This window comes from Poecile atricapillus, chromosome 4 (assembly GCF_030490865.1).
Source record: "Poecile atricapillus isolate bPoeAtr1 chromosome 4, bPoeAtr1.hap1, whole genome shotgun sequence".
NCBI classification, from domain to species: Eukaryota; Metazoa; Chordata; class Aves; order Passeriformes; family Paridae; genus Poecile; species Poecile atricapillus.
The window spans coordinates 55,894,327-55,966,415 of NC_081252.1; positions in this window are offsets into that span (position 1 = coordinate 55,894,327).

Consider the following 72,089-nt stretch of genomic DNA (forward strand, 5'->3'; position numbering starts at 1 on the left):
GGACACAGTACTCCAGGTCAGCTCTCATGAGAGCAGCATAAAGGGCGAGAATCCCCTTCTTGGACTTGCTAGTCACACTTCCTTTGATGCAGACCAACATATATTTGGCTTTCTGGGCTGCAATTGCACATTTCAAGGCTTTGTCAAGCTCTTGTCAATGTCTTTGTGGAGATACATTGATAGAGAGCACAACCTTCCTGCAGACAATGTGAACTCGCTAAGAAAAAAGGTGTACTTAAAGATTCAGATCTGTGTCCCTGTCCCCACATACTCATGAAAAGCAGATGTAAGGGTTACTGCTGTTAAGTGATTATAAATGCAGGTTGTATAGTGCACTAATCTGTCTCTAATATAATATATTTGATTAAGAAAAATTGTATTTTGTGTTTCATACAGAGATTAATATTGTCACTGATAGAAATATAGATAAGTACTTAATGTTTTCACTATAGTTTGTCATTAATGACCCACCTTATATCACTCCTATGGATTCTGAAAACTATTTTTTTCTTAATATTGTAATTACCTCTTAAAAAATATACCCTTTTTTGATTGAATATACTTTGTTCATTCAGGGTAACTTTTGTACAAATTAAAAGCACCTGAAATCACTGCTTCTTCACAATCAACCTAGTCATCTATGCAGGAGATTTTCTATGCAGAAGTCTCATGAAAGGAAATATTTTTAATATTTGAGAATCTTTCTTTAGAAACTTAAAGAAGGAAAGTTTGTATCCATGTAAAATATTTGCTTTCAGGATAAATTCTTATCTGCCTATTCACACAGAGTGAGCATATTGCTCTTTATATCAGGTCTGCTTTTGATCCTTCACAGAAAGTTGCTTACCATTCTTTTTCTCTGTTCAATTTTTGTGCATTTTTTAAAATAAAATTGCACCATTTCAGTAATTTTACCTGTGTCAGGTGTCATAGTGAATGTAATCCACTGGGACCCAGTAGTTATTATTGTTAGAGTAATTCTGGTTTTCTATAACTACAAGTATTTAAGGATAAACACATTCTATTAAAAAAATAAACTAGATTAAATCAGCAGTGATTGTATGTTGCATGTACATTATAGATTTTTTATGTTTGTCTTCTGTATGTTGGCCTTGAAAATTTGCAGACATCCAATGGAGTGCAATTATATGCTTCATCTTTTTTTCTCTAAGGTCATGGAATCATAGGATAGCTTGCATTTGAAAGGACCTTGAAGATCATTCAGTTTCATCCCCCTTTCACTAGAATGGGTTGCTCAAAGCCGATCTAACCTGGCCTTGAACACTTCCAGTAGTGAGGCACCCACACTTCTTCAGTGTCTCACCACCCTCACAATGAAAATTTTTCTCGTAATATCTCATCTAAATCTACCCTATCACTTCATGCCCTTGTACAAGCTCCTTTGCCTTTCCTGTAGGCCCTCTTTAGGTCCTTCTCTTCACTGCATGGATTAACTCTCTTGACTTGATAATTTATAATATTATGAAACAATAAAACCAAAAGGTACATGTTAGAAACACTTCAGCTTAATTTTTAAGTTGGGTAGGTCTGTTTATATAAAAAGAACACAATTTTACATTTTTAGATAAACTTAACATCTTTAAAATTGACTTTTATTCCATGAAATTTATTCACCTACGTTTTGGTGCCGAAATACTTTTTGCTTTCCAGGTAAGTTAATTTTACTTCAATAAACCCTCAAATATAGCTTTGCTGTCAGCTTTTAGGTGATAGCAGAGTTTTGCTTTGTGAACTGCTGAGTGCTTGCATCTTCCCCAGTACTAAGAAAAATACAATACCAATTCAGTACAACCAAAAAAGACAGTCTATACTTACTCAGATAACAGATGCTTCACAAAGTGGAGAGCTCCCTTGCAGGTTAATTTCCACCCACTGATTCACTGGTTCCTAAGAATCTCCTCTTGTATCTGTCGGTAACCATGGGTTTCATAGAGAATACATCTTTAAATTTGTGCAAAAATTCAGGGAGAAGTTAAATGTACTTTCATACAGTAATAGTCAAAAAACTGGATTCAGTAAGTATATGTGGAGTGTGATAGTGTTTATTTCAGTAGGATTACTTGATGAATCCCTTGTTGAAATGGGATGCTATGAGAGGGGGGAAGACAATTAAAGAAAAATTGCAGAAATGCAGATCTGAAAAACAGCAGCAGATAGAATGACAAGAAACCAATAAAATAATGACAATAACTGTTGGGCTGTCAAGAAACTGCAGGGGTACCTTGAAAAAGAGCATTAGAAAGTGATGGGGACATGGATCTGAGAGTCACAGGTATGGGGGCATATGGAGTATCTTGGAGCTAAGTAAACTGACGGCACAATGTGTAGTGGAAGCAGATTGGGAAGAAGCAACATAGGAATAGACAGTAAGGGGTATAAAAGAAGCTGATTGTGTGTAAAATAAGGCTAGTTTGTTCGACTCAGCCATGCCTGGTTTGAGTCTGTCCTTTCTTCTTATCCCTAACTATCTGCCTGTGCAATCTGAATTCCCATCCCATTTGTGTGGAGGGGTGCTGTAGGGACTAAGTGCTAACTGCTGGGAGGAACAGCATGAGTAGATTTGAAGTCAGTAGCTGAAGTGAGGCCAAGGATGTGGAGACCACTATTGGCTAATTTATTTATTCAGGTTAAAGTGTTAAATTCATAAATAAAATTTTACATTTATTCAAACTGAAGCTGTATATTCTATAATAGAAGCTAAGAGTGCTTCATTAAAGTCCTTATTTTTTTAAGTCAGGACACCTATAGAATATAAAAAAAAAATTGCATGCAATTGGCACAGCAACTCAAGTGTACACACAAATTGCTATCAAACAATCAACACTACAAAAATTTTCTGCCTACTGTTCACAATCAATGATCCTTTTTCCTCATCAATAATAAAAATTTGTGTAAACTTTTTGTGAAAGAAGATAAAGAGTGTCAAGTGTCTGTTTAAATGAAAGCATGCAAATAAATTTTTTCTGTATTTGGTTCTGAGATGCAGGAAACTGATAATTTTTAAATGGCTCTTTTAACTGGAAAACTTGAAAATACAGGTGAATAAGAAAGACCATTAAATCTAATAAGAGTACATTTAGAATGTTAAAACAGTACAGTTTGCAGATGTCATTTGCAAATTATAGTATTAAAATGATAGTATTAAAATTCTAGTCAAAGGTTTCAGTGCCAATTATTTTAATGAGAAATGGAAGTTAAAGAACTGGAAAGCCTCTAGTGATAATATTCTTAAATGAAGGAAAAAAAGTTGGAAATTTAACCTGATCTCATGACTATATCTCTTGCCTATATTTTTTGTGGGTTTATTTTCCTGTATGCTCTCCTCATAACTTTAACTTGAGTTACATATGTATTTTTTATTCATCTGTATTTTTATACATTAAAGCTGACCTGTATTCATTCACATTACACCAGTGTCTCCTGGCTCTATAATCTTAATAGTCAAGATATGTGCCCACAGTAGTACTGAATATACTATACTTGTTTTCCAGACAGCCTAGTATTTAACATGAAGTGTTTGTGCCAGCAAAACTCTCTGCTTGATTTCTTTCAGTGTGACATGCTTTCAGGGCTTGGAACCATTTTGCACAGTTGAATGATACTCTAACTAAAAATTTCTTCAGGTTCTGTAGATAATGGATTACAGCAGTGTGCCTTAGGTATATTATCCATTTCCATAAGACACAAGACTTGCAGGCATAAGCTGACTTGATTGTTAAAGCACAGTCCTCCTAAGAGTATTCTATTAAAACTATATTAAAACCTGAATCAGTTACAGCCCGCACAATATGCACACAGACATAGACAAACTAAGGTTTCCCTATCAGTCAAAGTAAAGGTGGAATTCACATAGTGAGAGATATTTAGACACAGCTAGGCTCTGGCTAGCAAGAAACATTTGTAATAATTGTGGATAAGGACTAAAAACTGTGTAATTTTAAGTTAAGTGGAGCAAAAATCACATTCCAATATAAGGAAAAAGTACATAATTTTCTACAGATTTACGACTACCTGATCAGTCTCCTTATACATACCTATATATACCTTTGTAGGTACCTATAGGCATTGTTCTTGATGGCTGGACTTCACCCCTCTTAGGAGCAGCTGCTTACATGCCAGCAGCTGATTAAAGTGTGTGCATACACATTATTAGGTGCCCTAATGTAAATCAAATTTTTCTGTGCTAGAAACTGGGGAATGTTACCGTGACAGGGGAAAGGAAAGGTTGTCTGATGCCAGTGACAGGCACTTCCCAGGAGAGCCCACAATAATAAAAGTAATGATTTTGAGGTCCAAAACCATGAGAACAAGGGAAAAATGCTGCAACAGTGGATGGGAAAATAGAGTGCCACAGCAGTAATGCTGCAAATGAGAGGTGGGCTACTGAGGTATAAATGAAGGGCTCTCAGAAATATAAAAATATAATGACACTTAAGGCACTGTGCAACATTCTTGCACAGAACTATTAAATATTTATTAAATAGCTTCTACTATCTGTATGCCCCCCCCCTTTGTTCCCGATATTTTTAATTTCAATCAAATATTGAATTTTCTGCTAAGGGATATTAATAGGATCACAGCTGCAATCCTGCTGTCAGGATTTACTAGTCAAAGAGAAATCATTTATATAAACATGCTCCACTGTTTTTCCTTTGACATTCTAACACAGTCTTCACAGTAGCAAATATTGTATCAAATATTGTATTCTTGAAGCATTCAATATTTCATTATGATTTTTTAATAAAATGCTTTCCACAAGACTGTTCTTTTTATAAAGTCTGATATTAGCCTAGTGTATTAGCTTATGTGAGAGATAATTTCCTTTAACAACCCTGAAGACAGTATTAGGGTAAAGTATTAGATTATTTATTATACTTTCTTGTGTTCTATCTAGTTTGAGAATTTTTGATGTTTCATATGAGAACTTTACCATGATGTACCTGTCAGTGTTTAAAAGATAATTTAATATTTCACAAAATCTCCTTTTTTATTGTTTATTTTAATTCTCAGCTTGGTTTTGTTTTGTTGTAGTCTACCTCAAGAAATTAATCAAAATTTTGCATAACAAAAGAGATTAGATATATATCCTATACAAACTGAAAATAAAATAAATCAAATACATAAAAATTAAAATTTTCCTTTTCCAAATGCTGATTTTTTGGAAAAAAAAAATTAAATTCATAGAAAATTTCTAACCAATTCTTCTCAGGCTTTTGAAAACGTAATAATTTTGAGATGTGAATAGACTTGTCCTGAAAAATATAATAAGAGTTACCTAGCCTATATTTGTTCCTATAAATTTCTGATTTTAATGAATAGGGACAGGTTTTTCCTATTTTTGCGATTAAATGAAGAAGCTGAATTTTCAACTGAGTATCTGTTCCTACTTCCCATATATATTGTTTTCATTCATTGAATATGTAGCATACCGATGCAGTTACATATTCTTGTGTAAGTTGCTGTGTGACAAACTTTTAGTATCTCTTGGCAGTTTTTTAAACATGCAGGTCTGTTTTCAAAACCTGAACTTTGCAATAACATTTTCCCTATTTGTTTGGACAAATGTTTAAGCTTGCACACCTTTTGTCTTCTACCAGAGGTGTGGTATTTGCTTCACCCTCCTGGAAGACCTTATGCATTTAAAGAAAAATCATATTGAGAGGCAAATATAGAAGATGGATTAGACATAAGATACCCCATCCAACAGAAAACTTGTTTGCCTGCTGCATTGCACCTTCTTCGTTTTTATAAACATTTTACTTTCAATTGTTTTTTATCGATACAAAATCCCAATTAACGTAGAAACTGGGTTCCCCATAACAAGCTTTGCTAATGTTAATGCAGAGGTTTCTTAGCCATTATAGAAACTGAGTTCCTTTGTAGGGTAAAATAATTTTGTGAAGGTCAGATGGAGAAAATTTTTTGGGGGCTGGTGCTTAAATCAGTATCAATAAAGCTTACCTGATTTTGAAACAAATCTCCAAAGATCACTACTGTTGAATTTGAGAAGCTTTCCCTTCCAACACTGAAGAGACCATTCTGTTGATAATAGAATCAATTCCTTTTTCTCAATGAAATAATTAACATCATCTTTACTAGTATTATTTATAGAATTGCTAAACAGTACTCTCACCACAAAGCAAACTATCTGGAAATGCCACACCAACTTATTGTTGCCAGTTTTATTAAAATGTGCTCAATCAGTAAGTGACATCTATAAAGCTCTAAGGTCGGTAAGAAAGACACGCATTATTCATCTTGCTTATTTTTCCTTTATATTGATCAATTGTATTTATCTGATATGGAATAGAAGTGATTTAATGTGTAACAAATTTAGTTTGTGTTAAGAGTATCTCTGTACTCATCGGAGTCCATTAAATATATGGAATTACTCTTCTGGTAAAATACTAAATATATACAAGGCAGAAAACCCCCAGAAAATAGCAAATTAGAAACAAATTATTATACAGATAAGGCACTAAGCATACACAAGAGACAGAATAGAAAATAACAGAGTGAGAGCTCTCAGTCCCTTGTAACCACCAGGCAAAATTTCAAGTATATAGCTAGAGCATTTTGAAACTTGTATTCAAGCAACATTTTGGTCTTCATCCAAAATCTAATGACATCAGGTTTTAAATTACCATTGTGCTTTAATGCATTACATTTTGTCTTCCACTTTATGACACACCTGCTGGAAAGCCTCAGTCCTCCACAGTTAAATTTCCTGTCACTTAAGATCATTTTGGATGCTATTAAGGACTATGCAGAGATGCAGCCTTTTTCCATATTCCTTCCACAGCTTTCATCCACAAATAGTTTTTCTACAGCTGAAAATTGTCCACTGGCATTTTTGAACATATCCTTGACTGATGTTTTGCACTTTAAAGTGATCTATTTTTGTGAATAATGGTTCAGCATTTCTCTACACTGTGTATATTTTTCTCATAAACTAAAATTCTTACATCTATGAACTTCCTCTCTGTATTTTTATTTGGAAAATAGCCCTTTGAAGGCTTGTGTTAATAATTTAAAAGGAAATAGCTCAATAATGCTTGCCTAGTTTTAGATAATTTATCAATTGTTGTAATTAGTTATTTATACACAGAAAAATACACTTTCTTAGGATCTCCTTTACCCTATTTTAAACCAAGTAGTTAAATTATATTAGATATATTTTTGCTAGTTTAATAATACTCACAGTCATATATGTCATATAATATTGCAGCCACAGTAAACCTTTCTAAAATATACAGCTGATTTAAGAGCTCAGAATAAAACTTTTATTTTTGTGTTTTTCCATAATTGCCGAAATAAGTGATAGCAACACATAATAATTTATAACAATGTCTTCCCTAAATTGCAGATCATGTTAGTTTGTCCTCAACTCTTCCTGAAAATTCTGTTTAAACCTGTAATTCTAAACAATTTAAAATTTTTTTTCTTTTTTTAAAAAGTCACATTTAAACTGTAAATGTTGTGATAGATTATGAATTACATGATGCAATAAACTGGAAATCCAAGAAGAAACATTCTTTCAGATCTGGTGTAAAACAGCAGTACAAGGCAAATTGAAAGTTTGAAGAGGTTCTGCTGTATTAATGACTTTTAGTTGCTTTTGTAAATAACTGACATTGTTGCAGTAAGAAAAGCTTGTTTTGGTATATGGGAGAGTCAACAGTATTGTCAAAGTAGTTTCCATTACAAAGTGTTGTTAAGGGCTTAGCATTTCTATATCTGATATATGCAACCATTTTAGCAGCCCCAGTTTTCACTCCTGCATTCAAATGTCTTGGTTATGTCACACAGGTGAAGAAAGGAGGGCCTTTGGTCACGGTGACAAACTGCAGGCTTTTGTAAATAAACCTACTGTGAATGAACATGTGGTACAAAAGGTCTATGCTACAAACTCTAGCTATATGCTCTAAGAAATAAAGAATTCAGACATACTTGTGGATGACATAGTTACAAAAGAAAAACGTGAAGACTAAATGCAGATACATCAAAAAATGACTGATTTTTAATGAAGATTGTGCAATTTGGGGGGAAAATAAAGATGCACCAGGAGTCCTGATGACACTTACAGCATTCCCTTGAGGGCCTCTGTGACATAGCTTTGCCCAAATAGTGACAGTAGCAGATTTTTCTAATGTAAACATCTCTAAAACAAACTGAATAATTGCCTTCAAACATGGATACAGAATATTTCTCTGTTCTCATCCAAAGGGGAAAAAAAAAGCAAACCCAAAACATAACAAATATTCAGCAAAATCTTAAAAAATTAAGATGCTCATTCCCATCATATGAACATTTCTCTTTAATCATGTTGGCAAATATTTTCACATATACAATATGTGAAAATGTTTCCATAAGCAATATATTCAACAGAAAATTATGAAAGCAATCACACAAAAAATTGACATAACTGACAAGCTACAGAATTAAGTATATTTCTGTCTCCAGAAAGAATGCTTAAGGGTAGATATCAACAGCAGCAAAGTAACCTTCTCCAGCCTCTCTGGAGGGATAGCACTGTCTTGGATAACAAGAAATAGTCTTCAACTGCACTTTTGGAAGCATGCATGTGCAGTATGCTACGCTAAAAATCTTGTTTACAAGCAAAGATGAAACATGATATGTAAATCAAAATTTACCCATTATAATTGAACTCTTACATCATTAATGATGCACATGTAACTTTTACAGGAAAAGAAGGAATATGTGCATGCCGAAACAAGTTTCAGTATTACTAAAACTACCAGTGTAGTAGTTAAAAATATTATACAAGGACTTCTTTTCTACTCTGCTCTTAAGCTCATGCTTCTCCTGCTTCTCTGGATCCTAAAGCTTGTGGCTTCATTCTGATATTATGATGATTATTTAGCATCTGAAAATCTGAGGTTGTGACGAGCATGATGCACATGTATTTGGCTTATTCCTCACTGTATGGTCCACCTGGTATAATTTCCGTGTTTGATAAGATAATTTTATATTTTTTGTTTTTACATTTTATACTGTAACACCAATTTAAATACAAATTTGTTTTACATGGTGACTTTAAAAATGTGTAGATAGCATTTTTGTTGTTTTCTGTTGCATCTAAAAGCAAATCTTTCTTTTACCTATCATGTGTGAGGGTTGTTTATGCCTGTGGAATTTTCAGTGCCAGGGCCATTCCCTATCCCTTATCTTCCCAGGACTGTAGTCCTCCAAAATGCATCCTACATCACCACTTGTCAGGCCCTCTGTTGTAATATCAGATCTGTTTTTTCCTGCATTGTGACAGTCTATTAGAGATGTAAAGCCACAAAGGGTGAACAAGAATAGAAAAGAAATCACTGTAGAGATCTACTTGATTAGAAAATTCTGTGATTCTGTGAAGTTCATTTGCTGTGTTACTGTGTAGGAGTGGTTGCATTTCCTGAACGTCACCTCACTTTATGTCAGTCTTACCTGAAGAACTGAATTATGCCTCGTTGTCCTCAGTGGGTCAAGGAGGAAAGATAGGTTTTTTCAGAGGGTGATTCACTTGGAACCTCTTCCATGGAGAACTTCTTGAGCAGTCTGTACTCTGAGCACTGTTGAGTTTTGGGTGGTTCATACAGGGGTTTTAGGTAATCTCAGACATTGCTCTTAGCAAAGGATAATATTCCAACAGGATTCTGTTAATTTTCCATGCAAATAATCAAAAAATAATTTACTCCTCTTCAGTTTCAGGGCCTGTTCTATTCTGTCACTGCTCATCCCCACCAGGAACCAGCCCATCACTGGAGCTCTGAGCAAGTTGTCCACTAGGAGGGTGTCCCTGTTTCTGGCAGAGGAGCTGGAACCAGAAAACCTTTAAGGTCCCTTCCAACTAAAGCCATTTTGTGAAAAGCTGCTGCTACAACTAAATGAAGTAAAGAAAATGTATGAACAGGTCGAAAAATATCAGACAGAACAAGCTTTAGCTTTAGCCTTTATCCTGAGGCCCTCTCGACTCAGCACAAAGCCAAGGATGTGTTGCTGGCAATGACAATTCTGTGTAATACAGAGCTGCTCAGTGACAAGTGTTGGTCTGTGTGCTCATGAAAGAGAGGGAAAAATAACAGTAAAGCAAAATACATCTGAAATGCAGAGCACCTTTTGAGAAGCAAGGTGGAATCTATACGTGCCTCTATGACATTGCAAATATTTGAGGAATATGTAAAGGTATCCCAATGGTTTTTACAAATACATTATTCAACATCAGGGGTCAGTACTCAGGACAATGCTAATTTCTGTGAGAACATTTAGCATGGATTGAATGGGAAAATTGAACTTCTAGTGATTATTAAACACTGGCTATATTGAGCTGATATGTGTTAATTGAGTAATTATGAAGAGTTGATATAGATGGGAAACACAGGTTATTATGCAGTTTCTGTTTTCTACAATGTAGTCATGTCTTTTGGAGCTCTGTCATCAACACAACAGATAAAATGTTGTATTTTTCTGGCCCCACAAAAAAAAATAAGTGTCTGGAAAATACTAATACTTGCAGATTTCCTTGTCATCCTAAAATATTTAATGTTTCTCCTGTTTTCTACTTCCTTTCAAAAAATAATGCTTATGTCAACCATTCAAAATATGATTTGGAACACTAGACAGTGGCTATTACAAATTATATAAATGTCAATGGCATAGGATGTATCAAAATGTACTTTTTTTCAAAGAAAAAATAAATTAAATGCTCTGGAGTTCATCTATGTCTATCAGATTGCTGATTTACTTTTTTTTTTTTTTTATGTGTTCTGAACTTTTACTGAAAGCGATGTTCTGGTATTTGTTGCTGGACAAAAGATGCCTGAAACAATTTCATGAAAAGAAGTTGTTATTTTTTCACAAATTTGTGACTTATCCATATATCCCCTAACTTCAACATTCAAAACTACATCAGAAAACACATTTTAATATACATATATATCTTAATTCAGTTGTCCTTCGCATATTCTAAAATATTATTGTGATTTTCAGTGATATACATCTAAAACTACTTCTGGCACTTATGAAACAAAAACCAAATAAAACCTCTGTTAAAAAAATAATATCTCATTTTTTAAATAAAGGCTTAATGTTTCAGCACAGCCAGAGATCTGGTACATTTTGCTTTGTCTATATGTTTGAGTGCCCTGAGAGCTATTTACAAAATAATGGATTAGCAATAAAAAGGAGACACTCAGATCTTTGGTAGCTAATTGTTTTTACAGAGGGTTTCTCTCCTGAAGATGTGGCAGCCAGAAACTGAAAAACAGCTGATTTGAAACAAAGATGTGAGTCATTATGTTCAAGGTTAATGCAGCTGCCCTTTGCTCTCTTTCTGTATAAAAGGTCTCACTCTGACTCCCTTCCTCACTTTACGAACACCAAGATATGAATTAGTCAAGAGACTTCATAAAAGTCTGCTCGTGCCCAGAGCTGCCGATCTTCACTTTCTGCAGTTCAGTGGCATTTAATTTTAATTGCTCCCCAAGCTTAGGCCAATTCCGGATGGCAAAAGCAGGGCAAGAATCATTCACTACTCCTTTGAAGTCTGAAAAGCCTGTATTCAGATTGCCTCAGGCTCTCATTCTTACATTTATGTGAAAATGTAAGCTGCTGAGTACTGCTGTTGAACATCTACAACACTGAGTTAACAGGAAATGTCTTGTAAAGTGCAGCTTGATTTTTTTTTTCCTGTGGATTTTGTGTCAAAGATGTTAATAAAAATAATTGAAAAGGTGTAATAAATATTCAGGAAAATCCATGCTAATGAGTTTGGATAGGCGTATTTTTCAGATCACGTTGCATAATCCCTTCATTAAACTCCTTTGGGAGGATTCTGACATCTATGTATAGCTCCAAGTGCATACTACAAGTAAACCACAGCTATACTTCCTCAGTATGCAAAAGTTTCTCACAAAGCAAAAGAAATAAATATCGCCCTGATGATGGTTTTCAAAAAGATAGGAGAAATAAGAGTTGTTCTCTTTTACACCCCTCTTTCTTTCTTTGCCAACAGGAAAATTCAGACCTCATGGAGGAAATTACTTCAAGGTCTGAGAAAATTGAAAGAGTGAGTCACTACAGGAGATAAGCTGAAGTTGATGACGGTACAGAGAATAACATATTCACTTGTGGGTGTTTCTTCATAGGGAGTTCTTTGCAATAGGAAAAAGGAAGCAGGCATTACTACCAAAACGTATGTCCCCTTGGAAGAGGAAAGGAATACAGTAAAATATAATTTTCTACATGCACTGGCACTAGATTAAAAGTTGATGAGAGAGTAAGTCTAGAGGTGTGACAGTACTAAGCTAAATTTTCAGTGAAATTAATATAATTATGTACCTTAAAGAAGAATATATTTTCAAATTAAATGTATCAGTGTGTTTTTTCTTCACACATAATTGTATGGTATCTGTGCTGAGTTGACCAGACAAAAGTACAAATAAAAGAAAAGGGTTGGGGAGAGGGAGCAGAAAATTATTTCCATATATTTGCGGGCCTTAAAGATTGTTTACCAGAGTTATTGCAGAAGCTTTAAAAAAAAAACAAAAACAAAGCAAGAAACCCCCCAAAATCAGCAACCAGTGAACCCCAAAACCAACCCTGAACAACCAGAGAATACAAACATAAGGTATTTGAAAGAAACCAAGGAATCATGTTCCAATACAACACACTTATGTTTTTCTGATTCCACATTTTTTCAGACAAAAACCTTTCACAAAATTTCTGTTCAGGTTTTCCCCTCACACTGTGACTAAAAGGAGAAAGTCCCCTTATCACAAGTGCTTTGTGTTTGGGAGGGTGCTCATCTGCTCTTTTGAAGTTTGTCTCTCTAGTTGTTTTCCCAGCATGACATTCTCCAAAAGAGGCCTTTTAAAATGATAGCTGCAGCTGCAAATTGCCCCTTAACATTAGATAAAAACAAGCAAATACAGCAACTGCAATGTCTTGCCCTGGGTTTCCTTTGTTTACTCCTGAAAACCAACATTTCTCTGATAGTCTTCAAAATAAAAATAACAAGTACATTCAGGGACTTTCACAGAGTACAAAATTTCTATGTTAATTGAACTGCTTGATTTCATTCTTATCTTCAGCATTATTCTTGTCTTAAAGTTATGATATTTAGCAAAAACAGAAGGTATTGCTTTTAAAATGACTTCATTCTACTGCTAAGTTATATATGTTCTAGTAGTTATAATTTCAAAAACTGAATGTTTTTCAGATTTTGAGCCGATTTTTATTTTTTTTATGATCCTAAAAATAATTTAACTATTTATTAAAAAATCCCTCCAGTAACTTAAAAAATCATTAGCAACACAAATCTACAGAGTTTTTTAAGAGCTAATATTACATCAATCTTTTCTGCTTTATGTGTGGCATGTTCCAGAATATAGAATTCTTTCACTAAGAGCTACCTGGCATCTTAAGTGCCCATTCTGTAGAAGTACTTAACTATTTAAGTTTTAGCATATGTTGAAATATAACCTTAAGCAGACAATCTCCAAACTCCTAAAATAACCTCAAATTTCACAATGAAATAGAAATTTGTATTAAATAATCTGAAACTCAGGTTATGACCATTTGTAAAATGATTGAATTAATATTTGAAATTACAGTCCACTTACTGTATTTTTGAATGCCTTCAGGCACAAGAATTGAGCCCCTGAAAGCATTCCACATTCTTCAAAACATATATTTTTCAAGAAAAACCTTGTTCATCATTATCTAAGAAACACGAGTTTAACACTTACACATAACACTTTAAGAAATCATGTAAAGAGGTGATTCAATGTAAAAGGAATAATTAGATAGGGTTCTGTAGGGGGAAGTTATTCTGGTATGGTGTTTGGGATTAGGGTCTTTTTCTCATTTAAATAATAATTTAATTATTACATATTTTTTTTCTCAAGTTGGCTTAAAACTGTCGCTGAATATTAGGAAATACCAAAAGGTTTTTCAAGGTTTATTCTGCTACTAAAGAAATTTTTGGTGTTCATCATTTTTGGGGTTTATAATTTTGGGTTATTATTTCAGTAGGAGTAGAATAATGTCTGCATTATCATAAGGAAAAAATTATTTCATATTTAGAATTCTGGATTAGAATTGAGAGAGTTCTATCAGCAGTGTCATGTTTTTAATTTCTTCCTCATTTATCCCTCTGAATTAATTCGTGGAGTTTAGCACTCTTCAAGGAAAGGATCATTTGCTTTCCTTATTTCCCTCCCTTCTTTTTTTATTTAAAAAGAAAAGAAAAAAATACTTGTGACTATATTATATTATGCTATGTGTTTAATTGTTTGCCACCTGCTGGGGCTTCACTTCAAATTATGCTGAGACTTGGTCATTAGTCCATGCAGTTATTTCACGCATGAGAATTATCATTTTTAATTTGGCAGAAGTGAACTAGTACCCCAGCATGTGTCCACAACATCCACCTCAAAAGAGCAGTAAAATGAGTCAACTAAGTTGATTAAGACAATAAAGCTATATCAAGACAGCTTTGGGGCTAACAAAAATGCTTACTTAATCCCATTTAGTGTTTATAATTGTTTGTGTTTTTTCCTTTTTTTTTTTTTTGTATGTCACTAATGCAGACTACTAATTCTAGTAGTAAATTAAAATGTCCATAAAGTGGTAATGCATCCTATAAATTTATGAAATCACTCGTTAGAATTCTAATTATGGATATATTTCAGTGTAGAATGTAATATATGGAACTGCATTTGTTGAGGTAAAGTCAACATTTTATCTATGTAGAAAGCCTTCCCAACTCTTACAGGAATGAAAGTCTAATTAAGTTATCTGAAATATACAAGCAACTTTGTAACAGATTCTTTGTTTTCCACAGATGGCCTCCATAGGATATTAAAACCTAGAAATATTCTCTTTAAAGTATAAAATAATGGCTCACTGGAAATTGATTTTTTTTTTCCATTTTGCACTCTGTAACCTTGTGACAATGAAATGGAGACTTAAACGATTAAAATTTCTTATGAAACTGCTAAGATCTTATTATTTTCCACTATAACCACTATGGACTACATTATAGATCTATTATGTTTTTGTCACCAATCCTCAGTTTTTTCATGTATGTAATAAAGTCTCAGAGTCATTAAAAGAAATTTGACAGATTTTATACCCTGGCAAAGATCACATATAGTACATCTTTCTCTGGAAGGCCTTATGCAAATAAAATATTAAGAAGCTTCGATAGAATAAATTCTAAAACTTGAATAGGCAAGGAGTTAAAATATTTAGCATCTAATGCTACTGTTTCAAAGTGTACAGATTTCTTTCCCTTCCTCTCAGAGAAGATGAGGCAAATATAATGACAGTTTTAGGATGACATGATCTATTTGTGCCCTTAAATTCTTTCTTTCCTTCAATGGTGGTGTTTTCTGACCTCATACTGAGCCTTTCCTCCATTTCTCTATTTATTCTTTTTAGACAGATGCCAAATGTAGGACACAGTACTCACTGAGGCCTTACAAATATAATTACTGAAAAACTCTCGTGAAGAACTTCTATTATTAAATCACAAATGTGAATCTCCTTTTTACTTCAGCAGCATTATGATGAGCTGGTGACCTTGGCTGGCTGCCAGGTCCCCACCAAGCCACTCTGTCACTTCCCTTCCATCAACACAACAGGAAGTGCTTAAAAAAAGCTTATAGGTAGAGATAGAAACACTAAGATCTTTCAATTACCATCATGGGCTAAACAGATTCTACTTGGGGAGATTAATTTAATTTGTTGCCAGTTAAACAAAGGACTACCCCACCAGCCCTGAACAGCACAAGGAAATGGGGTATGAAAGTAACAGTTCAGTTCCTGCTGATCCTTTCTCCTCACACTTTTTCTCTGTTCCAGATGGGGTCCCTGCCACAGGAGACAGTACTCCACAGAGCCCTGCAGTGTGGGTCCTTCCCAGGATGGTTCTTCAAGAACTGCTGCAGCATGTGTGCTTTACATGGGGCGTGTTCTGTCAGGAGCCGACAGCTCCAGCCTGGGTCCCCAAGGGCATCACATGTTCTGCCAGAACCTGTTATGATTTCCTTTCTCCCTAGGGCCACAGATCCTGACAGGAGCCAGCTCTACCAAGGAGATTCCATAGGAGCACAGCTTCTTTCAGGGCACATGCAGCTGCTCTGGCACTGCTGGCAGAGTGGATATCTGCTCTACCATGGATCTCCATTGCCTGCGTGGGGCCAGCTTGCTTCGCCATGGTGCATCATCCCTGATTGACTCTGCTTTCATCAGTGACAGGTCCACCTGGGAGTCAACTGGAACCTGTTCTGTGGGACCTGGGGACAACTTTTGGTGTCTTCTCACAAAAACCACCCCTGCAGCCCCCTTGACTACTGAAACTTTACCATCTAAATCTAATACAGCTAGAATGTGATTATTAATTCATTAACCTTCCTGCCTTTTTTTAAACACACTTTTGAAATGACACCATCAATTCTACACTATATAGCTATAATTTTGCCTTTCATAAATGCAATATCTTAGAATTTGTTATAGAATTCTGCATTTCCAGGTTTGGAACATTTGTCCAATTTAACAGAGAGTGATAGTGTCTAATTTTATTCTGTAAAAGTTTTGGCTGCTCCTTACAGCTCAGTGGCACTTTCAAACTTACAAATTTCTGTATGTTTATATATGCAATGTTATAAATGGAAAGGCTACATATGTATTTATTGTCTGTCTGCATCACCACATTGTAATGCAGAGAACTTGTGAAAAATCTTTTTGGATTGGATCTCTTATTTTTCTGGAGAACTTTTGAATGTGCGAAGTGCTTTTTCAACCATGATAAACAGAGATCGTGGTTTTATATACAAACATATTTTCCTGCATTTCAAGGGAATAAGGAAATCTTACAAGTCTATTTATACAAAATCTGTAGTTCCCCCTTGTTTTCCCAGATATTACAGTTAAATCCTAAAATGAAACTCATTTCCTGCTTTTGATAAATCTGGATATATTCCTTATTTTATAGCTGGATGTGTGAATGCACAGAGACACATATCTCTTCTTAGAAGGGTTACCTGCCTAGTGGATGAAGGAATGGCAGTAGATGTAGTTTTTCTGGGGCTTAGTAAGTCTTTTTATATTGTCCCTCACAGCATCCATCTGGACAAGTTGTCCAGCTGTGGGATGAGCAGGTTCATGGTGCACTGGGCAGAGTTGAAGGACAGAGCTCAAAGGGTTGTGGGGATGGGGCTACATCTATCTAGTGACCAGTCACCACTGATGTTCCTCATGGCTCAGTTCTAGGGCCAGTTCTGTTTGATATATTCATCAATGATCTGGATCCAAGAGTTGAATGCCCCCTTAGTGAGTTTGCTGGTCTCACCAAACTGGGTGCTGTGGGCAATGATTAATATGATGAAATTCAGCAAGTCCAAGTCCTGGATTCTGCACCTAGGACAGAATAAGACTGGGCAGAAGTACAAATTGGCAGAGGACTGTTTGGAGAGCAGCCCTGCAGAAAGGGATCTGGGGCCCCTGGTCAGTAGCACTCAGTGTGATGGAGAAGTGTGCCCTGGCAGCCCAGAGAGCAAAGATATCCTGGGGTGCAACAAGCGCAGCATCGCCAGCCAGGCAGAAGTGATTATCCCACTGCATTCAGCATTGGTGCAACCTCCTCAATAGTTTAAATTCGGAGTCTATCACTAGAGGACACAAAGCAGAAAGCGAGGGTTCAATATCACAGATCAGCCACTGAGAGGCTGAAACTCTCCCAGGTTCAAAAATCTTGTCCACAAGAGTCATCACGTCCACTTAGAATGGACTCTGAATTTAAACTATTGACCATGTTATTCTTTAAGTAACTTGGATAATGAGTTAGATATGTCTAGAGTATACTAGTATTCCAGTTCTAATTAAACCCAGGAAAAGTTATTCTGATTTTAGTGAGTGGCCTTAAAATTACACTTCTTGCCAAGTACAAAGTAAATTTTTTCTAATAAAATCTGAAATGAGGGGTACAGTTCCAAGGGCATATAAATGCATGCAAAGTTACATGAATACATAGAAATTATACCAATGATATATACAGCTACCTAGCACTTAATTTGTTGCAAAGTTTTCTCTGACAAACTGTTAGACATTTCACAACCACCAATTCAAACATGCAATCCTACATCTTCAGTTTGCTTTCTCAGAATAGGAATTAGCATTGTAAATCCAGTCAGTCCTGTTCCTTGGAAACTATTCATATGCAAAACTCTCCTCTGCTTTTAACTCCATCAGGAAAATCCCTGGTCTCCTTTTCACTGGACCACAGACCAATCCCTCCAAGTTTAAAATTGTGACAAGGATTTTTGAATATTAAAACTGGAAATTTTAATGTGCAATCGAATGGAATACCAAATTTAAATTAGATCACTGCTATGAATGCATTTTAGGAAAGAGTAGCAATGGGAAAAGAGAGGAGAGGCAAATCAAGGTCTTAGTGTATTACAAAATAGTAAGAGTGTGGCTGGGCCAACTAGAAAAAGGAAAAGAATAAAAAAATACCACCTTCAAGAGTGACAAAGACTATACATGAAGGGCATATCATGAGATTATTGCTAAAGGGGAATTTAAGTACTGAAGCATTTATTTGTGAAAAAATAATACATCAAGTAATAAACATAGACCAAAATTCAATGCCATATGATGCTAAAGAAGAGATTATCTGAACTGGAAAATGGAAATAAGGAGTTGATAGAATAACAGTTAATTTAAAATGTGACAAATTAACAACTAAGAAAAAAGCTAAGAAGCAGGGTGTCTGTAGGCCAAGAGTTAATGAAGATCTACAACTGTATTATGATAGGATGAGGGCCTGTTGACTGTAAAACAACCAAATTATAACATTCAGAACTATAAAAAATTAACTGCATTCCTAGTGTCTCCTATTGATTAAAGAGAATTCATATTTGGGTTACAGGTAAGATAAGTTTGCAATTAAAACTGAAACCACAGATTCACTGTAATTAGTAAAAAAGTACATAGGGTATAGAAAAACAGTTAAAACAATGTGAAAGAAAAAGATCACCACAATTCTTTGAACCTGGATTCCTGCATGCTGTTCATGAGTGAGCAAGATGTGCTAGGAATGATTCTGGCACGATAAAAGAAGTAAATTACTAACCACAATTATGGCTGTGACCAGCTCGCCCTAGAATGCCCACCATGACAGCAGTATGACTTGGAGAGGTGTTTGGTGAAGAGAATTGCCGTACAGAAACAGATGCTTCAGTCAGCTGGAATCAAGAAGTTGCACAGTCAGTTAAAGATTATGAGCTACCAACTGTGCCTCTAAGTAAAGTTAGAGACATATTCAGATACAGAAATATGTAAGAGATCATCAAGCCAGTTCTTGGAGACTGTCAGAGCCAACATTTAGATGCAGAAGCGGAAGACAAATCTAAATCTTTCTGTGTTTGTTTCTGATCAAAAAGTGTGAAATGACTGAGAACATGAAATTAAAAGGCAAATTGGGTAAGAAAGCTCATTGTAAATGCTGAAATTAATTTATTAATATAGAAAAATGTCCATATTAAAATTCATAGATTCAAAAAAGCAAATCTGATTGTTTCCTCAAAGAAAACAATAGTGAATTCCTAAAATGGACAGTTTCATAGAAGAACATTGCAGCTAATACAGGTACATACTAATAGAAGAAAAATATAGGTATTACAGAGATACCTACTTGGAAAAATCAGGACTTCAGCAATGAACTGAAAGGAAACAGGTAAAAACCCCACAAAACAAAAAAAAATAGAGAATTTATGAAATTACTAATTAGGATATAAGTTTAAAAAGTTGACTTGAGTATCAAAGCAAAAAAATTTAAAATTTCAGAATTAACTATTTAGAAATATAGATGGGTAAAAGAAATAGTAATTAATAATAATAACAACAACAATAACATTTAGTAGCAGTAAAAATAGTAGTATTTCCTTTCTTACTGTCTAGGGACAGAAATGCATAAATGTTTTACATTCTCATTCTTACCTCATTTTGGCTTGCTAAAGTGTATGCTCCCCACTCTATCCAGTTTTCCCCTCTGTGGTTAGTTTTTGGGTAGATTGACACTAAAAATTACTGAATACTATTTTGGAAGAACATATGTAGAAAGAATATGACTGGGAAAAGAGAAGATGCCATGAGTAAACTTGTAACTCAGAAATCTTGGATCTAAGTACTTGAAACTATATGAAATGGAGACATAGCATCAATTCTTCAAAAAGCAGAAAAAAAGAAAGTCCTCAGAAATCATAAACCACGTTTCAATTTGGTGTCCTCAACTCCAGAGCTCCAGCAAATATTTAAAAAATTTGTAAGTGCTTAGGAGAAAGAAAGTTGATAAAGAGATCTTCCCTCCAGGCTAGGGAAGTGAGAACATAAAAAGTTAATAAGTATATATTTTCTCTCTGCATTTTCACATTTAGAAATAGTTTTGCCCTTAACACCACTTTGAAACACAGCTGTATAAACAAAATGCATCAAAGCATCATCTTAGTGAAAAATTATAGAAAGCTATTCTGTTAAGATGTGTGAACCTTTCCTTGAAAGAGAACTGATCTAATTTGGCTTTAAAAAAATCAGAAAATTATTTTACAAATGTGTTTCTTAGAATCTAAATCTAGAATCTGTGTATATGTTCTATTTATTTTACTGATTAATTGCTTCAAGGTTTTACTGCTTGTTATTGACTATATTAATTTAGAAATTATGCCAACAAAAAGGAAGCATTGAAAATGAAATAGTTGCAAAGAAAATATCATATAACAGTTGGGTGTCCACTAAGCAGTGCTTTAGAAGAAAAAAATCAGAAAGGAAGAAAATAATATAGAAGAAAAAATAGCAGTATTTTTCATAAGGTATCATGCACACACACACATATATATGTATATATGTATTTATATATCTAAATTTTATATTTTATTGTATTTAATAATAGCTACATATACTTCTGTTGCTTGCAAGTATCTCTGTACACTGAAAAATATTTGCTTTTCCATGATTTTCTCCAGTTAAACAAATGTAGTTTGGTGTGAGGGCACATGTGCACAGGTAAGGTATATGGAGGTCTGTATTAGTACAATTACATTGATTAATGTGTGTCTAGTGACTAATTACACTCAGAAACATACCTGATTACTTACTTGAAATTTATTTTCTCCCCAGAAGCTTGTGCAGAATATGAAGCTAAAATCAATAGCTGAATTTACAGTACAGATTTAGCACACATTTAACTGAAAACTGAAAAGAGAAAGTATTTTCCTATCTGAGAAATGTATTCAGACTACGGCACAGAAAAAAGCTTAAACTGGAAAATAAAAGGTATGAGAGGGATTATTTGAAATGCTATTGTCTTCCAAGACAGTTAGCTATCTGAAAAATTAAATTATTATCCCTTTGAGGCTAAAAGTGTGATTTGCAGCTGATTCCTGCACTTCAGTAAATGTTTTATATGGAAAGTCATCAGAATTTTAATCTGTTTCCTTGTCTATATGCTTGGTTTTCATCAAAAATACTTTGTTTTATTACTTTTTGAGCTTGGAAAAGGAAGAAAAGCTGAGAAAAAAGTAGAGAAATTAATTCCCTGCTTTTCTGGAAAGCAGCTCTAGAAAGTTGAAATAGAATAATTTGATCTGATATCTGGTGTTGTTAAATTTCAAAGTTTCAAGTGTTGCAGGCTCAAAAAGGGAACATGTAATTAAACAAAAACGTAAATTAGTAAGAGAAAAAGGTAATCTGGTGTAGAAACACTGTGGGGAGAGAAGTTTACAAGCGCCTCACACTCTGATAGTGTAGTATTCAGATCCTTTGTCTTTATAAAAAAATTATGTCTGCTTATATAACAAGAAAAAAAGTCTGTGTTTAGCACATGCATGATTCTACCCTGGGTTTAGAAATAATTGCTCTAGCAGAACTTCTGTGCATTTCCTTATGGATAAAAACCTATTTTGTCTTCCCTTGGTCATGTGTTCTTGCCTGAAGACAGCTTGGCTACATCATGATTGCAGATTGCTGCAATGGAGACGATGCAGTTGCCTTGACTCCACTTTACTGTATGCCTAGGACACTGCCTTGATTTAATCCAGTAATTGCACAAAATTTGATCTGCCCACATTTTGAATAAACAAGGAAACTCAGGCTTGCCAGTGTGACATTTTTAGACGTGATAAACCTAATATTATTCTTAATAATATTATTTTCTCTTTATTGCTGATTTTAAGATTTCAAACATGTTAATTCACGCTGACAGCTACTGTTAATGCTTACATCATATACTATATACTGATCCTGACATTCTATTTCAAGTCTACAAATATTTTCTATATTTTCATTTGAAGTACTCTTTTCAATATATATTTTTTTCAGTAAAAAGGATTGTGATCAAATTTCTAAACTTCCACCTTTTAAGTAGGTCTCAATATCAATTATATCTCATACATATCATTATATCATATATATCAATTATATCTCATTCATTATTTCAGGGAGATACTTAATGTTTTATAGTGATTATGATAATCAACAAGGTAGCTCAGAGCAACCATACCAGACCTGTTTGTGGGATTTTTTCCTTGGGAAGTTGCATGTGTGTTTGGTTTTCGTTTTGGAGAGGGAGTTTTGTTTGTTTTTTTGGGGGGGAGTTGTTTGTTTTGGTTTTTTGTTTTGTTTTGTTTTTTAAAATTTTTTGGGGAGTGTGTGTTTATATGTTCCTTTGGTACAAAGAAATAGATTTCTGTAGCTGTATGCTAATATATCTTAGAGGAGGCACGTGCATTTTTCAGAGTTACAGAGTGAAACATTTAAAACCTGGAGTGTAAAAGATAGTAAGCAGCAACTTGAATTGAGGTCTTAGAGAATAAACATTTCTGTTTTGAATGTTTCAAGTCAGTAATCTTTCATGATAAACTTCAAACCTGAAATTGAAGTAGGAACTGTTTTTAATGAATAGTTGGCCAAAAATCTGTGCTTTTCTAGGTGTTTATAACCATCCGTGTGGTTTCCAAAAGTATATTTTCATGTGATTTTAGTGAAATCAATTGCTTCTTTAGAAATATACTAGAATTAGTAGAATTTGGAGTGCAATATATGGCTCTATTTTCCTAAATCACGTAGTGAGAGTTCATGACCCGAGAGTTCACACCCTGCTCTGTCTTACCCAAGGTCTTGATTCAGTGTCTTTCATGTCAGGAACACACAGGACATTAATCCTTCTGCCATTGACCTCTTCCTCAACACAGCAAGTGGGAGGAAACAAAGCCAAAACACCAAACTGAACAATGAAGTTGAAAAGAATTAAAGTAGTCCTGACAGGAAACACAAATAATTTTAAAATGTTGATTTGTTTTTTAAGGATAATACTTCCATATTCGCTGAATAGCAGATTTTTTTTTTCGCAGTTACATCCTACAGTGAAATCTGGAAAGACATTTGGATAAAAAAACCAGCATTCTTCAACATTATGACTGCATTTATTATGTCAAGGTTATACCAAGAAAGACAGGCTGCCTATTAATTTCAGTGAGAACAAAACTGAAATTGTAATATTATTATGATAAGCAAAATTATAGAGAATTAAATAGTACACAAACAGAATGTATAATTATTCAAGTAGGATTTTTAGAATTGTTTACAATTTACTCAGATCATAACATCATTTACTTTCATAACAAATACCACCACGAGAAAAAAAAAAATATTTTTTCCCTATAAATTTTATGTGTTCCTTTCTTAATTCATGTTTTATACTGAACCTGTGACCATTTGATACTACCTGCTATTATCATTGAGCATTGCTTTTGATTTAAGATTACTTTAGATTCTCTGATGATGCAGAGGTTTTATTTAGTTTGTTTTGTTTTTTTAGGATTTGTGCAGTTTTTATTTCTTGGAAAATTACAATAAATTTCAAAGTCATGTAGCTTAAGTGTTTCAGAAGTGATCTATTAATATGATGCTGACATTCATAGATCAGGCTGTGAGCCCTGCATGTGACCACATTAGGGAGATTTTACTCCCATAAGCAGTGCCATTGATTACTTCTCAGAATGATGGGTAAGAGGATAATAGTCTGACCTTAGATGATCTTAGTACTTTTAAAATTAAAATCAGTTTAAAAGAAAGGTCCTGCTCTTGTATTCTTATAGGCAAACAGAAACTTCTTTCTGTGTTACCTAGTCATTGGTAAAAATAAAACGTTATTTCTTTGTGCACTCTTCTGAAAAAAGACAGACATAAGTGCTATATATTTATTAGACCTAGCGAGGTAGATGTTGTCTAGATGAAATTTAGATTCCACTGTGATAAAGATGTGTGAGACAGTGATAAAGATGACAACAACTATAATGTTAACAACAGAAAGTCTCAAAAGTAGTCTTTGGACAAGATTGCCCAGTTGCATTTGCAACTTGCATTAAAAAAATAATTGTTTCAACAATCTATATTTATTAGAATATATTTATTCCCCATGCCTCCAATTTTTTCAATTTAGTACCAGAAAAAATAAGCTTTCATTTCTTCAGTATCTGAAGGCTCTCAGTAGAAGTGTGTTATAAAATATAAAATATTACCAGTGCTTTTGGACATTGATAAAAATTTTGGTATGTACAGATTAGGTGATAGAGAGACATTGTGTGCTGCTAATTAAGTTATATATTTTGAAAAGTGACAGTGTACTGTACAGTAATCCATTCCCAGTGTTCTAGTTATGTCATTTCTATATCTGTGTTTCAATGTTTTCTTTTTTGTTTAAAAGAAAACACTGGATTGGATGCTGTTAAGTTTGAATCAGCTTGGGAGGCACTATATAGTTAACATATAGTCCTTATGAAAAACTATGCAGCTAAAGAAATAAAAGTTTATACAGGATAATACAGGTGTGTTAATGCAGGAGCATCAGGAGAGTTAACGGAATTCAGACTGACCGAACAACAAAAGAAATCTCAAACCAAAACAAAAAGAAAGTTTTGGACATTTTTCTAGGCATAATATTTATGCCTATTATTATTTATTAATAATATTAAACAGTAATATTGTTGTGAATATCTTGATCAAATAATCAAATAATATAAAAGGGTTAGCTATGATTTTAAGTAGATAATTGTGAAGTATAAATTATAGAAACATCAGGAGTGCTGTGTTTGGAATATGAAACCACAGAAACCTTGTCAAGAAATTACTGGATCCTCATCTTTTGGTCAATAAAGTTTGGAAATCATCATGCTCAGCAGTTATGATGCCTGGAAACTTACTACCCTTCCCATCTTGATTTTAATATCAAGGATTCCAATCAGTAGACCTCATTAGAAGTAGCTGATGATTGTTTTAGGATAAGAATATTGGTGAAGTTATTAACCATTGGAATCAAGCAATGTAAAAAGAGCCTGTATAGTGTGCATAATATGTAAAAAATGTATGTAATAATAGGTTATCAGGAAAAGTGTATAAAAGGAGTGAGTTTCATTTGTTGAGTGGAACAAGGTTTCAGAGGAGTTGCCCCCCATGTTCCCAGCACCCTGATTAAAGAAATGTGCAGCGATTCACATAAAATTGTTTTTGGGTATGTTTCTTTCATCCCATTTGTAATTTCTCTCTCCTTGCCTCCTTTGGGCTCAATTCTCTGTGGATATAACTTTTCCCTAGTCTCTCAGCCTCCTTTGGGCTGAATTCCTCTGGGATCCTCCCTCGTGGGGAGTCCCACTTATCTCAGTTCTTATGATTTGAAGAAAACTCCTGAGCTCATTAGAATCTTGTTTCTCGTGTTTATTGAAGGATCCTTACAAAACTTAACAGGTCTCTCCAGGCTGGTTACAAGGTTAATCTTTGCAATTTGGTACATTTCTTTCTTCTGATGGTACAAACAAGGCCTTGTGGCACACTTCCTGTCTGATGCACAAAATGGCCCCTAACTACGCAGTTCTTTTATCTTTATACCTATTTTTACCCAATTAACAATAGACACGTATATTATTTTTCTTAATGACCCAATGACCCATCACCTCTGTGATGCACTGCGGTATTTTCTATCCAATCACTAACTATTACCCAAAAACCTCTAGGAGAAGAACATGAAGAAGAAAGAAGAAGGGACAAGGGACAACACCCTAAATTCTCCATCTTGTCTCCTGTTCTCTAAACTAACTTTTTCACCCAGTGATTTAAAAAACTTTCTAATCTACACACTTACACTTTTAGCTTTTTCTATCTAACTTCAACATTTGTTTTCATGTATCACCATGAAAACATGCTCATGAATTTCATATTATATGAAATTCAATGTTTTTCTGGATCTTATAACTAAGTATCAGAAACAAGGGCACACACTCTGTATTCCAGACTCCAACACCATTTGGTTACAGTAACAGAAGATTAAAAGTAGAACAAAAGTAGTATAAATCAGAAAAATATAATTAGAATCAAAGGAAAGAAAGCCATTCTGAAAAGTAAAAGGTGTGCTCTGACTTTCAGATTACCAGAGCTGCCTCAACTCTCACAAGGAAATAAACATAACTGCATGAATTCTATACCTTCTGAAAAAGCCAGCCATGCCTTCCTCATTTGAGGATCTGATATTTATATTGATGGCTCCTGGGAAATACTGAAACAGAATTTTAATTCTGATTAGCTAGAGGAAGCAAAAAGCCAAAATATTTCATCCATCTCCATTTCCCTCATTTTCCTATTGCACAGATAGAGTCTGGCAAATGGGATCTTGGCACAGGGCAATATGTGCTTGGGGAATCAAATACCTCCAAGAGGACTGTTGTCTGAGTGCCTAAGGAAGGTACTTAAGTTGGATCAGATAAGACTTCTCGCAGCCTTTGTTTTGCTGAATCCAGCTGATGGATGATTACTGCAAATACACGATCTAGCTCTATGGCTGACATGAAAGCATATACAGAACATCACCCAACTAAGTAAATTATGTGTAAAGGAGTATCCTAAATGGCTAGGTGTCCATTTCCAGGAACAGCTTCTACTCCCTACAAACACCCTATCCACACAGGTTTTTGATAAATTATGCAGCAAGAACCATGTGACAAGTTGATGAAAGGACCAGATTTCTTCTTCCACCATGATTAACACACTGAAAATGTGTGTACACATCTACAACAAATATGTGTAGGTACAGCAGGAGATGACTGGACGTAGTCCTCAGGAATGTCTAAAATGTCCTCTCAAAGAGCTCCTTCATCAATGAATCAAATACTTTATTGAGCAGGTGGGTATAATTTCAATTATATTGTTTCAATTCCTTCCACTGTTTAAGATCCATTAACTCATCTGTGTAGATGACTAGATATGGAGTACCTGGATCATCCAATTAATTAATTTCTCATACATGAATGTATAGATGGGCCCTGCTCTGATGCTCAGTTACATTACAACTGTAGAACAAACTTGAGTTTTATATATTTTTTCTATGCCTACAGTGACAGAACTAGAGGAAATGTCCATAAACTAAAATAGAGGAGATTCAGATATTAGATATTAGATATTAGATATTAGATATTAGATATTAGAAATATCTAATAGATATTAGAAACATTTTTTTCTGTTAGGGTGATCAGGCACTGGAAAAGGCTGCCCAGGGTGGTGGTGGATTCACCATCCCTGGAAGTCTTCAGGAGGCATCTGCATCTAATGTTGGGTGATGTGGTTTTTTCAGTGTCTTAGGGGTTAGAGTGGAAGTGCTGTGTTGACAGTTGGCCTGGATGATACAAAAGGTCTGTTGAAACCTTGATTCTATACCTATCAATGAAGTTGCCTTGCCACAATCCATGAGCTAAGAAGCTGTGAGAGGGAGGTCTTTTTTCAGCCTTCTGTTTATTTTCACCATATGTAGGAATTGTAGTGTTCAATCACTCAGTACCTGAAATATACTTTGGAATTTTTCTATTTCTTCTCAATATTTTTGCATTCCAAAATGAGGTACAGTGAAGAAAATCAGTTAACTGAGAACTGTTTCCATAAAAAATTTTCTCAGAAGGGAGCTGTCCAAAACAAAAAATATCAGTGCTAAAGCTATGTGTAATATCTTGGCTATTTCGTATAAAAATAATCCATGTGTTTGTGTTTGCTAAATTTACAGCTTTAAAATCTCTGAAGTTGGAAACAGAATTTTTCTTATCAGAACTTGAAAGAAGTTATTTTCTTATGTTTGGGTCTTGGGTTTTTGTTTTTTTTTTTTTTTTTGATACACGAGACAGTGAGAGTAGAAAGTCTTGCAATCTGAGGACTAAGCATTAGCATTAGAATACATTATGGAAATGGGTACCTAAGATTTAGGTTCAGTTCTTGGTGTTTGCTGTTCATGAAGTATCACTACCAGGTGTGAAGTCTGCATGGCAAAGTGCAGGGTTGCTAGTTAATATTTTAGGATAACTATAACCTTTGCTACTGTGCAGTTTTTCCCCTTTTTTCCTCAACTGAGAAAAGCCTAATGTTGCTGTAATATTTTTTTATTCTAGAACTATCTTATTAAAAAAAAATAAAAATCTCTATCTGTTCGGGCTCTAGACATATCTTGCTCAGAGCTAGCTACAGTACCTGTGATTTCTGCATCGCTGCATTATGTATACATTGCTGATGAAAAGCATTTACAAACTAAGTAATTGTACTGTGCTTCAGCTCCCCATCTGTAAGTGGGAGATAGCAGCAATCCTTTTGTCTTTCTCATTTAGACAGTTCTAAGACTCCAAGACTTTTTTTATTATTGTTTGTTCAGTAGTTAAATCAATATTATAATTGCATTGAAACAAATAATTGTTAAAAATGGATCCAAATACTTAGCCAGCTAAAGACACAAATATAATTTGTATTTACAATTGAAATTACAGGCAAGTTGCAGGGGGTAACCTGTGTGATACAAATTTATCCCTGGTGGATAATTCTTAATCTCTATATTGCAATACGGGAAGAAATCAAATTTTTCACAGCAAATACTTCACTTTAGTTAGACTGTTAGGGGAAAATATGCCCCAAGTGTTTTGGTGTACAGATACTTACAACTAGCCAATAAAGCTTATGCTGAGTTCATCAGAGTTGCTCCCCTCCAAACCTCAGGCTAAGCTCCAGCTGTGGATTCTGACAAGAGCAGACAGCTTTCTAACATTTCTTCAACAATTTGCAGACATGAATTCTGTAAAATATCAACTTTGGGGATTCATGATCTTGCAGCTTTGCTTTTAATGTCAGAATGCAGATTTCTCATCTGGCCTTGAACTGTCACATTTTTTTGTATGGTCTTTTCTTTGTGTTTTAACTTCCTAGCTTATATAAAAAAGTGAGATTTTATTGGTGTGCTGACCATGCATCCTCCACACTGCATTTTCTGCTCAAGGGGAAAAATGTTCACTTGCAAAACTGGAACTTGATTTCACGCTTCTTGGAGAAATTCCACACACTTCAATTTACAGCTAACACACTAAAGTTTGAAGTGTGAGACAAAGTACTCTGGATGTAAGGAAGATTGAGGAGGATCCAAACGTGTTCCTGCCATAAATGCATGTATTGTTCTATAATTAGAAGAAATCACTTTACAGAGGATGGATTTTTACAATGAATAACATGATAGTATAACAAATGAAATAGACTACGGATCACCAAATTACAATAAATTATTATGACTACATTGTTCTTTCAAATATTTTTACCATTTCCATGAAAGAAAATGTTTTGGCAGGTCAGAGACATTTTAAATACTGTTGATTAATAGACTTGAATTTTCAAATCAGAAATAACCAGAATTTATTCTCAGGCCCTGAATTTCATATATTTTTCTTATATATTTATAAATCCTGCATTCTGAAAATAACACCTGCATTCAATTCTAGTTTTAATTCATATAGCATAGCCATTATCACAGAATCTATTATCATCTACTAATGTACAGGGGACATTAATTTAAATGTTTCAGTGTTTAACAAGTTGTCTTCTTTTGATAGACTTCCGTTCACAGATGAAAACACATTTGTATTATCCCCACTGTGATTAAACTGTTATCAAAGATGCAATGTCAAAGGGGAACGTCAGGGTAAAAGGAAGTGTCTGCTTCAACCAACTAAGCAACTAAAATCTAGACAAAAGGCCATATAAAACCCAACTTTGTAGCTGATACATCAATAAGTTTGTCTCATTTTTTTTCAAAACCACTGAAAGGAACTCATGTTTATTCACATACATATTACTTATCCATGCCTTCTGTCTCTCCCTTTTGGAAAACAGACTGAAAGAAGAAATCTTATGGAATTGTGAGACATTTAAGTGAAGGAGTTAACTAGATCCTACAATATCAAGCCAAGCTGCACAAGGGAAAACATAGCAGCAGGTCAAAGACAGTAATTATTCCACTCTACTTGACACTTTTGCAATTTAATCTGGAATTTGGTGTCCAAAGCTAGACGGCTCCATACAAGAAACTTACAAACTGGAGGAAATGTAGCAGTAGTCCATCACAGTGGTCATAAAACAGGAGATACATGAAAAATAAGACAGATTTGGGTTCATTCAGCCTAAAGTGAGGACAAAGGATGTCTTAAGGCACCTAACGAAAGTGTAAATTGAAGGGATGCGCTTCTCACAGGTGCACAGTTGAAAGGCACTGGACACCAATTACACCAGATACAAGGAAAAACTCTGCAAGATAAGAATGGTGTAATACTGGAGAAGGTTGCTGAGAGAGGTTGTGAAAGATTTACCCAAGGAGCCATTCCTGATTGTGTAGGAAAGATCTTGACTAGTTTGAAGTACCTCCAAAGATTATTAGCAACTAAAATTTTTCTGGTTTCATAATACTAAACCATAAAGCAGTCCCAATATAAATAAGCTAACAGGTTGAAGACTAACAGTCTTGAATCTGAATAAAAGTGTACTGAAGCAGTGAAACAGTAATTTAAAAGGATTTTGACACCTTGATCTACCAAGAACTGCAGATGGACCCACCACACTCATCACCCCCACTGTATGTCAAATTCACAGACACTTTAGAAGTGTTATGAAGTAAGATCTTTGCGTTAGTTATGAATTAATACTGTGCAAGAAATTACCATCACTTAGAAGCACCTGCTCTATGAGTATAAGCAATAAAGTCCAGTTTTAAAATTTAAAACTGGCCTGACTGAGATATATATATATATTTTCAGTTGCTACCACTAAAAGTGAAAGACCCTTTTAACAGTGACTGATTCATGGATCTGTTTGAAATTAGAATTGCATCTATTTCAAAGAAAAAGAATATCTTGTTATAAAAAGACAGCATTTTAACATATTTGTTTTTCTCAAAATAGGCTATTTCACCTTGTTTTGCTTTCACTTATCTACAGATACTTGTCATTTTGTGTCTTTTCATGACCTTCTGCTCTGATTGTAGTAAGAGGCGGCTACAGATCAACATCCAACACTTCAATTCACATTGGTGCACACATATGAAAAGAACAAATTATTAATGATAATAATAGCATAATAAAAACAGACACTGTTAAACCTTTAGCTAAAGAAACCAAAGCACTTTTCAAAGTAGATAAGTGTATTACAGATTCTTGACTGAAACATCAGCTCATCTATCACTAAAGTCAGATACTTCTTAGCTGGAAAGTAACAGCCTTTTAAAATGTACTGTGTCCTTACAGGAAATTTGAGAAGATAAAAGATAAATCCAGTTCAAACTATATTATCTCTTTGTGAAGCAAACAATTGAAAGTGGCCAAGAAAAAGCGTGCAACTGTCTTTCTTCTAAGTCTTATCATACTGATATAGACTAAATTATCCTTGAGCCATCTACAGTAGCTCTTTTAAAATAGAGGACACACAATTATGAAAAAATTAATACAGAAAAATAATAAGAGAGGGAGTGACTTTTGAAATACTGAACAAGAAGAAAAATGTAAAATAATTTGTATATGGCTTTTGTAATTTAAGAAAAAGGCCATAATGTTATTCTGCCTTCTGAAGTCCTGAGCTGGAGTTCAAAACTATTTTCTTCATTTTTATCCTTTTCCTGTGTTCATTTTTTCTCTCTGTTTTATGTGGAATTTGAAAGTCAACATGGTTTCTATCTAATTAATTGGAGAATCCTATCCACAGATCTGCTTAATGTCCATGGACTTACTGGTGAAAGAATGACATAAGTTAATTTACCTTATGACTCTTGAAACATAAATTGTGTAGGACTTCAAAAGCTCTTTAAAACATTTTTTTCTCAAAATAACACTATAAAGTGACCTACACTCTTGTACAAAACATGAAATGAAAATCTAGACAAAATGGACTTTGGAATGTAGAGCAGGTTCTGATAAGTCAGATGGTACCATATAGCTTTATCAGCAGCAGTTTTTATGTTTTTCAAATAGTAAGATCAAAAATAGATAAAATCATTATTTTCTTGATTCTTGGATTATATGTGCATTTTACATGATTTCATTTAAACGAGTTTTACATGATGGAATTATCTAATGAGCCTTAATAGCAATCATTACATTTTAATGCAGAATGGAAGAAGTAGATATTCAAAATAACTTTGTCCCTGTTAATCAGAGTATGTACCTCTAAAAAATTTCCATCAATTTAAAGATGCTAAAATATGCTAAAAATGAGCGTACTGTTTTTTGAGGAAGATCATGAGAGAGATTAATTTCATACTACATAGAATTGAATAAAGTTATGATATGAATCACACACAATAGAATTTCTAGGGACAAAAAAAGAATCAGGCTGTACCTGGCATTTGAAATTAAGTTCTACATGTCATACACATTTATTTTTGTCTCTGTAGCTAGTCTAGGGCATTAGTTGTTGTCCACCTACTATATCAATAACTATTAACTTTTTGAAAAAAAGAAAGATTGTTCCAGGGTAGAGAAAATTGAATGGGATTATCAAAGTTGTTTAAAACTATAGAAAAAAGAAAAAAAAAAATAAGAAAAAAAAAAAAAGCTGCCTTTGAAGCATAAAAATGAAGAGATTAAAATAAACTACTTGGAAAGAGATGTGACATTCAGTGATAACCAAGAAACTGATTTCTTGAAGAGTAACAAGAAGCCGTTAAGTTTCATCTGATTCAGTTGTTTTTAAGATTCTTTCTGAAAGGGAAATTCTAATGAGCTTGAGGTCGAACTTTTGCTATGCTAGCAGCTAAATTATCAGAGGCTATGCAATGGAAGGCTAAGCTTCTACATACAGAGTGGTTAAAACCAAAAATTACTTTCAAGACCATATAGTATTAACTCTTGAGCTAAACATAATCTACCATTTTAGTCAAGTTAAACGTGATAGTAGTATGTTGTGAGTTTTGATTTCAATTCATGTTAAGAACAAGATTTCAATGACCTCTTTCTTTTGCTTATTTGAATAAATGCTAAAAATGCAGATGTTTAGATAACATTTTGACATTTTCTCCAAATGCTATTCTAAGCCCTCTAGATAAAAATGCCACACCCTATTATTCTCAGACCTATGAATGGACACAAAGGAAAGGCATTAAATATAAAGAGCAAAAAATATTGTTAGAATACTACATTGCCTTTGCATGGCAAAATTCTGGCAGCAGAGAGAGGAAGAGCTCTGCAGGGATGGCTTCTGGGAAAGCTGGAGCTGCCACCGTGTTAGATAGAGCCAGTTCAAGGTGATTACAAGATGGACCTGTTACTGGCCAAAATGAAGCCCATCAGAGATGCTGTGGTGGAGTAATTCCTGAAGTACTGTAGCCTGTGGGAAGGACCCATGTTGGAATCTTTAATGGACTGTGTTCTATCAGGGGGACCTCGAGCTTGAGCAGAAGCACAGTGTGAGGAAAAAGGAACAGCAGCCATCAAGTGTTTCATAACATGACCAAAACGCATTCCTCCATCTTATTCTTCCCACAGTCAGCATAGTTGGGAACAAAAGAAGAGGAACCTAAGAAGATGTGGGGAGTGCTGGGAGAAGAAGGTGTTTTTATTGTTTCTGCTTTTTACTATCTTAATCTGTTTTTAATTGGAAATTGGTCTTCCACAAGTTGAATCTCTGATGGCCATGATGACAACTGTGAGCCACCTTCTTGTACTACAAAAATTTTTAAGCACACAGAATTCCTTGTACCTACCCCTTTTGCTGGTGTTATGCTTATCCTTATCGTTCCATCTCTCTTTTGACTCTAGAGGTCCATGTTACCAGTCTGATGGTGGTTGCAGGGTGACAGCATTCAACACTCAAACACTCAACAACAATGTTTAGTTTATTTTCCTTCTTCATTGGAGGATCTGTTTGGGGTTATTTTAATATATTTGCTTTTATACCTCTGGGTATTTTCAATTGACCTGCAAGTTATATCTGATTTTATCATGTAAATAAACTTTCTATGTGCGTTAAATACCATGTTTCTTTTCTGCTTCTTACCCCTAAAACAGTTTAGTCCACCTCCAGATCTGTATTTCTTTGGCTGAGCATTTTAGAGCTGTTCATAGATGTCATGTCTCTTTATCCATGATACAGTGTAGAACTCATTTTATCACAACTGAAGAATAATTAAAAATCAAAGTGAATTTTTAATTAAATTTTAATCAGCAGTTATACAAGTGCAGAAGACCAGAGCTTTTAGCACTGCAGCATAGAAACCTAAAGTATTTGTAAGTTTTTCTCTCTGTTTACTTGCAATTATACTCCTGCAGTGTTCAAAAATAGCCTCAGGAAGGTCTGTCAGATATTAACAGGTGACAACATTTGTACTGCAATAAATGCACTTTGATTCATTCTATCTAATTTTGCTGTCACACATTATCCACAGCTGACAAAATCAGGATGGGGAAATTTCATGAAGAAACACACCAGAATATAGCTCAGCCTGACTCATCAAACATACAAAGAAACCAGTTATTTCTAGACTTACATCTACTGTAAATTGTGACAGCAAACATGTGATCCAAGTTCAGTAAAACAGACAACTCTAGGTGAAGAAAGCAGATCCTATTGCTAAGAACCCTACCAACAAGGGGATATCACTGTTTCTTAGGCAGATATACATTTGACATATCACTAATTACTTTTGGGGTGTAGGAGGAATGGTGATAAAAGAAAACACAAAAGCCAAAACCCCCTAAAGATGTGCTCGGGATTTTTTTTCTCTGTCATTGGTTAACTATGTCTCCCAGGAAAAGGAAATCTATACACAGTAATAGTTCAGAAAAGGAAAACCTACAAACAGTATAGTTCTAAAAGTCAAGCCTCTTATCCTGTACTAATAGGGAAAATCCAGCTAATTAACTATTTAATTGAGTTTAACAAGACTGTTTATAGTTAATCCTAGATGCTCTAATAGGAAACCTAGGGCCTATATTCAAGTCTTTTTGCTCCCTTTGGATGTTGCTCATAATTACAGTTTGCTCTTTAATTATTATTCCTCATGTATTCAATTTATGATTAATAGCAAAAGCTTGCCCTGGAGGCTGAAAGTGCTGAGGTGGACACTGGCGATTCAGTGGAGAACAGCTCCTTCAGCAACGTGCATCTACTCAGAAGCAGGCAAAAATCAGCTTTCCACTCAAATTATGCCATTCAGAGCTCAAGACAAGGGAATACATACCAGCAAGAGAACAACCCCTGATAACTCTCTAGGAAAAGGATATTAAAGAAATAAATCTATAACTCTCAAAGAAACACTTTGGTAGTTTTATTGAAGAAAAGTGTGTTGTGTTGGTAATTAGAACAGTTTTATTTATCTATTGCAAGTATTATGCAGACACATGGTACCCAATTTTTGTTTCTTCTCTTTTGATGTTCTGTTTTCCCCCACTTAGATGTATTATAGACTACTGCAAATCTGAATGCCCTTTCTTTTTAGTTTTTATGAAAAGTAATTTATAAATGAAAATTAGTTGAAAATGTACTCAGGGAAAAAGATTAGGCTGTTATTAACCTCTTCTGCATTTTGATGCAGAAAGTGTTAGAAAGGATCTAGTAAGCATGAAACAGAGTAGTGCAGGGCCATACAGCTGAGCAGCTCAAAATTAGCCAAGTCTTGAAAGCAGACTAGCCTAGAGAAAATTGCATATCCTTGCTCATCCAAAAATAAGTAATTTTGAAATGTATGAAATCTTGTTTCCTGCTGAAAATTACCGAAAAAGACCCTTGTCCATTTGGAATTCATGGGCAGAAATTCATTGATAAGTCAATGAATTTCAGGCAGTAGTCACAAGCATGCTTTGCATAAATTTTCCAAATATGTTTTCATCACAATTTTACAAAATATTTGGGGCAAGATTCTGAAGGCTCCTCCCTACTATGTTGTCTTATCATTAACCTAACTATTACTCCTATATAGGTCAGTCCATTTTCTGAAATTAGAGGTATCTTTATTCTCAGAACATAAAATAGGAATAGGAAATTTAGGATACAGAGATAAAATTTTTTTAAAAAATGATGGTTTCTTTTCCACATAAACAATCCTGGGATAGAATTCCAAAGGTACATGTAATACTGGATGTCATCCTGTACACATATTGATTCTGGAGTTTTTATCTTTATTATATATTTGTAAAAAAACCTTATCAACTGCATATTTCCCTCTGAATTTTTAAGGGTCTGTTTTAGTTTTGTATTAGATTCAAAACATTGATTGAAATATCAATTGATAATAATATTGATAATAATTTTGAAGGCACCTATATGGATGAGTTTTCTGATTCATATCAAGAGGCCCTATTTTCTAATAATGGGATGTTGATAAGCAGCATATATATACATATATGCATTAAATTTTAAATCAAATCTGACAGCTGAGATGGAATGTGAAACATATAGATAAGAATTATGATGCATGATAGATAGATGATAGATAGATAGATAGATAGATAGATAGATAGATAGATAGATAGATAGATAGATAGAATTATTCCTCTGAGACTTTCCATGCAACAATCTACAGCAGAAGAATTTTATGCTTGTCACAGAACTCTGAACACTTTTTTTTCTGAACAATTAATGAGAGCAATGACCTGATGAAATTATTTGTGACAACATTCCCAGAACATAGGAAAGCCCAAATCCAGAATTACTGCATGCCATGAAGCCAGTTAAGTCTAACAGCTTAAGAGTTTAGGTTGATATCAGGTGTAAGTCACCTCTTAATTAATCAGAACCATCTCGCTTTAGGTCTTCCAAGAGAAAAAAATCTAAGAGTAATTCTTTTGGTAGAACTGGATATAAAACTGCATATATTGGGTGACAAAGAATCACACTTTCAAAAATAGCTGTACATTGAGTTTGTAGAGTCAAAAATAATTATTTTTTTCCTTCCCCCCCCCCCCCCCATATTTTTTCTTCCTTTTTAGGATTTGTGTGTGAATTCAGTAGTTTCTTACTTCCTAAAGGATTCTGTCAAACTAAATGTCTGTCACTGATGACACTGAGCACTCCAAGTGCTGCCATTAAGCCACAGGAATCAGTTTTCATAGAGAGCTATTTAAGCATTCTAAAAGAGCGTTTTTGTATCAGACAGACTGTAGGGTATTTGTGATTTTTAGTTTTAAATTGAAGGGGAAAAAAGTGTAACGGATACCATAGATATTTTTTGGTGTTTATATCAGGACTGTGATGCTTGTCATCTAGTATTGGATATATTTTAGGGAGGAGGTCTGTTTACTTTAGTCCACACTAACCTGGTAGTTAAAGGAATCTATAGAAAATTTCTCCCAAGGCAGGAATATTTCTCAGAGCAAATGGTTATGAAATGTAACTTTTCATAAAGTGCTGTGAAATTTAAGGTCAGTTGTAGTTCCCCTTTGTCCTATTTGTCAATATTGAACCCAAACAGTGGATCACTTTCTTTTCTATGTTAATTAATTAATATTTTCTTCAGTACTCTGTAAGTTCTTTTTTTTTTTTTTCCTCTTGCATTATTATTTTAGGGGGAAAGAGGGCCTCCAGATCATTTTGTCTCATACTAAATATTTCTGAAAGCTACTGAAACGTAATGTACTATGAAACATCTCTCTGTAACAGATGAAGTAAAAGCATGGGAAAACCTGTGTCTCTAGGATTATCACTCCATCCTGATTTGGAGAGACAGATTCTGTGAGATTAGAAAATAGAGACTTTTTTGTCTTTGGGCCAGTTGGATAATGACATTCCACATGAACTTGTACAGATTGTAAGACTCACTGGGACACTGAATGATTTGCTCTATGCGGCCCAAAAATTAGCTTTAAGAATAGCATATGGATCATATGCATCTATAAAATACTTATAACTTAGTATACTGATTTAAGAATGAAGTATAGGATTGAGCAATAGCAGTCCTAAATGGGGAGTATTAATAGAAATTCTGGGAAATAAATGAGGGTTGAAAAATAAGGAACCTTTTTTGTACTTATATCTTCATTATTCTTCCTGCTATTAAAAATTATTTCTAGAATTGGGTAAAACTTTTAAAAATATTTTTTGATACAAATAAAATTGATGTCTCTCAGAAACAGAGGCACCAAAAAAAACCTCAGGTAATTTATAGTATCACATATTATGCTAAAAAATCAAAATGAAGAAAAGAATTTGTAAGAATTATTTTAATATATGTGTTTGGTTTGTGTTTGTTTGTTTTTTTTCTAAATTACCAGTAACAGAATTTTGCTTTAGGACATACAAATTCATAGTATGGAAAATCAGCCTAAAAGCAAACTGAGGAAATTTAAGGCTCAAAATATGAGAGCTCCCTATGCTTAGAATATTCCATCATGTCCAGGAAATAATAGTACCTAACCATTTAAGTGCTTCAATAATTGATTCTTATTTAACTTAGTGGGTTTCATTTGTCTTTTCTATACAGAATAAAACTTTCAGGAGTTTGAAGAGGAAAGAGGTGTAGTTTTGCTGAAGGGAATATAGGCATTTGTATTTTCAGCTAGAATAAAATCACTGGGAGTGGCTGTCTGTGTTCTGAAATAGAACAGAAGAAAAGACCAGAAGAGGCATGAAAGAACAGATTTTTTTTCTCTTTAATTATTTCAGATGTTTACTTTATATTTATTCATCAGCCAAAATTTATATTTCTCTTGTTTGCAACTTTATTTTTAAAAAGTTTTGCTATATTGTAATGTTTGTTATAAACAAGGTGAAATTTCTCATGCTTCTCTTCCTTAATGGCACTGCTTTTCCTCAATCTCTTTTAAATAGAATTTGAAAAGTTAAAACACAGGAATTAGCCTACAGCATAAACCAATATAGTAGAATGACAAGAAAAAAATCCAAAGCATAATATAAATATCCTGTCTTTATAATATAAGCAATTAAAGATCCATTAGAATTAAAAAAGGTAGCTAATAGAATATGTGTGTTCTTTTAATCTTTTGATACACTTGACAAAATTTGAAAACGAAAATATTAGAAAACAAAAAATGGAAAATTAAAAGACAAGCTTACTGAAGGAGAGTCAATTGGGATGGAGTGACATGAGGCCAAATGCAACTGCTGATCTGTTGGATATGGCTGGAATATTTTCTTGGAAACAAAAGGAATGGAGGAAAGTTTATATTTGGCAACTGGTTGGCTAACTGTACATGCTTCTAGTTTAAGAGCATAAGAATCTTTTCTTTAAGAAAAAGCTTTTTGCCTGTGGGTGTTGGTTTTACGTATTCAAACTGAAAAGTTGCAGATAAATTTTAAGCTCAATACTGAGTGTGTTTGTTCATTATATAATACAAGATCTGCTTCATCTGTCCATCAGCTTTCACTCACAGCAACAGAGAGACTGTTTTATACTTTATGTGGGGAATGAAAGGAAAACACAAATTACCCTAGGGATAGTGGTCAAAACAGGTAACAAGGCAGAAGCTAGACCATACTGTGTCACAGGAATAAGAAAGGAGAAGAACTTTTTTTAATTATTTCAGGAATTTTGATATTATGACATTATGAAATTATTCTAAGTTTGACAAAGGAAGAAGGTAATGCCCTAGGAGCTCCTTACCTTACCTTAGAATCTTCTGTTCCTCAGAAAATGGAACTGTGGGTGAAGAATGGCTTTATAGGGTCAAAAAAAAATTATATCAGGTATTGGAATTCTGATCAAATAGATGAGCTTTGTCAAGATAAATAAAAAAAGAAATTCTTAATGTTATGCTACAGAACCAGAGAGGAATCCTAAAAGATGAAGTCATTCCATATACCCTCCTTCTCTTTTATATTATTTCAGTTAAGACAACTGAATGACATAAAACAAGAAAAAATATATTGTGAAATTTTAACTAATTATTAAATTTGCTCTTCATATTTCTAATTACATTGTGATCCTTTTCAGCTTCTCACATTATTTCCCTGACTATTCTCATAAATTCATAAGTGAAAGCTAATTTTAGGTTTGTTCACATCCCAAGGTAAGTGTGGTGATTACCAATGCACTGATTACTTTGGAATAACTGTTTGAATATACTATTCTCTTTTATCTTACTTAAGAGTGAAATACATATGATCAAAGAGAGTTTCTTTCCTTTTTTTTTTTATCTGCCTGAATACAATGAATCAAAACAATGTAGTCCATGTTTATCAAGCTGGCTAAATATTAGTTTAATAAGTGTTATCATTCAAACAATCACCATTTTATTTTAATTAAAAGCTAGCAAAGCATGTAAGTTTCATGAAAAATGCATGAAAAATGCTCATTAAATAATGAGAATAAATAATTATGTGTATTTTAGGACAGAAAATAATTACAGGGAGTGTCTGTCATTTTTAGGTTGTTTCTTCCCTTACCTTTTCATATTAGCTTGCATATATAATCATCATACTACAGGGATTGGTTACCACTGCTTTCATATTAACAGCTAAAAAAAATACTACAAATATTTTTTTCTAGATTTGCCAGATACTATATTATTTCAGAATTTTTCAAAAAAAGGAAACCATATCCTTGCAGTTCTAGGGGTTTGGGAGTTTTATTGGTGGGTATTTTTTTTGTTGTTTTTGAGTTTTTTGTTTTGTTGTTGTTGGCTTTTTTAAAAAATTTTGTTTATGATTTATCTGAAAGGGTAAAGAAATTATATTTTGCTAAAGTTTTAAGAATCAGTATCCTGATGATATGTTAGTTTTATGCTAAGTCCCATATAATTATTTTAATTATATATTCTAATTAAATATGACTATTTCATAATTTTATATATTCTAATTATATATGAAATTTTCATGATTTGAAAAGTCATCTTCAGACTTCATAAGTGTTATTATTTTACATGTATATACAATACAGAGGTTGACACTGTCCACCTGGGAAAATAAACAGAGGAATCAGGTAGAGTTTTAATTTCAAATCCCTTGATTCTATCAATAGATTTAAATGTTATTTAAATAACATGAAAAAGGGGGACATGGACAACAGATAAAAAGAATGAGTGAAGGCAACTAGCAGAAATCAAATTTCTAAGAAAGACTTCATTTTTTTGGAAAAAATTTAAGAACACTTTATGGAAATCTTAATAAGCTATCACAGGAGCTTGATTCGAAGATCAGTGATTTCCTGGTGGATGAAATCCATAAAAATTATCCCCAAAAAGAAATGTAAGCTTCAGGATTTTTTTTTGTTGTTTTTTTCAGGCATGAAACAACTGTATTTTAGTCAAGATATATTTATATTTAAATGTGAAAAATCACAAAAATGTGTTTTAACTACAAAGAACGATATCTCATTTTGCTTTTCTCAAGAGAAGTTGTACAGATTTCAACAGAGGAGTTTCCAGACTCAAAATAGCAAATTTAATCCTGATCGTATTATCTTTTAATCAACATTTAATCATGTTTTCAGAATGATATAAATGCTGAAGATTTCCTGTACGCTGATAGGCATGTGCCTACTAATGGTTACTGAGACTTTAAAGAATTTGTTAGCCTTTTAGATTTGGAGGTGTTTAAAATTCTGAAAAACTTGTTGTTGAAAGTGACTTTTTATTACTCTTCTATAAACAAGGAACTTTTCAAATTATACTTGCCCATGTGATAGGTTTCTTTAAAGAAATACATAATCATTCCTTGGGTCTTCCTTGGTAGAGCTTGAAAGACTAACGATGAAATTTCCTCTTTTAATTCCATGATATTTATTAGATTTGTAGATAACTTTGTTATGACTTTTACAATCACTGTATTGATAAAAAATGCAGAAACCTTTTCCCAGTTAGATATGAGATTTGGCATTCTCTTTTTGAGCTTTTGTTACTTGTTCTAGGGTCATTTTTTCCATTTTTTTCAACTTAACACAATTATATTTGAAAAGAATTACTTCTGTTTTCAGAAATGATTCCCAAAAGAGTAACAGTCAAAACACAGGGATATTTCTGTGCCAACTGAACTGACACAGCATGTAAAAAAATGGTCGATCGATCCTAAATTTGATCCATAATTAAATAGGAAAACAAAAAAAACCTTTTGGAGTCATTGTTTTCTACTGCAGGTTTCCCTTCTCATTTTTGAAGGTCAACTGTAGCTGAATTTACTCTTCAAGTTAACAAGAAGACATCCTCTTCAAGAGGTTATTCCATTCCACAATTGCAAGAAACCATTGTTTGAAGTTAACCTACAGTACCATGGTGGGACATGTGGCAATTTATAATTCAGATCATAAATTCAGCTTCTTTAAATGGTACTAAGAGACATCTGGAACGGTTTCTAAAGAGATCAACAGCAAGAGTTAACAACCCTCTTTCTCGTTTACATCTGAAAATTTTTAGCATTTTTTAAATCATAATAATTGAAAAACAATAGTTCTCAATGAAAACATTTGCTCCAGTCAAAATTTAGTTAATGACACTGATGTTGTCCTCCATCTTCTGTTCTTTTGTCTCTTACAGACAATTTAAGAAGTGCCAGTTTTGTGGAGAATGAATTCCTTCCTGCCAGTGGTGTCATCCATTTGTTGTCATAGGCCTGCAGCTTTGCTGATACATCCACTAACAGTGTCAAAACTGAGCAGTTTCCATTTAGTGCTTATTTATTTTTTCCTCTGAGATAAAGACAGTGTCAGATAAAGACAGCAACAGATAGAGAAGATTGTTTTCATTGCTTGTTTCTAGCTCCATATTAGCAAAACTTAATCCCAGAAGTCAAATAAATCACTTTGCAGAGTCGTGCAAGTACTTGATTTTTATTACTTCAAAGAAATCTTATGCTTGTGTTTACATTTAAGAACTGAGATTTTCAGTTGCTCTTGTAGGATATTTTGTCTTATGGACAAGGGAAGAGGTACATGAATATGGCACTCATTTGTTTTTTCTCAATTATTTTAGTTGTTTCAAGAAACTTGGTTAGTATTTCTGTCCCTGGGCAAAAAAACCAAAAATAGCAGCATAAAAAAAAGCATAAAAAAAATGAATAGATTCAATCATATTTTCAAATGGTAAATTATATTTTTACTCAGAATCATACACAGAAGAAACTAGATATTGACCAAAACCAAAACACTAAGAAACCACTCACACAAGCCAAAACCACAGTTTTTAATGTGATGCTTTCTTCCAAAGGGAGCTATTAACACTACTTCAAATTTTATAAGCAAACAAAATGAAACAAACAAAAAAAACCCTGCAAAACACTACTACCACAAATAAAACTTATTCTACTTAAGAACAGCCTGAAAGTTAAATAACGCTGCCTAAAAGCTCTGTTTGAAAATTCAGGAAATGGAGAAAGGATTAGTATTAAAATATTCAGTCTAAATCATTGTTATAGAGTATCACAATACTCATACATTTTAAAATAATAAGTCCATTGGTTTGTCCCCATTATCCAAGCCTTTTCCAAATATATAATTTACCTCTACTAAAAAGTGTTTTCTGGCACATTTTGAAGAATGAAAACAGGATATGTTGGAAAAATGTGTTTTCTAACATGATTCAAAAAACAGTTTGTCAGCTAGGAAAGGGGAAATTTCAACTCTTTAAAAGCATGTCTGTTACTTGGACTCAATATTAAAATATTTTTGTCTTGGGAAAGTATCATTTAGAGAACCTACAAAAATTTTGTCATATTGGAATATAAGGTTAAGGTATTTACCCTAGACAGTCAGGCATACTTCTCACTAAAAAATATAGCAAGTGTGGTAGTCTGTTCTTGTGTCTATTCAGAGAAAAAAGAAATGGAGGAAAGAAGTGCACAGGAATAAAAAAAGCAGCTGCAGAATTCACAGTGATTCAAGAACTTGCAGGTGCTGTTTTGTCTTTTGGGGGTAGCAGGTTTTCTGGTTAAAGACTAAATCCTGAAATATTTAAATATAGTACAAATATAAATTAAGAATTCAACAAATATTATTTGGAAATCAGGAGAGTTGATACTTCTTTTCCCTTTTCAGTCTGAGAAAGGATGTTCTGAAACATACTCCCTAGGTGTTAAATCTTAAACCTTAGCATTTGTGTGGGATGTCATCCTCTATGACTAAAATGATTCCCTCTTGAAAAGCATGTAAATAATAATAATTATAAGAAAGCAAAATAAAATGCCAAAAGCTTATCCCATGAAACAAGGAAAGCTGGCACGTGAAATTAGATAGGATAAACCATTCAAGAATGTTCTGATTAAATGGTTTATCATTACTTTATATAAGTGGAGGCTTTTCTTCCTGAATATATGAAAACATTTGTCACATTGAAAATACAATTTCTAGTGAAGCACATAGAGAGTTGTAGAGAAGAAAACAGAAGAAGACAAAGATGCAAAGCAGAAGAATAATGATCATAATATTAAAATATTAATAATGATAATGACAATGATAATGATAATGATAATGGTAATGATAATAATAATCCTGATTTAGGTCACGGTCTTGAACACAAATTGCTAAAAGCCAAATAAAGTGCTGTAGGATTATTTTGGATGTGAATCTAATTTTTGTGAACATTTTCATGTCTTGAATTCATGTCAGTGCAGAACAAGAGCTCCTGTCATATCAGCAAGGTGAGATTACTTTCTTGCCCAGATTTAAGCTAGAGAATGTGAGATGTGAGCCAAACTGCACTTACTGAATTCTCCAGGACAGAAGATATTTGCTTTCTGTTCAGACTCCCCAGAACTGTCTTTTTGATTCTGAAAAAACTGATAATTTGCTGCAATTAGCTTTTGCATGTTACTGGTATATGGAGTGCAACTTAGGCAAATATTAAGAAATTATTAAAAAATTTTTGCTAGAAACATTAGGACAGTTGCAAAAAAAAAAAAAAAATGTAGACATTTTGTCAACTCTGTCCTTTGAAAAAAACAACTGTTTGGGTCAGTTCAAGTCTACAACAAATTGAAATAAGATACAGAAAAATAAATTCTCATCTCTTAAACTGTGCTTTAACTGAAATGTGAGCTCACTTAATCTTGGTTATATAACATTTCTTTGTAAAATGTTAATTCATTTTAAAAATTCAGTTTGAAAAAGAGGTGTCGAATAGCAGAAAATTTACTCCCATTTTTCTCCTAGACCCTGTACAACAAATAAAAGGTTAAACACAAGCATAAGCTTGTTTAGTGATAAGTATTGGCCTGTAATAATGTAAAATCTGAACATTTTTAGTGTGTAGTTCTCTCTATTCTACATATCAAACCTAACCAGTGTAAATGTCAAGTTTTGTGTTCTCAGCTATAGAACACATTGATGTAACACTTCATGTAATCTTGTTTCAATTTCCACTTTTAAAGAAACATTTTTTTCAAATGCCAGTAATGACAGCAGCACAGTTCCATTCTTACTGCTGCTTATATGAAAAAAAAAGCATGTTGGGAAGAGACAACTTATTTAGAAGGGCTTACCCAAGATATGTCATTTTCGTCAGTATTTTGAAATGTCAACTGTCATGCAAACAAGCCTGAAGCAGTATTTTAGCACTTATTTATTAGATGAACAGTAAAACAGACACATTGGTTGTTGAAAAAGCAGACACTGTTGCATGCCTACAGATATGATAGAGTTATGTGATTCAATATGTCATATATGACAAAGTTACCCTTCCTGCCACTCCAGCATCCGATATTTTTGAATATTTATTTATTTCAGTTGCAATGCACACTTCTGAATACAATCTTCATTAACAGATGCTTTATTGGCCATGAACACTGGCAATAGGATCTAAATCTTGAAGCCAAATATGTGTTTATTACCAACTCATAATCAAGCACTAACTGAGAAAGGTATATTGTAGTCTTGTATTTTGCATTTGCCTAACACACTGACTAACACATCACACTCAACTATCAGACCACAACTGAAGAATCACTGGGAAAAATTAAAACATTTAAATTTTTTTCATTATGTATGACTTCAGTAGCAGTGAAAAATGCAGAATCTAAAACCAAAATACTCTGTCCTATACAGATTGTTTGAGTTAGAAAAAGTTCTTTAAGGAAAATCTCGCCTCTGAAGACTTACCATAAGGTCAGAAAGTACTGCCAAGGCTGAGCAGGGAAATGTGATCCTTGGGATCAGAAGAAGAATACAGAGTATGTGAAGGGGCATGATTTTCTCCTTGTACATTACATCACCATATCAAGTGTTTGGTTTTGCTTTTAGCATTTGTCAAGGTTGCAGAACACTGAAGAAAGGACACTTAAAGATCCAAAGCACAGAAAATAAGATTCACTTGAGTTCATTGAGTCACTGGGAGACTCAATAAACTCAGTCTAATCAGTTTATTGACAAGAGCTTTGACAGAGTACTTGATTATTTGATTCAGAGATATAACAAAATGTGATAACTTTGAATAGGTTCACCTTTTACCTTGAATGTAGTGGTGCTCCTTAACATAAGGATAATTACCCAATTACCCAAAATATAAGGGTAATTAAGCACTATTATACTAGTAAAAAACCAATAGACTCAGAATCCTAAAAACCAGATTAGATATCTTTTCCTATCTCATACTTTTATTCAGCCTCTAAAGGAAAAATAAATATCAGATTATGATGATGATGTGCAGGTTTTTTTTACATTCATCCATTATTATGCATAACTATTCTAAATGAAATGATTAAGTGAAAAAAACAGTTCCCAAGATCCTGAATGTATTTTCTTATTATTGTCTGTGTCTGTCACTAGAATACAAGTAAAAAATAGTAAGAATAATACATATGTGTAACGTCTGAGTCAATCAAATCACACGGCATTATTAGTCACCATTCTGTGCAGTGGTATCAGCATATCTGCACCTTATTATTTTTATTTTTTTTATTGTACATATCTCACATTGACACAATATTAAGATAAGATTCGAGAAAAAAAAAAATTAATTGCCATTTAGATCCTTCTAGTGACTTTTCAGGCTCAATAGACAATCCTGGATGATATGTATGACCTATAATATCTTGAAATCACTAGAAGATAGATTTTAGAGAGAAGTTCTGAAAAAGTGTGGGTACTTTCAGCTACCTACATATCTGGTCCCAATATAGGGTGCTAAGGAAAGACACTGTACCAACTTAATAACAGTAGCATTAGTTCAATAACCAGTTCTCACGAAAAAAAAAAAAAACCCAAAACCAAACCAACTTGAATTATTGTTGCTAAGGAAAATGAAAGACAACAACAGAAGTCCTTCCAGTTTTTAAACCACACTACAACTACACACAGAATTTTACGTAATTCATAATTAAAAATGACATAAGCAGTCAGTCTCTCTAATAATCATAAAACCATAGAACGATTTGGGTTAGAAGACAAGAAAGATCATCTACTTCCAAACCCATTGCCATGGGCAGGGACAGTGACTTGTTTCAAACTAGCAGAAAAAAATGGAAAACAGTGCTTGTATAATATAAATACTTTTGAGGACATCAGTCAAAATAGCTGTTTCTCTGTATTGCATAATCAAAACAATTGTTTACTTTGTGAAAATTTTGTGAACGTTAAATATAAATTACTTTTTTTAAAACAGGACAAAGTAATCAAGGGCTACATTGTTAAATATGTCACCAAGAAAACCCTGTAACAGATAATACTGTTTCTTCTGTACTTTTTTTGGCAAGAAATCTAGTCTTGTTCACAAAAGACAATGAAAATCTCTATCTTTTAAAAATCTGTCACTTCCTGTGCTTACCCTTTTACCTGCATTAGTATTCAAGTCTTACATAACTGATGTCAAATAACACTGGGATATGAAATTTTTTTGGTGTATTTTAGGATATCAATGAAAATTTGAAGCAAATGTCAATTAAAAAAAATCCCAATCCAGCCTCCATTAATTGTTCTGACTTTGGTAATAAGACATGAAAATATTTACATAACTCTGCTGGTGGCCCTGCTTTTGTTTCTTAAGTAATATTTTTTGGCTCTGTTCATACTAGCTTCTGCTCAGTCATCTCCTAAATTATTCCAGCTTAAATAATTGGCAATGCCATTCAGTTTCTATAATGATAATGAAGGTTTCATGCACAATTCTTCAAGCCATATAATAATGGAAAACGCAATAGACAAATCTATCATCTTGACTGAAGTGGAGGAATTTCTACTTCTGTCATTGAGTCATGTTTAAACTTGGTCATGCATAGATACTACTTCACTGCTATATTCATTCTAGGTTTATCAGCAAAGAGTTTAGTGGCTTCTTAAATCAATGATCCCCTTAAAAAGTTTAAAATCAGGCAAATACATTAGATCTAGATTTAATTAAGGGTGTTGATAATTAATTATATATAGTTATGAAAGAAAAAAAAAACAATTACATGAACAGACAAACAGATTCTGATGTCTCCATGTAAGTTGGTGTTTCTTTACACATATATCCTGTAATCAGCATAAATGCAAGATATTCATTAAGATTTTCAGATGAGGATGAGTAGTTAAGATATTTCTATATGTCACCCACCACAGGAGCCAATCCACAGTGGGCTGGACATTAAGCATTGTTGCAGAAGACATACCTGGAGTCACTTTATCATTTAGGTAAGAAATGACACTGACTTTCACACAAATTGAAATTATTATGACAGTGATACACTGCAAGACAGTATTAGTCCATTCCGGTTCTCTGCCATCTGTTGAGTATAAATGGAGCTCTCAAATGAGACTAGCAAAGAGAATAGAAGTGAAAACTAAGCCAGCTGTGGAACAAAATGTAACAAAGTGAGGAAGGACTTTAAACCTCAGGTATGACATCATGGTACACTCCTTGAATAGCAGTAGTCTGTCTCTGTCATGAGCTATTTACTTCATAGAAGCTGAAACACTTCCCTGAAAAGCAGAGGTCAGTGTTAAGTCTGTAGTCTATGCAATGAAAAGGTGTAATTTGAGATAAGTTGGGTAAGGTTTCAGGTAAAAGAGCGTGAGAACTTTGGATCCTTTACATGTTATTTTGAATATTGGCCATTAGAAAATTAGACAGATGAGAACCCTCATGGTAATTGATTGCTTTCCTTTGGTTCCCTAAAAAAGTATTTGTCAGAAGGAACTAGAAACAGACCACAATTTACAAGTAATGCTAAGACTAGGAGAAGTTAATCAGTGGTAGTAATTTTTTAGTAACTACTGAAAAATTAACCAGCTTTTTTTGCTTTCTCAATGCCATTAGAAGGAATTTAATAGCAAAATTAGTGATGCAAAAATATGCTTGACTCAAGTTGCTGCATGCATTCTATGCTCATTGAAGGACACTCGTCTTCCCAGAAATCAAAGCTAGCCTAGGTCTACGTGCATGTTATAAGTGAAGAATAGCAAAATGGATTTATGTTTCCATGCAGTGGAACAGTATTAGGACAGGAAATTTAACTTTGAACTAATTCTACTTTGGCAACTTGAGCATGATAACCAATGGCAATCAGAGAACACCTTTCTAAATAATTTTGTTCAAAAGAAAGAAAGCAAGTAAAGTGATTTGAAAGCATAATGAGAATCAGAGCAGAAACAACAAGTCAATTCAAAAGCACACTTCTCAATGAAACTAAGCTGAAATGCTGATGCAGAGGCTCCTGGCTACCTCAAGGCTGTGTCTGCCTTGGTTCCCCTCCCCAGGCCTGACTGATCCTCACTCACAGGGGGATGTCCTGACCCAGCTTTAGCTGTGTCCCAGGTGCAGCCCATCCCTGGAGAGATGCCTCTTGGTGTCTAAGGGTGCCCCAGGCCTGTCCTGCTCCCTGACTGCAATGGCAGGGTGGGCTCTGACTGTGAGGCACTGCCCTGTCTGCCCTGGTGGATTGCCCATTGCCCCCCGCATCTGGTACCCGGGGAGCCACTGCCCCCACTGTGCCCTAGCACTGGGAATGAGATGTTATTGCTCCCCTACAATTTCTGCCATTACATGTATACCCTTTTGATAACTCGTGTACAAAAAAAATAAACATAAAGACATGAGGTCAGATTCTTTACTGTAACTGTGAGGGATTTGGAAGTGTCTGAAACATGAGCACAAAATTAACCATAGGCTTCTTCAGTGATAAAGCCTCTCTAATCTTGCAGCAATTGCTACTTGTAATACCTGTCAAACAGATTACTAAATAATCTACTTCAGAAATCTCTGGGAAGGGAGAACATTGAAATCTCCATGAAGATATTATCAAGCAGCAGATGAATTATGCATATCCCAAGCTTGTACTAAAGAAAATACTAAAGAGGTCATATAAAGTACAGCTTTAAAGCCTATTATATTTTGTGAAACATTTTTCTGAATTGACTTCTCTTTTTTTACTCACTTAAAAGTTTACGCCAACTGAAAATCCACAAATTTTCACTGTACTAGACATTGTGCCAGTAATCTCTACTGGCTACCTATCCAATAGCTGCAGTTTCCATGATCTTAGTGTCAACATGGCACTCTGGGCTCTGTCAGCGTGGCTGTGTCATAACACTTTGGCTTTCTGAGCCCATCCATGTTTTGGCAAAAAATAAAAGGTCTAAACAAGCTGGAAAATCTACTTCTATTTTTTTAAACAAACTTAAATAAATCAGGAAAATCCCCACAAATTAAAATTATCTTTCCACCAAAAGGAATACTGTTGTTGCAATGCAGCAATTGAGTGGATCCAGAGATTAGGGAGACATGAATTTTATGAATTTGCTACCTAGCAATATGTCTGCACCACCTGAAAATCCTTACCTGAAGAGATGGAAATTTTAAAATAATTAGAAAGAAGTTATTTATTAATAACATTTAAAATTCACACCACACTATTGATAAATATATATCATAAGTAAAATTAACACACATTTGGTAATTTCTAGGGAGAGATTATTTGTTTACTGATGAGCACTGCATATCTGTAGGCTTGATTTTTCTTTAGGTAACAATCAGGAGATAACTCCTTATGTTTCACTTAACATAAAAGTCCAGCCCATTGGATAACACAAGAGAAGCCTATGAGTATTTGATTGTATCCATAAGGTCTCTGTGATGAGAGCCTTCAAGTTTAGGTAAGTAAAACCACTTGTAAACTATTTTCCTTTCCATTTGCAAGCTGCTTCCATTCATCTTCATGCATGAAAAACTTTTATGTCTTGCCTAGGGATGAGAAAAGGAAAAAAGTTTTAACCTGTATTGGGCCTTTACCACACTAAGTAGCCTGTTTTGGAGAATAAACTCTTATTTCTTTCTTCATGGGCTTTAGTTTGGAAACAGGGAAAGAATGTGAAGAGGAAAATAGAGTATACACTGAACATTTAAAACTCTCTCACACACACTTTTAAAGTCTTGCATTGCATGGCTATTCTTCTGTCCACAGTATGAATATTGTGCACCTGAATGTCTACGGGTCATAGCAAACAGCACAGCAGTATAATCAGCAGGACTGTTTCATTCCATGTATCATTCACAGCTTGGTGCTGTGCTGTGATTCTAAATTTGTCCATAACTTTCTCATAATGTAAGAAGGACAAGAAGCTGTAATTGGGTTTTAATCCTAGGTGAGTTTTCCAGGTTTTTACCATTTTTTTTTCTTTCTCCATTGGAAGGATGGATGTTTTGAAGTTTGATTAACTCATAAGGAAAAAAAAGGAAATTTAAAGTTGGAACCTAGAAACATTTTATCATTTAAATGTTTTCATTTGCACAGCAATTGGTCATACATTTATGGGTTAATTTGGGACACAGTTGATAATTAACAACTGAATTTTAGAGTATGAGACTAAAGCTACACACAAGTAGTAGTATAATCTGTCCACCATTCTTAGTATTTACATGTACGTCATTACTGAAAAAAGATTATCATGCTCTCCGGCTGGGAAAGCAGGAATATAGAAGAGAAGGCTGAGGAAAATGTTTTTAGATATTCAAGTATTTAGATATCTACTGGCATCTTGGAAAATTAAATTAGATAGCAAGGTATGAAGCTTCCAGAAAAAAAACAAAAAAATGAAACAGACAACTGTCATAGAAAAAAAATTATGTGAAATTTCCTATTTTAAGTAAAACATTCTGTATTTTTTAGATGAACATTTTCTGAATACAAGTGCTGTTTGATCTTCAAAGACAACCTCCTCAGGGCACAAGAATAGTCTGTTCTTGTCAGGCAAGTCTGTGAAAAGGTCAACATAGATGAAGACTGAGGTCCTGACTGAGCTCAACTACAAAAAGGAAGTGCACAGATGACAGAAGTGGGGACAGGCTACATGGGAGAAATGCAGAGGTATTTCCCTTGTAGGAATGGATGGAGGAAAACCAAAACTCAGTTTGAGTTGAAACTAGCAAGGGAGGTCAAAGGAAGTAAAAGAGTTTTATCTAAGTATGTCATTAAGAGAAGAATGGATAGACCTGTTGTGTGACGGGGCAAGGGATCTAATGATATGGATCATGGCTTCTTTGTGCCTTTTTTACCACTCAAATAGCAATCAATTTAGAAAACACATTGAGATAGGAGTCAGGATATTTGTATATAAATTACCTGCAACCCATGTATGATCAAGGTGTTTAGACAAGACAGACTTAATTTGGTTTTGGTCATCTAGTTGTCAAAATCTTTAGAATTCTATCCACGGCTCAAAGTTGAACTTCAGTTTTCCAGAAACCTTCAAATACTTTCAGGGTTGTATTAGAGCAGTTTCTGTCTTAGAAGTAAGCAAAAACATTTTCAGGGAATTCAGAACTGGAAACTACACATTCTTATAGCTCTACTCCTAGAAGGCTTTGCAAAACTTTTTGGATTCCTAGAAACCTATAAAGTCATGGGCCTAATGTTTGGTTAAGTGAGAGCTGTGATAAATAAGGGAATTGTTTATTTAGTTCTTCTAACCTTCTATATATTTCAGAATTTAGTCCAGCCTTTCATTTGAAACATGCACTGTTAGCTTTCCAGAAGAGGGCTTCAGGTTCTGGGTTGGAAAGTGAAAAAATGTACTTTTATATTATTATTTGTATTTCAGTAATTTTTTTCTAAGTATCTACATATTTTACAGCAGCACAAAGAACAGTAATAACAGCACCATCACATCATGCCTACTGTTGTTTGCATGAGAAGAGATGAAGGAAATAGCTACCTTACTTAGGAACTATTATTGTTAACTCAGGAAATGCTACTTTGCCATTGTGTTGAAATGATAGCTTTCTGATGTAAAGCAGCCTGAAGCAGAATTCAGCACTGATGTTACTTATTAGATAAGTAATAACATAGAGGACATGGGGTTTTGAAGAGTAAGCCCTGCTGTGTGCCTTAGGGCACTGTGGAATTATGAAATTCAACATGGCATATGTGATAGGGGCGGGTGACTCCTTTTAATTATGTGTGCTTTTGGATCAAGGCATCACACAGAACCCTTAGTGATAGAAACTGGAGCATGAAACCTGCAGTCCCACAATAGACAATAGACAAAGAATTCTGTTAACTCAGCAGGATGTTGAATAATCTACTGTAGGTCTACAATGGAAAATAATGAAACCTAAAGACTTTTCTGCTAGTGTTAATATTTTAAATTACTTCTAACATCAAAATAAAATATCCTTCTTTTAGAAACCACCAAATGTAATTTCCCATTTGGACAATGTAGTCAAAGCAGGGCCTTCTGACACCTGGATACTTTAAGGTATCCCAATTAAAATGTTAATTACTTATTTAATTAGAGTTGCTAATATCAGCTTTCCTTAAATCCAAGCATGACCATGGCACTGGAATTAATAAAAGAATTTAGTAACATTTTCACAGAATAGCCATACACAATACATTAGCATTTTACATAAGCATGAGAGCAGTGTGGCCATAGAAGGGAAATATTTTTCAAAAGTGGTACAATTTTAGTTGTTAAGAAAGTAAGAAGTAGTATAGGTTTTCAAATATAAATTTCACAAAACATTTTATTTTTTTCTCAAAATCTAAAATTACTTTGAAGAACTGAATTTAACCCTGTAGCTTTGATCAAATAGGAACTTTTCCACACTAAACTTAGAGAAGAAGATAGGAGAGCAAAGTTTTTTCCATATTTCTCTAACAATATGAGGTGCTAAGCTGTAGCTGAAAACCCAAAAATTGAGTTTCTGTGTCCTAGGCTGAAGCTCTCTCCTGACCTTCTAAAATAAATAAGCCATAAAAATGGCACATCTAGTGCTTTCTGGACAAGTTTAGTTTTTAGTAGTTTCATTATATGATCACAGCTGAAAAGAGTGAATTGTTCTTTGTTTATTGTACTGAAAGACACGTTTATTGTACATACACATTATCAGCTCTTTTAATTGTCTTCTCAGTATGCAGAGTTGCTTGTGTGTGTGAAGACTTAAATATCAAACTCAGGACTTTTTCACAGTATAGATAACATTTCTGACAGTTATGTGTTGATAGTTTTGAAGACTCTATTTTCTTGAAACTTGTGTGGTCTGACCAATGAAAATAAAGTACATGGCATGTAAAGCATAAGGTATGTAGTGTATGGATAGTGGATGAACAAATAAAGCAAAAGGGACATTTAAAAAAATTGTACCAAAAAATACATTATTCTGAATTGAAAGTGTATTCCATCAGAATAGTACAAACTACTACTATAAAGGCTCATTTATGTGCGAATTTGGAAAAATGGCACCTACAAAGGCACTTGGACACTTGGATATATGATTTTTCCACAACATATTAAGTATGAAAGGTTGATGTTAAAACAGATGTGGGAAGAAATTTTGCACTTAAATAGATTTGTATATAATTTCTATGCTAGTATACATTGTCCATAGATGTTAAACCTATGCTTCTGCTGGGAAAGCTATAGTATATTTAATACTTCAAATACTTTCATTATTAGTATAAGTTTTAATAAAAATACTGATATATTTGAGCTATTTTTTTAAAGAACAATTTTATTGCAGTAAAATCTTTCATTCTCTATGTTGTACAAATTGCCTTCTGGAAGAGGTCACATTTTTTTGACTAAAATAAAGCCAAAAGCATTTTATTTCACGTTGTCATTTTGCTGCCAGTAAATCTCAGTAAATATAATGTTTGAAACTGAAATTTCAGACACACACCCCACTCTTCCCAGTAAACAAAGAAAAGATTTCAAATGTTTGAATGTTTTCTTTGTTTCTTTGTGGTTGAGTTCTGCCTTACTTGTTGAGCAGATGTACATCAAGAAGTCATAACGTGAGACAGAATGCCTATTCCCAAAGAAAGGCAGCATTACTGAAACTGGACTTCCGTCCCTTTATATTTAAGAAGATTACAAAAATAGAGATCCACTCTTTGAAAGCACAGTTAATGAATTACTTAATCTCTCCTTCAGCAGCTTCAGTATGCTCCCTTAGTTTCTTCCGAAGATCTAATCATATGCTAAAATTTAAAGTCACTGTAAGGAAAGAGTACAAAACCTGCTGTGGTTTATATACAGATCATGCTTTGCTCTGAAATGGGAAAATATAAAGACAAATTCTGCTCATGTTTTTGCAAAATAAGTGAATAAACGGGACTTTATGTTTAAGCTCCATGTTGTTATAGTGATAAATAAATTACATTTTTTTTCCCACTTAGTTTGTCATTTGAAAAACAAGACTGGTTTAAATTTCTACTTCTTATAGTTTAGAAATGTATAAACACTGTAACTATGGGAAAAACAAATGAAAAATAATGGAGTCACAGTTTCTATGTAGGAACTTTACAAAACGTCAGTGAAATTCATCAGATTTTGCATCTGTAAGGGTGTACATGTGTGTATGCACTTACACCTTTTCTGTGTAGAACTACATGACTAAAAGAATTACAGAAAATTGCCTCCCTGTGAAACACTAATATTAACAATTAGCAGATACTTTTGACTCAACATCTTGGGTTGTCCTGCATTGGTTTATGGTAATAAACCAATCTATTTAGTAAAATTTTTGTTCATTTCTTGACAAATTGTAAAGTGAAATTTGCAACAACCCACTACTAGAAAGCGTCATCTTCCAAGATGTATTTCTAACATGGATTGATATGCACAGTTAGGAATTTTTTGAGATTTATGGTCCTATAGTCCCAACATTGGATTCTTTTTGTGTGCAGAATGTGAACATCTCAATAACCTTTCAACCTTTGCATTTCTTCTACGGTCTTATGAGCTTTTGGTCAAATGAAATTGAAAAGAAGAAATAAAATAAATTCCACACACCCCAAACTTTATCAAGCTAGTATCAAGGATGAACCTTAAAGATCTTCTGTTCTGTGCATATAGGGAGCTGCATTTTAAACCAGGATTGATACAGTTCTCATCTACTGCCTACCCTCAGAAGGGCAGTACCCATCTCAGCTCACATAGCAGGTGAACAGTGAGCTGACAATAGACGGCTGATGTATTTTTTAGGTCAAGGCAATTTTCTGAACACTCAAAAGTGGTAATTTCCAAGTACTCATATTCTGAAGACAGTAGTCAGCCTATATATCTTTGTCCAAGTTTATTGGTATTCTTGTATTTTGTTTTATAATCACACACTTGGTCACAGGTAGAAATTCCCCTCTTTTTAGGTAGCTCAGACTACCTCTGGACTTGCTTCTGGGTATAAAACAATCCATACAATCCAGTTCCAAACTGAAAATTAAATTAAAGGAAAGGAATATTTTTGAAATCATTTATAGGTGGGATTGCTATCAGTACCCATGCTAACACTAAACTGTCAATCAATGCTTTATGGATAAAATTCCAAATTTCCATCATTCTTATTTTACTATAGTTGAAAATCATAAAACTCATCTTTTACATGTTCTTAGGGGATCACAATATTCCTGGGAGCATTCAGGAGCATTAACCATCCCAGGCATTAAAACTATGGAACCTTTATCATCCTTCAGTATTAAACCAAAAAGCAATATGCTAAGACTGTGTATTTATGAAAATCTGAACAAGAAGTCTATTTTTTACTTCTTGGAAAAACAGAAAAGAATGCACAAGGCACAAACACTTTTTCACCTAACTCATTTTGTTCTGCTATTGATATTCTAGCAGAAACTGTTTAAATTGAATTAGTCTGTTTTCAGTTTAATTTTTTTTTTGTTCTTTCTGAGTTTGGCTGCTGAGGACTTCTGGTATAAGTGTCCTCTGCACCTTGAGGCCTGTCCCCATTTTATGAAATAATGAACATAAAAGCAGTTGTTTTCATCCCTTTGCCAGAAAGTATTCCTCTATTTGGATCTAGGGGTTTAATGTCTCTTTGCACTTAGCAATCAAAGAGAAAATAAATGCAATGCGTCTTGGCAGGCTGAGTTAATTCCAAGATCCTAAATACTGCAAAATAATGTAATTTTACCCTTAAAGGATGTCATCCTTTAAGGATGTCATCTTTGTTGGAATAGAACAATTCCATTCTTCTGTAGTATCAAAATACCCTTTTGAGCTGAGTTTATGAAGAAATAGGGGGGCAGACGTGTTTGTAGCCAAAGCAGTCATCTGACACATGGAATTTCTTCTACTGCTTAGGATGTGGGTGGCAGCTGGGAGGAGCTGCTCCATAGATTGCAAGCTTTTTTTTCTGTCTAGTAACAGAAGCAGAAGGCATTGATCTGTAGAATCATAACACAGGCACCTTTACTTAAATACTTACAACAGTTGGCACTTCTTCAACTAGTGAAATACGTATTAGGGTAAGCATAAAAGTATCTTTGTTGATGGTACATTATCCCTATATTTGCTATGTTGCAAAAGGCATCATAGAGGTTTTAAAAATATTAGGACTTGTTATAGGTATGAGGAGACAACCAGCTCAAATGCATTTGCAAATAGAAATTCTATATGAAAGATAAAATAAGACAGAGGTATTTTTAGAGCTTGAGAAGGCAACCTATGGCACCTGCATTTTGCTACAATATTTGTTAGACAAATACACCATACTAACATAAGACAATATATAAGAAATATATAGGAAAATATATAATGTTTTTTATCCTTGAGGTTTAGCTGATGGAAGAGACTGAGAAAATTCAGCAGATGAGAAGAGAGACTTCTGAGCATAACACATATGGTACAATCTCACAAAAATTACATGAGCATGATAAAGGATGGTTGCATTCCAGACGTGTTTAAGAGGGAGTAAAGTGACTTCTGGACTGATGTCCCAGCCCATCCTTATCTCCCCAGTCCAGCTTGGACATCCCAAGGCTGTGTCTGACACAGGTTCCCTGCAGTGGGACTGATCCTGATCCCCATCCCCAGCAGATATCCCAGTGAAACCTCATCCCTGCACTGGAGGATACACTAGCATTCTGCTTCCAGCCCCTGTAGAACTACTGTATCTATTAAATTCTGTGGGATCATCTCTTTGAAAGTCCCAAGCTAAGGATTACTTCAGTCTCTGACAAAAGGATTGGGTTAAAATTAGAAGTATTTCAATATTCAGTCAATTAATATGCAGCATAATTTTGTCTTTATCATTTTACAGATACAGTTTTGAGAAGTGATGTTCTTAATTCTATGTAATGCATTATATTGTTTAGTTGTGTAGATAATTTGATGGAATTTATTATGAAATATCAAAACATATAAAAAGCACAGTCAGTAGCATCACAGAAGTAAGAGCCTTCCTAAAGTGGATCACTGTCTTTTACGATCACGGATTATTTTGTCCCCACAAAGCTAAACCTACACCCTCTAAGCATTTCTTTCCTTATACTTTGGAGAACATCTAAAAATAGAACATTCTGGTAGTATATCTGTCCTTATTCTTGAAAGAAATAAAATTAATGTAAAAAATTTCCAGTAGCAACTTTTAAAAATTGAAATACTGTTGAGATCCTACAGCATTTATTATTGCACTAATAAAGCTATGGATACAAGAAGTTTCTTTCAAGAAAGAACTGTTCTTTCAAGAACAGTTGCAAATATTTATTTGTATTATTCTTGTTTATTTATGCATATAAGGAAAAATATTTAAAACTTTTATTTTGCGTCCATTATTAACATTTTTCTTTTCTTTTCTGATAACCTGTCTGTTCATATTCTGACAATGAAAGGTTACTGGCTGCCCTGAGGTTTGATTTTTGAATACATGCCTTTGAATTTTCCATTCTGCAATCACAGCTCTGATCCAGTCATGGGGAAAGTAAAATAATGTTCTATCTTTATACAGAAAAACTTTTTGGCATTTAAATTTATCTGTATGGCTCAGAAGCAGAAAATCCAACCCTTTTGTCATCAATACTTTTAGTCAGGAAAGTTAATAGCAGTGTTTGGCTAATGATTCAAGGAAATGAAAAAAAACAAACAAAAAAGAGCATGATGATTTCCTTTATTCTATTTTAATGCTTTAGAGCATTCACTTTTATTTATGGTACCACTTATCATTAAGTAATACTTTGTAATAATATTAATAATAATAGTAATTAATAGTAATAGTAATACTAATAGCAATAGTAATAATAATAATAATAATAATAATAATAATAGTAATAATAATAATGGTTTTGATATGAACTTCTAATGGTCATCTTGCATCTGTTTTAAAAGTAGTGTTTTCAGAAAATGTAGGGTAAAATCTATTCAACTGCATAAAAAAATAAGAATATATTACTCATACCCATGGGATTTCATGACTAAATTCTGCTCTAAGTTATATTATTATTACTTTGGGTATAGGCTAAAATAATCGAAAGGTATAATTGTCTCTTCAGTTTCCACATTGTAAAACTTTGTGAAAATTTCATGTAGTAGTTTAGAGGACATGACTAAATTAACAAGCAGAAAAAAAAATACACAATGTTTCTGAAAGAAAAAATAAAATCATCTGAAGTTCTCACAAGAGACTCAACATCTTTGTGATTCATAGCAATTTGCTCTTAAATATTAGTTATTCAGCAAGTACTATCCTACAAAAAATTTTTCAGTTGACTTTCTTTTTTTGCCTACATTATAAATCTTTACTCTTTTTAGAATGGTGCATTCAGTTCAGCAGTCAGTTAAATTTTGATTTTCTCTTAGTTCTAGTCATAGGGAAAGACATTCATGCATAGGTTAAAAATATATGTGTACAAGTATGTGTTGCTAATTGGTGAGTTTAGATGCGAACAATATAGTATCTAAATGGGAGGATGACATGAGTTTATACTGTGTAACATACAATATATATTATGAATTGGCTTGTTTTATTAAATGAGAGAGCAGAATGATTCACCTTCTTAGTCCTGTACCATGGGTCTCATCAAAACTGTTCAGAGAAAACCCCCTTCTGGTTTGTCATCTTTAATTTTTGAGAGCTTACATTCCCAATCCAGCTTTGAGAAAGATTAGATCTTTCTTCTGCTGGCAAAAGGCATCAGGAGAATAGAGCTTCAATTTGGCAGACATTCAAAAGTTTCAGGCTTTAAAAATGCTTGGATTAATAGGGCAACAATCAAACAAGTTTTACAGTCCAACGAGAAAACAAAGGCAGAAATGGATAATCAGCATGGGGTAAAAGCAAAGATATGCTGCTGATTTGAAGCATATGCAATAATTGCACTGAAACAAGATTAGAATAAATTCTGCATCTCAAATTAAGCTTGGTGAATATTTTAAATCAGTTCATTTTTTAAAATTGCCTGACTAAACTCCCACTGGTACATCTATGTCTCAAACCCGATATTGTCTGAGATGTTTTTCACTTTACCTGAGTCTGGTCAAGAGGGCAGACTGGGAGTCATTTATGATGGGTCATTCTCAGCTAGCACAATGAATTTGAACAAGAAATCACTAGAGCTAAATATATTCTCCTTAGAATCAGAAAGAGAAAAGTATTTGTCTGAAAATCTTTGTACTCAAATCTAAAGATTACTAAACAAAGGGAATTTTAGAATATGAAATAATAAAGCTATCTATTGGTGAATATTAATAGACTTCCTGGAAAATTGTTGGAGGATGACATAAATATTCAATACACATCCTGAAATTTAATTTTTTCTATATAAAATGGATATTGATATGGTATTAGCTGTTTATCAGGCCCTTTCTGAGCTGAGAAATGCTGAAGAAGAAGCTAGCAGTTCAAAGAGGTAAATTTTTACTGGAATTTTCTAAGAAATAGAATTGGATTGAGCCTGCAATGCCAAGAAGAAGAAATGAAAATAGAAAGGTTTGAAATGTAGTATTTCATTGAAATTTCCCTAAGATTGTGAAAAAATTGATAATGTTGATTCTGAAAACAAGTCCAGAGAATCACTTACATCATTATCAAAGTGAATTTTTCAAGTGTGCTGATATTTGCTTTCAAATAAACCCCTTCATTTCTATCACCAGTGTAACCAGAACATTACTCTTACTAATAAATTGTCTTCAAGACATATGTCTCTAAACATAAAATAGAGACATAAATATATATATAAATAAATATATAAAATATATTAAAATATAAAAATACATATAAAATATATAAAATATATAAAATATAAACATATAAAAAGAAAGATTAATCATAACATTATTAATTTTCTCTATTTTTTTTGATTTTTTAAAAATAAAATATAGAAATTTTAATTTCCAAGAAGTAGATTACTTTCTTATTTCTGTGTGGATATATTGTGAAACAGTTCCTAATGTTAGTTAGAAATATTTAAGAAAGTTTGCCTACTCCCTTTCCTAAGGATTAAGGTACTAACCATGACTTGGGAGAGCTAACTGCTTGAGGCAAAGCTCCTTAGGAATTACATTGGGTTGGACTTTTATTTATATTGTTTTTTTTCTTTAATACATCCACACAGTGAACTATTACACTTTCCCTGGGAGAAGCTGGAAAGGGTAGTACTCCTGTATTGGGTATTCATGGAATATTTATAGCAAGCCCAGTAGTATGAAATAGTTTTGTTTTAATCCTTAATATTCTGTATGGAACCAAAATCCTAATATATTATATTCTTAGTCTTCTCCTGACAAAACTTTTATAGCACGTTAAATAATACCAAGATAGAATACTTAGAATGCATATGCTGAGCAATGTAACAAGCTTAAAGAGAATGGAATTTTGGACAAAATCACACTGAGCATTTGAGAAGCTGCCAAAGGATTAACAATAACATTGGTTATTTTAACAAAATTAGAACCCAGTTGCTGAAACTCAGTCCAAAACAATTGTGACAGCAGATTTCCTGAGTAGCAGTAGAGTATCCCTGACATATTCAGAAGTATGGTAACACAGGAAATGGTACTCAACAGGAGATAACAAAAAATATCATAATTTCATTTTATCAGAAACCCGCAAAATTCTTCAGTTTTAGGGAAGATAAAATACCCTGCTGAATGACATCAGATTTATTTGCCTTCCAAATAAAATTAAAAAGCAAAAAGAAAGCAATCATAGTTTATTACTGTATTACAGCAGAAATAAAGCAGATTGTTTTCTTTACAGACTCGATTAATGAGTATGAAATTTTTATGATGCAAAGTTTTTTCTAATCATTGTATAATGATCATGTTTAATAATTCTAGCTTCTGGTCCTTTTCTTGTGTATTCCCAAATATTTTCAGAATCCATCTGGATATAGTCTTAAGAAAAACTTAAGAAAGTGTCAGAAGTGACTAATTTCTGTAACTTTGTGGGAGAAATAGGAACCTAAATTTACAAAGTCATCCTTATTTAATTCTTTTAGAGGTAATATTTAGTAGAATGTTGGTTTTTTTTTTTCACTAGAACAAGCTGACTGTCTCATTAGGAAAAGTTCCTTTTGCGTATCAGGGATATTTTAATAAGATTCTTAGGTTAATGATCCATCCAAAAATTTATTTCAAACCACTGTCAAAAATAAAACTAATCACTAGTAGTATTTTGGTGTTCAGAATACTGGAACACAAGACAGTTTCTATGCTATTGGAAAAAATTCTACAGAGTTCAAAAGGAATGAAATCTGTAGGAGACTTTAGATATTGGGAGGGGAAAATTGTAAATGTGCAGGAATTACTCTAAGTCCCATCAGAAAACAAGTGAAAATAGTACCTATTAATACTAATTACTAATATTAGTAAACAGTTTACTTAGCTTTAAATTACTAAATAATTAGTATAATAATAGTATAATAGTGTATGATTGTATAGGAACTGGTTAAGTATTCAGAAGATGAAAGCAGAAAATGAAATTTGCTACTTCTGTCACAGACTAAATTAAATTAAATCCTGCATTTACCATTCACTTATTTTATAAACTTCTGCTTTCTTATTTTCTTAGAAAAGAAATGAGAAACTACATTATTTTGATTGCCTTTCTCATGGTAATTTAAGTCAGCATGCATCTGACCTCTGATTGATATTACTTTGCATATGATCAATCTAATTAGGCATTTTCTACATAGAGAAACTGGATAAACCAGTATCTTATGAGCACTTAAATTTAATTTTACTAGTAAAACTACACCTTTGAAGAACCCTTGCTTCAGCTGAAAAGTCTATTTCTGCTTTAACATCAAACTTCACCAAAAATAGGAATTTTTACTTGGAATATTAAAAAAAACTTCAGCTTATATTTTCAGAATAAAAATAATAATTCCCTTTTGAGGGAAATTCACCACTGGAGGAAAATATTCCACAGTGGACAACAATTTCACTGACATAGTGACATATAGCAATGTGGCAATAAAGGTGTAGAGGGAAATTATTAAATAAAGACAAGAAAAGTGTTGAATCCACAAAGGTACAGTAATCAGAGTTTAATTAAAAAACATTGGAATTAATAAGACTTTTCATGTCACTGGACTCCAGTCCAAGTCCCTGGGCTTCAGTAAGAATAAGAAGAATAGAGAATGCATACAATAATTACCTAAAGGATAGAGTAAGATATGGGACGATAAAAGTCCTTTTGTAGTTCTAAGTCAGACATCCATTTGGACCCTTTTGTGTCTATAATCAGAACAACTACTAAAGGAATAATAGAAAGAAAATGAGTGTTTTTTAATTTACATCATACCAAGTTAGAGGAAGAAAATCAAGAGGTGTTACAGGAAAAAAAATAATTTAAATATTATCATACTCATTAAAAACTACAAAGCAAAAAAACGATTTATATTATATACCATTTGATTTCCACTCCTAAACTTTATTTGTAAATTTTTATTTTTCTTGTTATGAATTAAGAAGACCATGATGAGATTTTATTGATTGCTTTTTGATGGTGTTTATGGTAGGTTTTAATTTCTGGAACTGTTCTCAAATTTCCTCTTCATCAGGCTTAATATCACATGTAATTTGATTTTTTGAATGAGTGGGTGACACTTCACCTGAGTTTGAACTGGTCTTTAATGATCTGGGATTGTGAATACTTCAGGGCATATTTTCTACACCGCTCACAACAATAAGTCATGTAGTGTTTGTACCTGATGCCTCCTGAGTGCTCCAGGCTTTGACAGTCCGGCTCTGAGGTTTTTAATTCCTGTTTTTTTTTGTTGTCACACCTCTTAATCTAGAAAATGCAAGAGAGATACTGCAATAACTATCAGTGAACTCTTGCAAAACACACTGATTTTCCTAATGAGAATAAAGCTTTGCCAAACGTAGTTTCCTGTAGACTCTGCTAATGTGTTTGCCTAGAGTTTATAAAAATCTTTACTATTTTTACACAGTTTTGTGAGCAGGATATTGGAGACAACAAAAAGTATATGGGTATAAAAGTAATGTTCATGTTTTTTGCTTTTTTGTCATTTCTTGCCTTTCTCTTCAGAGAGATCTCACACCATAAGAATTGCTTCTGAGGACTCAACTTCTGAACTTAGTTCAGAGATCCTGGCTTTTCCATTTATCATGGGTTAACTTCACCTTTAAAACCGAGTGAAAAAAAAGAGGAAGTTGAAGCTACTAGTGACTGATGGGAGTTTTTCTTCTTGACCAATTATCAGTCATTTCAAGAATTGACAGCAGATCTGACCATTAAAAAGTGAATTCAACTTGTAAACACTCCCTTAAGAAGTACACTCAGAGCTGTCTCGTTCTCTTTTTGTTTCCGGCTCTGGAGAGGTAACAAGCTCCGTCTTGGCTTTTCCCCCCCCCTCCCAGGCCCGGGACAAGGCCGCAGGGAGGGGGGGGAAGGAGAGAAAAGCAGTTTAGCAGTTTTGTTTAGTTTTCAAAGTCTGTTGCTAGACTGAAACCGGACACTATGAACTTTTGTAGCTTTCTTCTTTTAACTCCTTTATTACCTAGATAAACAACAGATTACTCCTTTTTCTTAGAACAGACAGAGAAAGAGAGACAATTAACATGTAAGACATCATAAACCTACCAGAAACAGTGAAGAAAAGAGTTAAGTTTAAATAAGAAAGAGAGAAAAAGAAGATGCTTGTTGCTGAAAAGTCTGTTGCAGTTATGGAGATGGACAGTAGTTTAAAGACTCCTTTAATTCATGGCTAGAGTATGGGAGGAATAGAGTATTCAAAGTGTGGACTTTAAAGAAAAGGAAAATGATTATGATCCTGTGAGTTGCTGGAACTTGCGAGTGAAGTGAAGATTTTAAAGCCTTAAAGGAGCCAGGGAGATGGCTGTTTTCCAGGAGGGCTCACAGAAACAACTGAAAAAGATTTCTGCTTTGAATCACTTATCCTTAAAAATAGCATCCCTAGAATCTGTGTGCAATTTGACCCATTGCACACCTCAAAGTGGTGTGAGATGGGAGGAGTAGACTCTAGAAACTCCATGGATTAGCAGAAAGAGACTTCTGTTTCTCTACGGGGACTGATGAAAAGACTCTAAAATTGAGACTGTTTTTGACCACCAAGATTGTAAAACTTTTTTTGTCTCTATGTTGTTATGTGTACAAAGAAATGATCAAGTAGTGAAAAGTAAAAGGGTTCTCTGAAAGTTTATTTTGGTATTTTTATTCTAGTAGTTTGTTAATAAACTGTCTTTATTCCTTTAAGTTTTAAGCCTGTTTTGCTCTTATTTTAATCCATATCTCTAGCAAAAAATAAATAAGTTTTTATTACTAGCTTGAAACCACGACACCATTGGTTAAATCAGGCCACAGATTTCATAACAGGTTTTCATGTGGTGCTATTATTTGTTTTCCAACAAAAACTCAAGTTCCGCAGAAAATTATTAATTTCTTGTGTGTTAATGATTTCAGTGAAAAACATTTTTGCAGCTATTTGATTTTTCTTTAAATTGTGGTGACTTTAGGTCTTCTGTTTCTTTTGGTAAAGATACAGTTATTTATGAAAAAAATGACATAATATTCTGCTTTAATCCTTGTGGTATTCCAACCTTATATTACCTGATAATATCCTTGATGTCACTCTGTTAGACAGCTGCATTAAAAATAAAATGTCTTTGATTTGTACAATACACTTTAGCAGTTATAAAAGTGAATTATAACATCTTAAAAGAAAACTAAAAAAGAAGAGGTCAAAGATGATCAGGATAATCAAAAGAAAAGATAATCGAATTCAAAGAAATTTTCTAATAGAAGTAGCTGTGGAGCTAAACAAGGTTTCTTGCACTTTTTTTTGTTCTTATATGTGTAGTGAGTCACACAGAAAATTATGTTCAAATTCACTGTAAAAATTATGTTTTCTTTTTTATGGATAGCTGCGATAGGTTAATTTAATACAATGAGCATTTAAAAGGTAACAAATGAAATTTCATGTCTGTAATGGAATGAGGTAACCTAAAGGAGGAAAAGGAAGAGGCATAAAGGGAATTGATAATACAAATATATACATTCAAAGTAACTTTGCCAGCCTACACCACCCAGACTAATGGCAGAGCACCAGGCATATGTCAGTGCAGTATCAAAAGTCATAGGTTTATCTGTGAAGACAGACATCTTCAATTCATCTGCACTTGTTGCACCAAATACAAATAAAGATGCATCTCCTTGTTTAAAAAGTAGGTTTAATGCTGGAAGAGAAGTAAAAAAATTCTCTAGAGTGGATGTATATGTCAATAATATCTTATTTACACCTACCTATTTGCTTGGCCTTATGCTTACACTCATCAAAATGATAATAAATACCTAATTAAAAACTAAAATCATGGTTATGAAATTTTTTACTTTGTTGGTTGGTTTTCCAGTGGGATTTTTGTTTTCTTGTTTGCTTGTTTATTTTTACTTTTTGAGAAAGAATTTAGGCAGCTGTCTGTCTAAACTTATGTTGTAATATAAATCTAGTCTGAAGAACAAGCTACTCATGAAACACATGGCACATAGTAACCTTGGAAACTAGAAATCTAAGAGACCTGCCTAATGAATTTGGAAGCTGAAAATTCCTCACAAAAAACTATATCTTTCTTTGGACTTGAAATTAGGTTCAGATGCCTACATCCTTATTATGCGAAGAATAGACAGTTAATATTTTCTAGCATGCCCTAAACATTCAGTAGCAGTTACCCTTTTGGCTCACTAATAGAAACAAGAGATTTCTATTAAAAATTATTTTCTCTAATAGACTTCCTCCTGCCTTTTTGTGAATTTTAGAGATTTGTTTTCATTTCAGTGTTGCTTTAAGGTAATTCTATTTGAAGCTGGCCTGAGTTCTAATTCACAACATTAAAATTTAATTGCTTTGATAAGCCTTTGTGGGGGTCATCAGTGCTTGAGTACAAGAACTCAATGTTTCTCAAAACAATTTTTCAATATCTTTCCAGTTTCCTGAATCCAGCACACAATATTTTGGAATATAAACAACGCTGAACTGTGGTGCTACATATGTATCAATATCATAGTAGTGATCAACAAAATGGGGGGACTTGGGGGGTGAGGAGGCAAATCTCTTTTCACACTCTGCATTTTGCACAGCACATGAATTTGGCAATGCATGCATACACACACGGTGATGTTCACTGCTGGGAGATCTAGGACAGATTTTAGATTGATCAGGCATTTGCAGGATCTACTGCTAGAAACAGAGCTAGCTCTCCACTGAGAAATAGTAACAACTCACTTGGAATATTTAACTTAAATATCTTAGAAACAAGACCAATACAATACCTGGGTAAGGTAAAAAAGAGAAGGATCACACTGCACATGATGGCAAATCTGACAGTAAAATAGAAAGAATGATGGTTGGATGAAAAGGCAGGTGGAACATGAGGCTGCCCTGCAGGCTGTGGTAAATACAGAGGCTTCATGCTGATTCAGATCTTGCCAGGAGATGTCAGTTTTTAGTTGAATCAGTAACTGGACAAGGGTGTTATGTTGGTTTCTGGTTTTGGTTCAGCAAGAGCTTCAAAATAACCTCTTGTCTGATTCAAGAAAAAAAGTACAATTATTCAAGCAGATTTACAGATGATGAATATGTTATTTCAAACCAATTTTCCTTCCAAAAATATTGCTTTTAACAACATTCTTTCTAGCTTCTGACCTTGGAGAAATGCTGTAAAAGGACACAAAGGGCTAAATTAACCTGTGAATACCATCAGAACTCCTTAAAAGTTAAATAAAGTTGAATTTTTTTAGCTTCCTTGTTTAAAATCCCATTTCTACATTTTTCTTTTGGTAGGAGTATTTCCCATGCAAGAAAGACTGTAGCTTTGATTAACCTAAATGTGTCCCACCTTAAAAAAATGAACTTTCAACGATTTCAATACAAAGATACATCAAAGTTAAAATAGTAAGGGGGGAGAGGGGGAGAGGTTTGGATATTTTTGGGGTTTTTTTTCTGTTTCTTTTTTATTTGGGGGGGGTGGGGTTGGTTTTTTTGGTTTTTTTTTCTTTTTGTTTCTTTGGTTTTTTGGTTGGTTGGTTGGTTAGTTAGTTTTATTGTTTCTTTTTTTTTGTTTAGTTATAATCTACTATATTCTGTACCATAGGATGAATTCTAAAAATACCAGAACTTTTTCTTGAAGGAAAACTCAAAGAATATTTCATATTGGCCTTCTAGAAATGCTATTATTTGTTCATAAGAAAGAATTTACCACAGCAAGTATCTTCAGCTGGGAGGTAAACTGTATTACTTTGACTATATTGTTGATTACCATCTTGTATTACATGACTGTAGTGTACTCACCATGGCAATATTAGTATGCCAACACTCACTGTTTTTGTACAATCGTCAATAAAAATATTTTATGGCACACTTTATTAATTACATTTAAATGTTTTCATTATTGTAGATACGTTTTCTAGAATTTTAGCCATAAAGAAGTCTAAATATGGCCTTTAATTATAAAGCATGTTTTAATAGTCAGTCATTTCTTGTAAAGGCTGATATTTCAATCATATAAAAAAGAATTAAAGGGACACCAGTAATATGTTATCAGGATTTAATCAAAATATGTTTTTTTCAAATCTTTAAAAGCAATATTTCAACAGTGCCAGAAAAATTGACCTGAAAAATGAAAAAAATACAGCGTTCCCTGCACCATGTAGAGGAATGTTCTCAAACGCATTAAAATATAGTTCGCCATCTTTGAAATTATTTTTAGCAACTTGAAAAATAATAAGTTATTTACAAGAATATAAATAGTTGTTATTCTTGCTACTGCTTTTTTATGCTTTTCTTCATTTAAATCTTAGAGTTGTGAATAAGTTTTGCCTGCTCCACAGAAAGGAAAGGTATCTAACGAGTTGAATGATGTCAATGAAAATAAGTAATTATAGGAAAGTTTATAATATCCTGATTAGAAAGCCTCAAAGATTAGAATCTGCAGTTCTCAAGGCATGCATGAAGCAGTTCTGAAAATCATATACTTATGATAATCTAGTATAATTAAATTATCCAAACATCAGCAAAAGGGTCATTTAAATGCACCTTTGATGAGAAGAATAAAGGGAAAAGATTTTTCCAGTAAAAGTGAAAAAAATAAAATATGAAGAATGAAAATTAAAATATTAAAAAAAAAAAGATTAACCAGCTGCTGAGAATATTTCAGATGAAGTATTAGATTTAGCTATAAAATCCAAGACCTCATGTTGGTTGAATTAACAATATCTCTGGCTGAATTAACAATCTGTCTTCCATAGTCTTGTCTCTCGCATTGATGTTTGCCCTTCACCAAATGCCTCTTTCACATATTCAGTGTGACAGTATCTGCTGTCTTGTCATCTAGATACTTCAGCATTTATGTCATAATGTTCATAATGTTTGTAATACATGAAGCATTTGGAGATGTCAAACTGGACATTTGGAGATGGATATTAAAATACTTTATATCTATAAGACTATTACTTTCCTTGCTACTAGATAATGGGGAATCTTTGAAACAATAAGGCACTTTTCTAAATATATTAAAGATTTGGAAGGGAATTTAACAGCTACTATATCGCTTATTGATTAGAGTAATAGTACCTTGAACATCTTTCAATTTTCCTTTCATAATCAAAACTGAAAATGCATGTTAGACCAGGTTCTGTCATTTAATCTGCACATCAGGTCTAGGTATAAGTAAAATGAATTTGAAAGCAGTGATACAGTGGTTTCAGTGACTGGCAGAATGCCTAGCTTTTATGCTAATTTACAGACTTCAGAAACAATGAAGTATTTAAAGAGCAAAAATGCATGTTGGTAACAGAAATCTGAGAATACTTTCCCTAACACATTGAGAACACTGTAACCGTGGTTTCATAAATAAAGTTATCAGATCTCAGAAAGTTGAGCACAAATACCGAAACTGTTGTAAATAGCCAAGGATGTACCAAAATGCAAATGATTGGTATAACAGCAACAGCAATGACTGATGAAAAAGCTAAAGCACAAGTCCTGTGAGGAGAAGCAGGGGGAGCTGGAGCTGTCTAGACTGGAGCAAAGGGGGTTTGGGGGCCACCTTACTGATCTCTACAGCTACATGGGTTGGGCAGTTCTCCCAGGTAACATGCAGAAGAAGAAGAGATTACCTCAAATTGCACCAAAGGAAGTTTAGATGGGATATTAGGAAGTATTTCTTCACCACAGGGGTTGCCAAGCATCGAAACAGACTGTCTGGGGAATTGGTCAAGTCCTTCCCTAGAGGTATTTAAAACACAAGCACATGTCCCCAAGTGCCATAAAAATATTCTGGTGGTAAACTTGGCAGTGCTAGTTTACAACTACTTTACAGCTCAATGATCTTACAGACCTTTTCTAACATAAATTATTCTATGATTCTATAACCACATTGGTGCAATTTCCTGGGGCGATGAAACCAAAATCCATTATGTTCTTGTTTCAACTACAAATTTAACTTATAAGTTAAAAAAATACATAACTTGTTAATATATCTGTTCAAAGATACTCTTCTGCACATTTTCATCAGGAAGTGTAGCTGATATAATAATCTTAATTTTGAAACCATGCAATTATAGCAGTAAAAATAAAATCAACTTGTTACCTAAAGCATTGAAAAAGTGTTTTAAGTAGTTAAACAGATATTTTGCACTGTTCATGTTTGCTTATATTGAAATTGTAATAGTAGCAGCAAAGAACTAGTATCTATTTTTCCTGAGTCAGACAGAACCCTCAGATGAATAGTTCTGCTGAATTCTATTAATTAATGTCACCAATTTTTTCCTGCTTTTATGTGTAGAATTCTTACACAGTCCTATGAATTTGACAGTCACGTGGGTTTTCTTTATCCCTTGAGACTCCTAAATGTGAACATCTTTTTCAGCTTATGACACATTTAAGAAATCTTTTCCTTCCATATTTTTTCTCCTTCTTACTCACAGTATCCTTTTTTAAGTCTGGTAGTTGAGCCAGTTTTTCACCTATTGTCAGTCTATATCTTATGAGTTTAACACCTAAACAGCTAAAATCAAGATGATGTAGATGACATCCACAGATATTCTGTTTCATATTTTTATGTTATGAATTGCAACTTCATAGGAAAGTATCAAGTTAGTCAAACACAATTT